The sequence below is a fragment of the Xenopus tropicalis genome, chromosome 1 (genome assembly GCF_000004195.4).
Source record: "Xenopus tropicalis strain Nigerian chromosome 1, UCB_Xtro_10.0, whole genome shotgun sequence".
Classification (NCBI taxonomy): domain Eukaryota; kingdom Metazoa; phylum Chordata; class Amphibia; order Anura; family Pipidae; genus Xenopus; species Xenopus tropicalis.
The window spans coordinates 68,302,647-68,374,735 of record NC_030677.2 but is presented as its reverse complement, the minus strand read 5'-3'; the positions used below and the strand labels follow the sequence as shown (position 1 = coordinate 68,374,735).

General features: G+C 39.2%; 2 protein-coding genes and 1 long non-coding RNA gene across 3 annotated transcripts; all 3 read right to left on the bottom strand.

Annotated features, from left to right (window-relative positions):
- Nucleotides 1–1,645: 1,645 nt before the first annotated feature.
- Nucleotides 1,646–15,601, bottom strand: LOC116410986. The gene is made up of 10 exons (XM_031902741.1): nt 15,566–15,601; nt 7,061–7,247; nt 6,454–6,565; nt 5,922–6,100; nt 5,488–5,595; nt 5,221–5,361; nt 4,908–5,125; nt 3,742–3,901; nt 2,157–2,296; nt 1,646–1,829 (listed from the first exon to the last, which is right to left on the bottom strand). The coding sequence occupies exons 2-10, from the start codon at nt 7,245–7,247 to the stop codon at nt 1,812–1,814; spliced, it is 1,263 nt and encodes a 420-aa protein (XP_031758601.1). The 5' UTR covers nt 15,566–15,601; the 3' UTR covers nt 1,646–1,811.
- A 19,785-nt stretch (nt 15,602–35,386) lies between these two features.
- On the bottom strand, nt 35,387–38,320 carry LOC116410985. The gene is made up of 2 exons (XR_004222792.1): nt 36,605–38,320; nt 35,387–35,854 (listed from the first exon to the last, which is right to left on the bottom strand). It is a non-coding gene; the product is annotated as an uncharacterized LOC116410985 (long non-coding RNA).
- A 1,077-nt stretch (nt 38,321–39,397) lies between these two features.
- On the bottom strand, nt 39,398–45,405 carry pitx2 (paired like homeodomain 2). The gene is given in 3 exon segments (NM_001017227.2): nt 39,398–40,814; nt 43,124–43,329; nt 44,706–45,405. Coding segments are annotated over 3 exon segments (999 nt in total). The 5' UTR covers nt 44,935–45,405; the 3' UTR covers nt 39,398–40,250.
- Between the last annotated feature and the right edge of the window lie 26,684 nt (nt 45,406–72,089).

Here is a 72,089-nt window from a genome sequence, read left to right as displayed (position 1 = left end):
CCATTTAAAAGCTGGAATGATGCAGAAGAGGAAGGCAAATAATTACAAAAACTATATATAAAAAGAAAATAATAGAGGCCAATTGCAAAGTTGCTAGGAATTGGACATTCTATAATATATTAGAAGTTAACATAAAGGTGAACCACCTTTATGGTTACTTTTGTGCTTGAATTGCAGAGTGTATGTCCTGTGTGTTGTGCCTGGGGCTCTGTCCTTTGCTCAAAGAGCTGTAATAGTGGCATGTATAGAAACAGATATTGCACTCTATAAGTGGCTAGTGTCACACCATATGTCACACTCTGTAGCCAAGGCCATATTTATTTATCATTAGGACAGGACTTAAGCATATAGCCTTTTCTCTGCTGTACAACAACTCCTAGCAACCCTCCTTCCCAGATAGCAAAAATCATGTGGTCCAGATCTGGCCCAGACCCATCGTAAGTTCTGGGCCAGATTCGCGCAACTGACTTGGGCCGGTGTCTTTTGGCACAACGGGCCAATACTGGCATAGATCCGATTGTACTTATCCGGACCAGCACTGAGCCGGCTCCGGGCCAGATGTGGATTCCTTTATGATGATCTGGCTCAAATGTGGACCAGATCTGGTCCAGCTCTGTTCTGGTTTTGGTCCCATACCAGCCCCAGATGTGGGCCAGAAGTGTGGAATAGATGTGGGCCAGATGTGGATTCCTTTATGATGATCTGGCTCAAATGTGGACCAGATCTGGTCCAGCTCTGTTCTGGTTTTGGTCCCATACCAGCCCCAGATGTGGGCCAGAAGTGTGGAATAGATGTGGGCCAGATGTGGATTCCTTTATGATGATCTGGCTCAAATGTGGACCAGATCTGGTCCAGCTCTGTTCTGGTTTTGGTCCCATACCAGCCCCAGATGTGGGCCAGAAGTGTGGAATAGATGTGGGCCAGATGTGGTTCACATTTGCGCCAAATCATCATAGTATCTGGCCTGGAGTTCGCTCAGCTGACTCAGATCTGGCCCAAGACTATGTTGTCTAGAATTTCAAGCATTTATTATCTAAAATATCTTTTTTGTCTTTTGCTACTTATTTTTTTATATAAACAAATACTGTATTAAAATGCCTTCTGATCATCTAATGTTAATTCTAACACAACAGCCACTACTTTACTATAAACATACATAAACAATTACACAGAGCAGATTTGACCTTACTTTCTACCTAACACAGTTTTTTACTTACTGTGCTTCCATAATATTCACCAAGCTTAAATCAGTGCTACACAATAAGAAAAACCTAATTATTACCACATAGTTGTAATGCAACACTTCCTGAAATTTAAGTCAACTGAGATCTAATTTCAATTTAAGTTGCTAGTCACAAACATTATTTACCAATATTTTCTCCATGTTTTGAGCCTTGTTATGCTTTTACTAACAAAGACGGTAGGGGAGTGACAGGATAAGGAATAACATCCAATAAAGTCAGTGGTCACAAGCAGTTCTTGGACTACTGTTTAAGTATTGTTTTTCTGTTTCTGTTTCAAAGTAAAGTAAATTGACAGTATATTTATGCTAATAAAAGAAAAACAAACACTGATCTTTACAACACTGTTGACAAAAATAGTTATTGTGCAAAGTGTAAATAAAAAACAAATAAAACAGTACAAGAACAATGCAAATAAATTTATTTATTTATTTACTATTTTTTTTAACTGTGCAACTACAGGAGTTGGTCCCCTGTGTCCAAACAATGTGGTCAGAACAAAACAGAGAATACTAATAACAGATTTATCCCAATGAACAAAAACACAATCCGATAGAGCAGTCAAACAATTTAATTCCCATGGGCCATCTGAAAAAAAACAAAAAAACCACACCAATAAGAAAGCTGTTATTTTTCCACTAAAGCAGTGTTATGAGACAGACTATGGATAAACTGCAAATTAACTTATAACTTATTTTACTGATTAAGTTATCTTACAAATTCTAGTACAAAAAATATTTTCATTTATTTATTAATTTTTTATCTATAAATCAATGGCTGTTTAATAATGTTTGAGTTTTTTTGCATTAAATAAAAGTTGAAATTTATTTTTATCATGAAGTCAACCTCTATTACTGACTTGTTATCCTAATGAAAAAATGTAACTGCCACTATGCTTCTTGGATCTGAATTTACCTCAGTTAACGCCTCTTTGACTCTTGAACGCTCTTTCCGGCCACCGCCACGGTCAGGAGCAAGATTGAACCAACGGATGGCATAAGAATCTATCTCACTGTCTGCTGCATTGGTCGAAGACTGGTTCTTTCTTACAGCCCCTGGTAAAAAGAAAAATAAGACTCTTTAACTTCACCCAGATCCAAATAACCAGGCCACGGTATTAGAAGCAGCAGTGGTCTCCTCATTTGAAGCATTGGCAAACCAAATATATAGAGGGATACCGTCCATACACCCCTTAACCCCACCCATGAAATCCCATGAATCCAGGTCTTTTCTAGAACGGTAAAAGTAATACACAAAAAAGCAAATAGCTGGTCCAAGTGGACACCACTCTGGGGCAATAACACCCTTACGCAATTCAGGACCTTCCCAGATGCTAACCTTTGGGCTGCTGCAGGGGTAAAGCACCTACATGATGTGGTGGAAGCAGGAGGTATCAAGCAATACGCTCAATTAAAGGAGGAATTTAACCTGCAGAACCACATGCTCTTCAGGTACCTCCAGCTGAAACATGCGTTCCAGATACAGTTCCCCAGGGAGCCCCCCAATATTACTGAAAGTACCCTTGAACGATACCTACACAGACCTAATCTGCTCAAACCCCTCAGCTGGTTCAATGCCATACTATTGCAGGGGAGCTTTGACTCAGTAAATCATATTAGGCTGAAATGGGCCCAGGACTTTCCCCAGCTAGATAATGATGTCTGGAAAGATATACTAGAACAAATAACTGAAAATAATACAGCAACAAGGGACCGCTACATACAGGTCAAATTCCTTAACAGAGTGTACCTAACCCCCCACAGGCTGGCACGCATATACCAGGGATACCCAGATGTGTGTAAAATGTAATGTAGATCAGGGCAATTACATCCATGTATTCTGGGAGTGTCCTAATCCAGCAGTACAGGACCACCATACTCACCTTATGGCTCACCATATGGGCTCCTTGCTGGGACTCCCGAATATCAGGACACCTGAATTTTGCCTATTGGGCCATACGGAAGGTCTTACTTTGCCCTCCGGGGACAGGATATGTCTGCAGCAACTCCTACATTATGCCAAGAAAGCTATTTTGCTGACATGAAAAAATACGGAACCGCCAACCCTGGGATTTTGGATAAAGCTGGTGGATGACACACTCCCAAGACAGAAACTTACCTACCTGGCCCGAGGATGCCCGGCCAAGTTCGACAAAATATGGAGCTGCTGGCTGACAGTACGAACGAATAGCATAACCCACTAATACCTCAACAAACCCTAGACAAGTAGCTAGGCACCGTTACAAATGAAACTTCTTCAAATGTAAACGCCCACCACTGAGTATTACCATGTATGAGTACCTTCTTTCTTTCCTATTTTCTTTCACTTCCTCCTTTACTATTCTCTTTTTGTTCCAAAATTAATAAAGAAAAACTTTCAAAAAAAAGAATCTTTAACTTCCACAGAATAATAAGCTCCATAATAATGGCATAGTAACTTTATTGTTTAGGTTTTAAAGATGTATCTAATACTCAACTTCTTGGTATTACTCAATACTTACTGATCAACAAACTTCTTGTGAGCATTTCCTTAAAGCACTTCTTCCCATTGACTCCTTTCCAATTTATTTGTTTGGCTACTGCATCTGAGTAAAGCCTTGAAAGTATGTTCCATGTCACTCTTTTGGTGTTTTGACCTCCAACAGCACCCAGAGCAGATATCTGAAAAGACAAAAATATATTATATTGTCTGCTCTAATCAAAACGAAAATTTTTATATAATGTAGAGAACAGCATATTCCAGGGGCCGTTTTACGGTGAGGACCCTCTCTGACTACAAAAGTAGAGAGAGACATTAGTAAAGTCAAGACGCTTTTATTGTCATTACAACCACATATAGCTGACGCAGTACACAGTGAAATGAAACGTTCCTAAAGGACCCTGATGCTACATACTGTAGACAACATAATTCAGGTCCAGGATCCAATTACAGAGGGAGGTGTTCAGGGCCGGCAGGCTCAATTACTCAATCTGGTGCTGTGGAATGATTGTACTGGATGCTGAACTGAAGTCTATGAACAGCATTCATGTATGTCCAGGTGTGTAAGGGCCAGATGGAAGGTTGTGGCATCATCCATGGAGCAGTTAGGATGATATTCAAACTGCAAGGGGTTCAATGAGCGTGATAGCTGTGTTTTGATTTGTTTCCTGATGAGTCTCTCAAAACACTTCTTCACAGTGGGTGTGAGAGCAAAAGGACATTAGTAATTGAAGCAGGAAACTGTAGACATCTTCAGCGCAGGGACAACGGTCATTGTCTTGAGGCATGTAGGAACAACAGCGCTGCTCAGGAAAATGTTAAAGATGCTAGCTGTTCTGCACATTCCGTGAACGCTCTGCCAGGAATGTTGTCTGGTCCAGCAGATTTCCATGGGTTAACTCTGCATAGAGTTTGCTTAATGTTTCTTAATGGACAGACTGAGCACCTGATCACTGGAGGGAGGGATGGTCTTGATCACGTTGTTCTCTACCATGAACCGAATGAGTACCAAACTTTATATTAATTGGTGCCCTGTATCTAACACTCTCACCTTAAATAATATGTAACCAAAACTAAGAATTAATATTAATATTTGAGGCCAGTATCACTACAACAGGCACAGAACCACTTGAGATAACGTAGGTACAACAACCATAAAGTAGCTTTAGATAATGGGAAAAAACATACCATGTTTTGTTTAGCTTGTGAATTTCTTGAGTCTTTAAGCCATTCCTCAAACTCCTCAACTTCAGGCACAGTGGTCAGGGGGATACTGATGTCTTTAGGCATTTCAGCCACAGGAGCCTCTGTCCCCAGTCTTGCAGCAAGATTGTTCACAGCAGCAGCAATCGCCGTTTGCTGTTCCTTCACATAATCCAATAAAGTTAGGATGTGCAGCTGAGCAGCTACAATAAAGGAAAGATTGAAAGTTTTCTTATTATATATCATTTTGAAAAACTGGATGTTTGAAATAAAAAAAAAAAAAAAAAAAAGATTTTACCAGAGCATGGAATTGGTCCAGTGCCTGTCTTCCCCAGTCTAAATGTGGGCCTAAAGAAATGCTCATCTGGCAGAGGCGTGGCAGAGATCTGGCCCATAGAGCTTGATGGTGTGTGAGAGACACGTGTTGCAACTTGAGGCCCTGAGCATGGGGAGAGTCATTATTTTTAGCTCACTGACTGTTGATCAAAGATGGCATGCAAAGAATTATTAAAAAATATACTATATATATATATATATATATATATTAATTATTATAAAAAAATACCTGAGCAAAAATCATCTTGAAAATGCATCGTATCAAAATGGCCAACAGAGGAGTGGGGCAGAGGACTGGAAGGCATGCAAGATGTACTTAAGGGGGCAGGTGGTGCTGCTGTGAAACATAGGTATGTCAATAACATATTTTTAAGTGAATAACAACAAATTATGAAAAATTTACTATTATAATAATAAATCCTTTATGTTTATAGTTTCTATTATAATTATGTGCACTTACAACGAACAATGTTCAGCCAAGATCTGTCAGATTCACTCAGCACATAAAAACATTAACTTTACAGTTACATTAACTGCATCAGATCCAGACAAGTACCTTGACTTAAGATAAAATTTGCCACGGCTTGACTGTATATACATGTTCAGTTGTAACATTAACATAACAGTATTAAAAAACTATTCAACAAAAATACAAGAATATACCAGTAAAATAAGATTCCGTCTGCCTCTGGTCTAGGAGAGGTCTAGCAGTAGTCTGGCAAGCTTCATTGTCAGGAGTAGGGGGAGGAATAGGTGGTACTGGACAAGGGAGGACATTGTGGCATCTCCTCTTTATAGCCATCTCTGGCTCACTGTCAGAGTCTGTATCGCCAAAGATTTGCCTAACAAACAAAACAAACACCAACTAATCATAATGTTTGGCAGGGTTAAAAACTTAAAGCAATTTGTTAAAGATTAAAACCTAAAAACACTCAAAATACATAAAAAGACACACAAAATATTAAATTAACCTACACTATGGAATCTATAGTATGGCTTGTATCAATTGACCCTTTATAGTACTGCAAAATATCCAAACAGTCCATTGCTTCCTTTGGCAATTATAGCAAATTACTTCAAAGCAAAAAAAGAGAAGTTTACACTACCTAGCCTTTAAGCTCTATAGTTAAATATTTCTAAACGTATTTTAAATGGTATATAGTAGTAGTGGAGTAATAGTCTCAGAATATGAAACCTTGGCTTAATTTTTCTCTTCCTAATCACTTCTTCCTCCTCATCTGTTTGTAATTCAGAGGTATTGCAGGTCAGCGAGGCCCTCAGTTTCTGTCTTGCTTTAAGGTAATCACCTGATCAGAATTCACAAAAAATAAATAAAATTAATTAAATAAATACCCTCACTTCTACAATCTCAAATTGAATCTGCAATCCGTCTGTGCCTGTCGCCCATCTGACCCGCATCCGACACATAAATATTACTCCACCTGTTATAGTACATCAAATATTAGCTGTTCATTTAAATTTTCTGTGAAAATCATCAGAACTACCATGCTCAGGGATCATCCGATCATCTCAATCGGAATGCAGTTTATGCATGGAGCGCTCTTCTAACAATCTGATCTGAATCATGTGTGTTAGTGAGGACTAGAATTGAGAACCACTGATCTAAAGTGGTTTGGCTGTTGTTCTAGACCCACTATTAAGTACTGACTGTTAAATTTGTGTAAATTAATGTGTACAATATAGAAATTTGAAACCATTAATAATTGAAATTAAAAAATTTTTAAGTTTAGTTCACAGAAATTACAAATAAATTTCATTTTATTTCTAAAGCAGATTCTTACCTGTTCTTGAAAGGACTCGAACATCATATTTTTTCCAGTCTGCTCCTGGCTCTTCACATTTTTGAACAGCTCGGTTTATGCGTTCGTCGCTTCTATAGTTTGGCCACCAAGTGACACCATCTTCAAGCCATGATTCAGATATAATGTTAACAGTGTTTGTTTCTATAAATTCCACAACCAAAAACATCTGAAAAAGAAGTTTTTGCAGAAAGTATTACATATTTTAAAAGACATACAACATTCCTTTAACATTTTCCTTCAATCCATGTACTAGCATTCTTTGATCATACTGTTATCACCAGCATAGATTGCCTTTTCCCTCAAACAATTAAAATTGACACAACATACAAGCACAGGTAACAACATATATAGTACCTCACAAAAATGAGTACACCTCTCACATTTTTGTAAATACTTTAATATACCTTTTCATGTGACAACACTTAAGAAATGCCACTCTGCTCCAATGTACAATAGTGAGTGTACAGCCTGTAAGAACAGTGCACATTTACTGTCCCCTCAAAATAACTCAACACACAGACATTAATGTCTAAACTGCTGGCAACAAAAGTGAGTACACCCCTAAGTGGAAATGTCCAAAATTGGTCCCAATTAGCCATTTCCCTCCCTAGTCCCTAAATTTGGTGTTATTGCTCTCACACTCTCTCATACTGGTCACTGGAAGTTCAACATGGCTCCTCATGGCAAAGAACTCTCTGAGGATCTGAAAAAAACAATTGTTGCTCTACATAAAGATGGAAAAGGATATAAGTGCTAGAAAATAATGGTGAATGGTGGGACCAACGTGTCAAAATATTGACACGTTGGTCCCAATTTAGACATTTCCATTTGGGGTGTTGCCAGCGGTTTAGACATTAATGGCTGTGTGTTGGGTTATTTTGAGAGGACAGCAAATGTACACTGTTATACAGGCTGTACACTCTCTACTGTACACTGGAGCAGCGGCATTTCTTCAATGTTGTCACATGAAAAGATAGAATAAAATATTTACAAAAATTTCTGGTGTACTTTTTTTATACTGTACATGAAATGAAGTGTTACTGTCAATGCTTCATAAAATGTATTATAAAGCCATCAGTCATTTACCACTTACCCCAAGTTACCTGCTCCCCCCTTTTTCTTGTTAGTTGTTTTTCTTTTTAGTTTTATTAACATGTAAATAAGATAACTGACTCAATTTTGCTGTATTACACTTAATAATATATTTTGTTATTTCTCAAAAAATAAATTGTTCAAGTTAGAAATTTACCAGAGAAGAGTAAAAGCAAAAGAAAATTTACAAAGTAAACCTCATCAGAACTACCATGCTCTGGGATCATGGTCAGGGATCATCCGATCATGCATGGAGCGCTCTTCTATCGATCTGATCTGAATCGGGTGTGTTAGTGAGGACTAGAATTGAGAACCACTGATCTAAAGTGGTTTATTTGGAATACTCACATTTTCAAAATCCAGTATCCAGAAACCTTTGTGAAGTAAAGCAGTCTTTTGTCAGTTTTTGTCAGTCTTTTTCGTCATATTGTTCCTAACCCCATCCCTAACCTGAACTAGAGCTGTGTTCTATAAGCGGGTATGCAAGAGAGGCATGACAACAAATTTATCATTGTAAGGAAGGAGTACACACTTGTGAGAGATCTGTGATGCTTTGGCTACCCTTAATGGTCCTGTTGGCTCTGACACAATAAATACTCTAAGAAAATCCGAGCTCATTGGATAGTTGAAAAAATTTGCAATTTGTGTAAAAACTCTAAACACAACGTATATTTCCTTTACAGACTGAACAATGTTAAGAATAACACAAATGTCTTTGCCTATAGCAAAAACATTATCTCCTGTTGAAGCTTTCACTGACCAGTGTTCAGTCCTCAGCTCCCTGTACTGTGCTGTTGCTTGAAGGCCATCAGGAACAGGTCCAACATAATGTTGCATTCTTAAAGCTTTACAGGGCAACTCAGAACTACTGATTTTTTCAACCTCTGATAACCTTCTTATTATCTGCGCAAGAGGAAATTCTGGCTTTCTCACAAACTTCTTCAGTGTACGGAGGTAATTTTCATATGGAAAAGCTGAGATAGTGTCTAAAGAACCATGTAGTTTGGCATCAGCTGACAGGTGGACCAAGGCATGCACATTATACACTAAGGCATCTTTTCCATAAAGCTCCCCAACATGTTTTACAAATGCTGTAAGAAGCGTGTTTGCATAATTGTTAAACAAAGAATAAAGCTGCGGGCTACAAGGATGCAAATACCTGTATAAAATAACATAAAGTTGTTATATAAATTATGATCTAAATACGGTGCCAGAGCAACAGAACCAGTATACAACAGAAACTGTCTAAGTTCAGTAGCTTTCCAACGATCTAGTTCTCTCAAAGATCTTGGTTTCCTTACAAACTCAACTGGTATGTACGCACGCATCTGAGTCAGAGTTTGAGAAATGCGATCAACACAACCGGAGGACAAGCGAAATTTCAAAGGGCCCCTCAGCCAAACATTTAACAATTTACGTGTAACACCTAAACATGCAAGGTGCATGTAATCTATAGGAAATCTAGTCACCATGCCCACATCTAGACCAAAAAATCCATGTGGTCCATCATGATGATGGTCCTCGTCAACTTTGTCTGAAAATGATGAATCAGTCCGTAACACAAAATCATTCTGGGGGTATGTCATTCTGTGGTTAACATAAACTCCTGGCTGGCAACACTTATCACATCCATGATAACCATTGTGTGCCTTTACGTTTTTTACAAAAGCTCTAGCAGGGGTATCACATACAACAGAATCCAGTTCAAAGAAAACCTTTTTTTCTTTAAAATAGACTCCTTCCTGCAGCTGTTTTAACTCGTGGGTAAAGTCTTTCAAATATTCATCAGGGGCATTTGGTTTTTTGGTACCACAGAAGAGCCCGATAACAACAGGTTCTTTCATTGGGGCATTTAACAAGAGTCCTAAAATGGGCCATAACTGTAAATTTGTGCTCTTAAACAATGGCAAGCCGTCAATGTTTACTTGCAATTTAAAAGTAAAGCCATTTGGAAACTTTTCAATTAGTTTGGTTAGGGTGTTCCAGAGAGCTGTCAGGATACCTCTATAATGATAAAACCCACCACATTTTTGTTGAATTTTATATTCAGTTTTTGTTTTAAGGATGGTTCGGGCATCCTTTGGAAGTTCTGGGTGGTACACTCTCAACAAACTAAGGAGAGCTGATAGGGCAACTAAAGAAACACCAAACTGTACAGACCAGTTGGCTAAAGTTTCAACAAAGCTGACTGGCTCATCTGCAACCTCTGGTTCGGATTCAGAGTCAGGCTCTGAAACACACTGTCTTTCAGTCAATCCTCCAAAATCATCTGTGCAAATAGAATCTAAATGCTCGTCTGTCCGAGAGAGTCTTGAGTCACTGTCATTGGTTGTGGAATATGCATCAGCTTCGTAAGCTGTTGTAAAAGTTGGTTCTGGTTGTAAGTCTGCAATGTCATGCAGGCGTTTTTCAAGTGCAATGCGAGCCCTCCGTCTGACTCCAGAACTTGTTAAAGGTGGTTCCCTCCTTTTCATAGTCTCTAAATAAATATTAAGTGTGAACAAAAAAATTCAGTGTTTCTTATTTCTTATTTTTAGCCTATTATTAACATATTTACTGGTAAATGGTTAAAATGATTGCGCCTCCGCGTAGGGACAGTAACCGGGGGACAGAGGTATTGCAAGTAGTTATAAAGGGTGAAGGAGCTGGAGTATGTAGATGGGAGCAGGGAGGAGGATATGTGGATGGAGTATGGACAGACAGCAGGGGGGTTAAAGGAAGTGACTACCTTAGGGAGCACCATGCATACAATTAGAAGAAATGAAGTGCATTTTGCCATTATCAGGTGAGGTGTAGTCTTGTAGCGTCAGAGAATGGCAGTAGAGATGGTTCCTCAGTGCATTAATGAGTTGGTCTGCATTTGAGACAGTTCTTTAATTTCAAGCAGCAGTCTGTAGTGGCTCTCCTTGTAGGTCTCCTCTGATTAACTCCTTGTTAAACTCGTTCAGATCACTTGTAAACGAATCACTTTGGAACAAATCACCCTTGCAAATGCTCAACCCCCAGCAAATGCTCTCCCCTAAGAAAGTCTTAATAGGGAGAGGCAAAGCTGGGGAATCACAACTGATTGTAATTGATCAAGCAACAGGCTAATCACCCAGCTGTGTCAGAGGGGGGGAGTATAGCAAGAGTGAAGATGAACCCTGATATAAAGTGACTTACAGAGTTTATTTACAGAGGAGTTTTATGGGGGGTCATAAAATGTACAAAACTACAGAAAGAGCTAATAGTCTATAGATTTTGGCTAGTGCCAAAAATGAAAATTACCAGTAAAAACTGTACAAATGCAGACAACAAGGCCACAGAGTAGATGGAATGGAGGGCAGATATAGCAGATTTACCAGTAAAAACTGTACAAATGCAGACAAGGCCACAGAGTAGATGGAATGGAGGGCAGGTATAGCAGATTTACCAGTAAAAACTGTACAAATGCAGACAACAAGGCCACAGAGTAGATGGAATGGAGGGCAGATATAGCAGATTTACCAGTAAAAACTGTACAAATGCAGACAACAAGGCCACAGAGTAGATGGAATGGAGGGCAGATATAGCAGATTTACCAGTAAAAACTGTACAAATGCAGACAACAAGGCCACAGAGTAGATGGAATGGAGGGCAGATATAGCAGATTTACCAGTAAAAACTGTACAAATGCAGACAAGGCCACAGAGTAGATGGAATGGAGGGCAGATATAGCAGATTTACCAGTAAAAACTGTACAAATGCAGACAAGGCCACAGAGTAGATGGAATGGAGAGCAGGTATAGCAGATTTACCAGTAAAAACTGTACAAATGCAGACAACAAGGCCACAGAGTAGATGGAATGGAGGGCAGATATAGCAGATTTACCAGTAAAAACTGTACAAATGCAGACAAGGCCACAGAGTAGATGGAATGGAGGGCAGATATAGCAGATTTACCAGTAAAAACTGTACAAATGCAGACAAGGCCACAGAGTAGATGGAATGGAGTGCAGATATAGCAGATTTACCAGTAAAAACTGTACAAATGCAGACAAGGCCACAGAGTAGATGGAATGGAGGGCAGGTATAGCAGATTTACCAGTAAAAACTGTACAAATGCAGACAAGGCCACAGAGTAGATGGAATGGAGGGCAGGTATAGCAGATTTACCAGTAAAAACTGTACAAATACAGACAACAAGGCCACAGAGTAGATGGAATGGAGGGCAGGTATAGCAGATTTACCAGTAAAAACTGTACAAATGCAGACAAGGCCACAGAGTAGATGGAATGGAGGGCAGGTATAGCAGATTTACCAGTAAAAACTGTACAAATGCAGACAACAAGGCCACAGAGTAGATGGAATGGAGGGCAGATATAGCAGATTTACCAGTAAAAACTGTACAAATGCAGACAAGGCCACAGAGTAGATGGAATGGAGGGCAGGTATAGCAGATTTACCAGTAAAAACTGTACAAATGCAGACAAGGCCACAGAGTAGATGGAATGGAGGGCAGGTATAGCAGATTTACCAGTAAAAACTGTACAAATGCAGACAACAAGGCCACAGAGTAGATGGAATGGAGGGCAGGTATAGCAGATTTACCAGTAAAAACTGTACAAATGCAGACAAGGCCACAGAGTAGATGGAATGGAGGGCAGGTATAGCAGATTTACCAGTAAAAACTGTACAAATGCAGACAAGGCCACAGAGTAGATGGAATGGAGGGCAGATATAGCAGATTTACCAGTAAAAACTGTACAAATGCAGACAACAAGGCCACAGAGTAGATGGAATGGAGGGCAGATATAGCAGATTTACCAGTAAAAACTGTACAAATGCAGACAACAAGGCCACAGAGTAGATGGAATAGAGGGCAGATATAGCAGATTTACCAGTAAAAACTGTACAAATGCAGACAAGGCCACAGAGTAGATGGAATGGAGTGCAGATATAGCAGATTTACCAGTAAAAACTGTACAAATGCAGACAAGGCCACAGAGTAGATGGAATGGAGGGCAGATATAGCAGATTTACCAGTAAAAACTGTACAAATGCAGACAAGGCCACAGAGTAGATGGAATAGAGGGCAGATATAGCAGATTTACCAGTAAAAACTGTACAAATGCAGACAAGGCCACAGAGTAGATGGAATGGAGGGCAGATATAGCAGATTTACCAGTAAAAACTGTACAAATGCAGACAAGGCCACAGAGTAGATGGAATAGAGGGCAGATATAGCAGATTTACCAGTAAAAACTGTACAAATGCAGACAAGGCCACAGAGTAGATGGAATAGAGGGCAGATATAGCAGATTTACCAGTAAAAACTGTACAAATGCAGACAAGGCCACAGAGTAGATGGAATGGAGGGCAGATATAGCAGATTTACCAGTAAAAACTGTACAAATGCAGACAACAAGGCCACAGAGTAGATGGAATGGAGGGCAGGTATAGCAGATTTACCAGTAAAAACTGTACAAATGCAGACAACAAGGCCACAGAGTAGATGGAATGGAGGGCAGATATAGCAGATTTACCAGTAAAAACTGTACAAATGCAGACAAGGCCACAGAGTAGATGGAATGGAGGGCAGATATAGCAGATTTACCAGTAAAAACTGTACAAATGCAGACAAGGCCACAGAGTAGATGGAATAGAGGGCAGATATAGCAGATTTACCAGTAAAAACTGTACAAATGCAGACAAGGCCACAGAGTAGATGGAATGGAGGGCAGGTATAGCAGATTTACCAGTAAAAACTGTACAAATGCAGACAAGGCCACAGAGTAGATGGAATGGAGGGCAGGTATAGCAGATTTACCAGTAAAAACTGTACAAATGCAGACAACAAGGCCACAGAGTAGATGGAATGGAGGGCAGGTATAGCAGATTTACCAGTAAAAACTGTACAAATGCAGACAAGGCCACAGAGTAGATGGAATGGAGGGCAGGTATAGCAGATTTACCAGTAAAAACTGTACAAATGCAGACAACAAGGCCACAGAGTAGATGGAATGGAGGGCAGATATAGCAGATTTACCAGTAAAAACTGTACAAATGCAGACAAGGCCACAGAGTAGATGGAATGGAGTGCAGATATAGCAGATTTACCAGTAAAAACTGTACAAATGCAGACAAGGCCACAGAGTAGATGGAATGGAGGGCAGGTATAGCAGATTTACCAGTAAAAACTGTACAAATGCAGACAACAAGGCCACAGAGTAGATGGAATGGAGGGCAGATATAGCAGATTTACCAGTAAAAACTGTACAAATGCAGACAAGGCCACAGAGTAGATGGAATGGAGGGCAGATATAGCAGATTTACCAGTAAAAACTGTACAAATGCAGACAACAAGGCCACAGAGTAGATGGAATGGAGGGCAGGTATAGCAGATTTACCAGTAAAAACTGTACAAATGCAGACAAGGCCACAGAGTAGATGGAATAGAGGGCAGATATAGCAGATTTACCAGTAAAAACTGTACAAATGCAGACAAGGCCACAGAGTAGATGGAATAGAGGGCAGATATAGCAGATTTACCAGTAAAAACTGTACAAATGCAGACAAGGCCACAGAGTAGATGGAATGGAGGGCAGGTATAGCAGATTTACCAGTAAAAACTGTACAAATGCAGACAACAAGGCCACAGAGTAGATGGAATGGAGGGCAGGTATAGCAGATTTACCAGTAAAAACTGTACAAATGCAGACAACAAGGCCACAGAGTAGATGGAATGGAGGGCAGATATAGCAGATTTACCAGTAAAAACTGTACAAATGCAGACAAGGCCACAGAGTAGATGGAATGGAGTGCAGATATAGCAGATTTACCAGTAAAAACTGTACAAATGCAGACAAGGCCACAGAGTAGATGGAATGGAGTGCAGATATAGCAGATTTACCAGTAAAAACTGTACAAATGCAGACAAGGCCACAGAGTAGATGGAATGGAGGGCAGGTATAGCAGATTTACCAGTAAAAACTGTACAAATGCAGACAACAAGGCCACAGAGTAGATGGAATGGAGGGCAGGTATAGCAGATTTACCAGTAAAAACTGTACAAATGCAGACAACAAGGCCACAGAGTAGATGGAATGGAGGGCAGGTATAGCAGATTTACCAGTAAAAACTGTACAAATGCAGACAACAAGGCCACAGAGTAGATGGAATGGAGGGCAGATATAGCAGATTTACCAGTAAAAACTGTACAAATGCAGACAACAAGGCCACAGAGTAGATGGAATGGAGGGCAGATATAGCAGATTTACCAGTAAAAACTGTACAAATGCAGACAACAAGGCCACAGAGTAGATGGAATGGAGGGCAGATATAGCAGATTTACCAGTAAAAACTGTACAAATGCAGACAACATTATAGTATATTATTAGTGTATGTGTGTTTTTGTGTGTATTTGGCACTTACTTGTGTAGTAGATCGTGGATCTGCAGGGAGACAGCAGCAGCAGCAGTCTGGCAGTGAGTAGGAGTGGCAGGAAGCAGGGGGCTGAGCAGAGGGGGAAGCAGAGAAAGGCAGAAGGAGATAGTTAAAGCCAGGCACGGATTGCACGGCTTTTCTTATGGGGCCCCTGGGCTATCGCACCCCAGGAGCCACTCTTTCCCCCCCTCTGACTATTGTCTGGAGGCTGGGGAACAAGCGGGGAGTGAAGAAGCGGCTTCCAAAGCCGCTCCTCCGCTCCCAAATCCGGAAGTGCAGGACGTAGAATCTACGTTCTGTGGCACTTAGGTACTTTGTTACCCAGGATGTAGATTCTACGTCCTGTGGCACTAAAACTGTTAATAGACTGTGACTTACCTTTATGAAATTTGTAGCTCTGAGGATGTAGTACTACCACTGAAGCGCACTCGTTTTCACAGATGCGGCACAGATCCGTTTAGCGAATGTTCCCGCCCACTGACACCCGGCCCTGAGCTCTGAAACGGAGGTGACTGTAACGCGGATTTGCCGGTTTGAAAACGGATCTGGCTCGGAGTCAGCTGCTGTGTGGGAAACGGAGGTGACTGTAACGCGGATTTGCCGGTTTGAAAACGGATCTGGCTTGGAGTCAGCTGCTGTGTGGAAAACGGAGGTGACTGTAACGCGGATTTGCCGGTTTGAAAACGGATCTGGCTCGGAGTCAGCTGCTGTGTGGAAAACGGAGGTGACTGTAACGCGGATTTGCCGGTTTGAAAACGGATCTGGCTCGGAGTCAGCTGCTGTGTGGAAAACGGAGGTGACTGTAACGCGGATTTGCCGGTTTGAAAACGGATCTGGCTCGGAGTCAGCTGCTGTGTGGAAAACGGAGGTGACTGTAACGCGGATTTGCCGATTTGAAAACGGATCTGGCTCGGAGTCAGTTGCTGTGTGGAAAACGGAGGTGACTGTAACGCGGATTTGCCGGTTTGAAAACGGATCTGGCTCGGAGTCAGCTGCTGTGTGGGTTATATGTATTGGTGGAGTCTGGAAGTTGTAGTCCAAAATCAACAAAATAGCCGTCATTGGGTGACAGCAATAAATTAGGCCATACTTGTATATGACCATATTTGACTGATGCATGGAGAACTGTGGTATTCTTTTTTTGGCTACTCACACTGGTATTTCCCTGATTATTTGTAATAAGGAATCTTGTAATAGTAAAATGTCAGAGTTGATTTAAGCCTTAATATTGTCAACTCTTTAAAATGAGGAAATATAAATAACCCCTATTGAGGGATTGTAGTTGAAATGACCACCAGAGACTTGTATCTTCATTTAATATGGCAAACTTAATGCTAAAGGGAATCACACGTATTGCTAAAGGGAATAACACAGTGAAAAGTGAGCATGATGAGCCCTCTGCTGGTGGAATGGATACCCTGCACTTGATTTTCCAAAAGGTTTAGAGAAAATAAGCAAAGGGCATTTATTCAGACATAAGAAATGGAAGATCCTCTATATGTCAACAAAACAAAGCCCAAATGAGTTATGGGAATGCTTGGGGCCTTGGGCTTATCAGATAGGGACTTTCTCTAATGTGGAGCACTCACATTCTAAAAACATAACACTTATAGTACTAACACAGTATCTAATTCATTCATGGCAGTTATGGGCCTACGCCCTCAACCATTTTGAATGACAACCTATTTTGATAGCAAGCTCTTGGGCATGGAGCACTTTCATAACATGTAGCACTTAATTTTGCAACTGTATTATATAAAATGTTTTATAATGTATTGTAAAATGAACAGAGCTGTGTATACTACTATAAAAAAAAGATATACTTGCATTCATACATACATACAGGGTAATGGAATGGGGGCGGGGGCAGGGGTCACAGGTTTGAGCAGCAGGATAACACAGGGATCCCAAGTTATGCCTTAGTTTGTAGTGTCTAGTAGATAATTTTTCTCTTCATTCCCCTAATCTGAAGTGCCTTATTGCATATAACACGTGGGTAAAGGATCAGGATGTCACTCTATTGCTTAATACACAAACGTTACAGTAATTCACATAATTCACTTCAGCTCCCATGTACACACGAGCCACATAATTTACTGGAATAAATGTGTTCTCTCATTTTCAAGTGTCAGTGTCAGTGGGGCTGATTAATTAATGTAAAGTATGCACGCACCAGCCCTAACACAAAGCTTAGCACAAGGGCAACTTGCCATCAGTCAGGTATTTACTGGAGCATTCCCTCTTCTCTCTTTTACTATAATGAAAGGTTTAACAACAGCCAGGGGGAATCAAGTTCTCAGTCTGCACATCCTTGATATTTAAACCAATTATATGATGGGATTTCTTTGTCACTAACTCCACAAAGGGACAGTGGTGTGGCCAAATCTTACTGGGCTTCACAGCAAAATCATTGAAAGGTAAATATCCCTTTTAGGCCCTTAGGGCACATGTATGTCTGCAAGTGCAGTGGGTAAAGTGCAATTTCATATGCAATCGCCATGTTTTTTTCCCCCAATGCAGCATTTTTCCCCAGAATTCCGTCATTACAGTTGCAAAGGGGTGATGCTTTTGATGCTTACTCAAATTGTGTCCAGTTTGCCAACATTGACTCAGCTACGTATGTGCTTTGCTGGGTTGCCTCTGAGGGGTTGGTGTGGAAACCCTGGTGGGCCCCTGTGCACCCCAGTCCGAAATGAAGTGCGGCAAGAGTGCATGGTGCTAAGGGAAACCTGGTTGGGTATACCCTATGTTGCAGAATGGGTACCATGAGGCACTGGGATGCACCTATCCATTGTTTGGTATAGTATGTTTACTGCTTATTTTTTAATTGTTTGTTTCATTTTGAGCCAATAAATGATTTGTTTATTTCACTGAAATATGTTGTTATTTGTTCATATATTGATTCAGGACCTGAATCAGTGGGATCAGTGGGATATAACTTGTAGATTCTCTTTCTTAATCTAATCTACTATTATAACCTATGTTGCATTTGGCTATATATATATATAGGGTTGTTGAAAGGTGCTGAGTTTTAATCTCCTGTTTAGTTATGTGATTGCGCCATCCAATAATGTTTTAGAACTACTCAGCAGTAAATTAAGGCAAATAATAAAACATTCACTTTTTTAAAGGTGCTGAGCTTCAGTTTGCCATCCGTTGACTTCAAAATCACATACCTGCCTTCTGACATTCAGGTGTGTTATAGGGATTAGTGTCGCCCAGAGGCAGCCTAGTCAGTGCTGCCCCCACTCACCACCCTACTTTTAGTTTTGTTTAATAGAGCATGTTGAAGGGACAGCAACGCTAGTGCAAAAAGCACAGTAGCACTCTTTGCATTTAAAAATCAGAATTTTGACTTTAAGTTACCAGGAGTGGATTTTTTCTACCCCTAGTAACTTACAGGCCGATGCAACCTTAGGCGAGTTTCTCAGCACATCTCATGGCAACAGTTCCCCTGCTGATATCCTGCCATTCCATAGAATTGGAAAATTATGCAGAAGAACAATGTTCCAAAAAAAATGCTTTGCAAGGCAAAGTGCTAGTTTAAACAATCATTATATTAGGTATATGAGGTATATGAGGTAACAACAGATTTTGCAGGAAATACACGCAACCTAAACTAGTTAGAATATAAAACGAATAGAAGGAATTTAAAGACACACACATTTTTTTATTTTAAAATGATCTTCCTTTTTCACTTTGCTTTTTACAGTTACTTTTATTATTCATACATTTTAACCTAAATCATGAATTATAATTATTATTTAATATTGCCTCTAGATGGAACTTGCAGCAAAACCCAAGGCAGAAAGTAATCTGTAATTATATCCTTGCAAAATGACACTGCTGCAAAGTTACATAGTCAATTCTGGTTAAAACCAGATTTGTGCTGAATACAATCCTCTTACCTGTCTAACTAAGGACAATATGGATAAATAAATGATTTGCAAGGCAGAGTGCTAGTTTAAAAAAATCATTCTATTATTTTAAAAGAGGTAACAACAGATTTCACAGGCAATACAAGCAAGCTAAATTAGTTAGAATATAAATATAAAACCAATAGAAGGAATATAAAGGCACACACATTTTTTTTTTATTTTATAATGATCTTTCTTTTTACACTTTTGCTATTTACAGTTACTTTTATTATTCATACATTTTAACCTAAATCATGAATTATAATTATTATTTAATATTGCCACTAGATGGAGCTTGCAGCAAAACCCAAGGCAGAAAGTAATCTGTAATTATATCCTTGCAGAATGACACTGCTGCAAAGTTACATAGTCAATTCTGGTTAAAGTTAAACCTTTCTAAATTATCCCCAGCACATATTTAAACTTACGTACATATTAATACCTATATATATGTATATATTATACATTCTGTATATATACATACATATATAAAAGTGCAGATCTTAAAATTACTTTAGCCCTGATATTGTGCTTGTCCAAGAAATCATCTAAAGGTGACACAGGCAGATTTAAGATGCCGTTTCGGGTCCTTCAGACCAATTTGGCAGCTTATTTGCCCGTGTATGGGGTCTACTGATGGGCCTCCCTGACCCATATCTAAAAATTAAGCCAGATGTCGATTGGGCAGGCTTGATTTTCTCATCACATTGGCTCCTATTCCCAACATTGTAATTCAGTTGTTTGGCCCTAGGGCCAAATGGTCAAATTAGCCTGCTATTGACCACCATATGGAGAAAAAGGTCCACTTGTTTGGTGACAAGTAAATCTTGTGGTTAATCGCCACCACAAGCCACTCTTAAAGGCATTAATGGAGTCTGCCATCACATCAGATGGAACCAAGCAAACTAAACAAGCAAGAGCATTAAGCAACAATTTTCTCTGCAGGTAGCACAGATTGGAAATTTTTACATCTAAATTATCTAATCCCAAGCAAATCCCTGGCCTGCTTATCTATATATTATAATATTACATATAATATATATTATAATCCTCCCAAATAGAAACACAACTTTCTAACAACCTTTTTTTGTACATCTTTTTTACATCTGTTGATAAGAGATATATAGAGAGATGGACGTGTGTGTGTGTGTGTGTCTGACTTACAGAGCAAACATTGTTCCTTGATTAGATGGCAAAGCCTGTCATTTTTATAGGTAGTGGGGAAGTTAATAAGGATTTTGAATTGTAGTGATTGAGCCATTGGTAGGGGTACACTGATAGTAAAAGTAACAAAAGCCTTTTTTTTCCACTGGTGTAGAAAGGCTAGGGTTCCCTAAGCATAATCAGCAGTTATTATGATCCTTATTTATACAGTGTGGTATAAATCTGTGTGAGTAACCCTGGAGATGGCCTGAGTAACACCTAACACAGTTGGATAGAATTTGACAAGCAGCAGTCACAAGGTTAATGTGAGCAACATGACCACAAAAACTGTGTAAGATAAGTGATCAGAGCTGCTCAGTTTGACAGGCCACCAAAAGCATACATTTGTTGCCTGATTTGGTCAAGCAAGTACTTCTGCCCATACATGTACCAATATAATAGTACAAACATAGTTTCATATAATTATCAGACTGTGTGCAGGCTCCAAATTATCATCCTCATAATGTTCATACCATGGAGATCGGTTGTTTAGTCAATTGGACATGGTTAGAACATTTTGATCTGATAATGATAAAATATGAGTATGTATTGTGTATCTGACAATATCTTTGTGGGGCATACAATGCATTTCCAGGACATCACTTTCATACGATTATTTACTGCCAACTAATTCATATTCAGAACATCCTCCAATTTGTTTTTTATAGGACTTTATCCTACAATTTAAACTGAATGTTAGTTTTAGATTGTTTTATTTAAATGTACGATCGATATCTGAATGTTCGTCGGAAGAAGACAAAAACCTGAACATGTATGGCCATCTTTAGTCGAGGGCCAAATCAGCCTTAACTAAAAGCTCTGCCACTGGACCCTCTCATGCAGAGTGGTTGACCTAAAACCACATCTATATCAGGAGTTCCCTGCCATGCCTTACGTTCTATTGGTTCTATTAAAATTGGTTGCTTCAAGGTACAGGTATGGGATCCCTTATCCGGAAACCTGTTATCCAGAAAGCTCCAAATTAAGGAATGCCTGTCTCCCATAGACTCCATTTTAATCAAATAATTCAGAATTTTAAAACTGATTTCCTTTTTCTCTGTAGTAATAAAACTGTACCTTGTAATTGATCCCAACTAAGATATAAATAATCCTTATTGGAGGCAAAACAATCCCATAGGGTTTAATTAATATTTTATTGATTCTTTAGTAGACTTAAGGTATGGAGATCCAAATTATGGAAAGACCCCTTATCCGGAATACCCTTGGTCCCGAGCATTCTGGATAACAGGTCCTATACCTGTATATACTGTAGATGTAACATACATAACAAGGCAGAATAAGATTGTGTTACACCAGCCTCAAGAAGAATATGTTGTCCTGATATAATAACGGGGACACATCTGGCTAAGCAATTAAGGTATATGTTGTTGGTTCCCAATCTTCTCTGAATCAGTCATTAGAGTTTACCACAGTTATGACAGGAATCTTCATTCGAGCAATTGTTGAAATAAATACTTATTGTAATGCAGCAAGTGTTTTCCATAGTTTTGTATTATGATAGGAAATTATTTATAAATCTTCAAAATAGTTTGGGCAGAGTCAGAGTAATGTTGAAGTAGCTGTTGTTGTAGGAATGGAAATTTACTTAAAGTTTGATTAGAAGCATGGTTGCACAATAGTCCTAGGTTGGATTCCAGTGGAGTCCAGATTTGATTCCAGGGAGGCACAATCTGCAAGCAATATATTGTATATTTTTCCCCTTGTCTATGTGGGTTTCCTCTAGGTACTCTAGGGTTACAATCTTTCTACAAAACTTACCATATTGTGTGTGAATGTGACAGGGACTGTAGACTGTAAGCTCCACTGGGACAGGGACTGATGTATAATTTCTGTAAAGTGCTTTATGTGTTTGTTTGTTTCTTACATGCCTTTAAAGTCTACTGCTTTTGCAGTTTTGTTTACTGTATATATGTTAATGTGCAGCTCTTATTACCCACACGATTAGGTTAATGGACAACATTCATATATGCCAATAAAAATGTCTTTATTAGGGTTAAGGGCACCGCAGGGTTCATCTACGTAGACCTGAGGCAGAAGTACAAGAGCACACCCTTATGTGTTCATGCACAGAGCGCTTGCATCCCTTAATGTTAGGTGCAGAGCCTTATCCTTGATAGTCTATCCTCATAGGTTGGGCAAATCATGTAAGGTTCAAGTTAAATTGGGAATACCATTAAAAATACCCTGAATATCAATTAAATCAAATTTATTATGCAAAAAAATGTTCCTGCTAACGTTAAGAGACAAAATTCAGATTTTGAAATTGGAATTTCCGCTCTTCTAACGCAGAGAGTGCTATGACATTCTCTGCAGAAGTAATTCTGACCCCCCTCTACCAACTCCAACTTTAAAAAAGCAAGCACATGTGGGAGGCAAGGGACAGCGGTATTGGCTATGCCACCCTGGGGGGGGGGACCCTCATCAAGTGCCCTGTTAATTATGGACTTTTTTTGAAGTTTTTATTTAGCTTTTTGTTCAGCAGCTCCCCAGTTTGGAATTTAGCCAGCTCTCTGGTTGCTAGGAACTAATTTACCTGGGTACCCAAGGCAACAAAACCAAAAACTAAAAAAAGAGCAACTGAAAAGTTGCTAAGAACAGGACAGTTTATAAAATACTAGTAGTATAGTTATTGTCAAGGTGAACTTTAAAGTGCATTTCCATATGGTATAGCATATGTAAAAAATACAATATACCTCTTCAAGAACAATAATACCAATAATTCATAGGGCTTCATTATTATGCAAATTCCAATGTAATTGCAAGAGCTGCAACTTGCACACAATTTACCAGCAGTGTTAAGGTGGGTGCAAATTGCATATTTTTCTTGCGGTTTCTTGATTGTGTTGCTGCAAATGCTGTTTTAGCATATTATTCATTGCAAGGTCTAAAGGGAGACCTGGAAGCAACAGTTCCTCAAGGCAGGTGTAAATGTTAGGGTTCTCGTGGCCCTAGTAAATACTGTAGGTAAAGTTAAACCTTATTTTAAGGTTAATTCTGCATGTAGTTACCACAGTCCTAATGGGCAGATATTAAAATAATGTTAGTTGCAGTATTTCCCTGCATGTTGGTTTGCAGTTTATTTTTCCATTCTACTGAATGCAGCAGGAATGGCCATTATAACCCCTATAGCATTGCTGCTGAATGGTACATGGTGACACAATACTTGTTGGAAAATATCATTCCGATTTTCTGGTGTATGCTTTGCGCAGGATGATTTAAATTCCATTTCTAGTTGGAAAGGGGACAGCTATGAAATACTTGGATACTACAGTGTAATTCATATAAACCTTTTAGGGCTAAGCAAAGCAGCATTGGTTGCCAAAGTGCTGCTGTCTAATTGATATATTCATTGAGAGAGTTGATTTTACAGTTGTTTAGTGCAAATGTTGAATACAGTTTGTAAAAATATGGCCATAAATATATAATCTGAAGATAAAAACTTCACCTTACCCTAAATCAGTTTAATCCTTGTCTGGTCTAACGGTTAGCTTCTCCGAAGTATTTCATTCCAAAGAGTTACGTACATTAACATTAAAATGCAAGGGGAAGTTTAGTTGAAAAGCCATATTTGTTTATGTGCCTCTTTAGAAACAGAAGGCCAAACAGGCTATGTGTAGGAAATCTCTATGGAGAATGATTTTCCATAAAACTTCAACATGACAAATTAAAGTAGTAGTTAAAGTTTCATGGTACTGCTTTGTATTTACTATAATGAAATAAATTATAGATATAAGCTTTATTTAAAAACAGGAATAAGTGGTAATTAAATGCCTCTCATCAGTAAGTGGTCACAATGGTCAACCAGACTACATGGACCTCGGGAGATTCAGGCTAGCTGGCCATATATATAAATATATTTATATATATATATATTAATCTAAGTTCCTTGCGATTTTTGGTGTGTGTTATGGTTCTATGTGTTATGCTTATTGTCAGTTTGAAGCAGGTTTGAAAATTTCATCTTCCCTTGCTATATGTCAGCTGTTGGGCCAAATGAATGGAACAATAGAAAACTGGCAATACCATGTATGGCCCCTTGTGTGGTAACCATTTGTTCGCATCGGTATAGCTACTTGGACAACTGGTCAGTGCTTAGCACAAAGGATCAGATCTCATCATAGGCGGATTTTCAATAAGGCTAGGGTAGGCTAAGCCTCCCCAAACCTGCTTGGCACATTAAAAAAAAAAAAAAACATCACTCCATTTCTGCACTGTCCTGGAAATGTTCTGTTCCTGCAAGCCCGTTCTCCTGTGCTCTGATTGGATCTTTCTTCTTGTGGATTCTCCAATCAGAGCACAGCTTTCTTGACGTACAGTAAAATTGACCAATTAAAGCACAGATGCAGACAGGGCTCAGGAGATATTACAAACTGAAGGCAGTGCAGAAATGAAGACTGACAAGAAGAATCTGCAGACTGTAAACTTTACCTGAGAACCAACTCTGAACTTTTGCTGCAGATTTCATCCCACTCCCACAGGTGCTATACACAGGTACAATACAGTTCTAAAGGCTGAATCACTAGGTGACATTAAATTGTTTTTTGCCTCACCTGACGTCTATAATAATTTATAATCTATCCCCTACCCTAACAGATTGATGGTAAATGAACTCTTTCCCCCTGAAAAAACTCATTGTGCTTTTATATATTTGTTGTTGTTTTTTGCACTTACTATTTTTTTTTAGTTACAGTGGGGCCAATGTTGTGTATCAGTGCCAGTGTTATAGTGCCAGGGCCTGAATATCTGCCATCAGTTCCCACTGCCTCTTACTGCATATAATGTGCTGGTTTTGTAAATATAGACTGCGTCTCACTGTATATAATGTGCCTGTAAACCCCGTAAACACATCTAAAGGGGTGGTTCACTTTTAAGTTAACTTTTAGTATGTTATAAAATGGCCTATTCCTAGCAACTTTGCAATTGGTCTTCCTAATTAATTTTTTTTGAATAATTTGCCTTTCTCTTCTGCCTCTTTCCAGATTTCAAATGGGGGCCATAAATTATTGCTCTGTGAGGCTACAATTTTATTATTATTATAAATTTTTATTACTTATTTTTCCATGCAGGCTCCCTTAACTATTCATATTCCCATCTCTTGTTTAAACCACTACCTGGTTGCTTGGGTAAATAAGACCCTAGCAACCAGATAGCTGATTAATTACCAAATGGAGGGCTGCTGAACAAAAAGCTAAGTAACTAAAAAACCATTAAAAATAAAAGAGGACCAATTAAAAATTGTCTCAGAATATCAGTCTACATTATATTAAAAGTGAATTTAAAGGTGAACTACCCCTTTAAGCTAACTGACTACAAACACAAATGTATGGAGAACCCCTCACAGAAGTGCACGTTTGAATACTTTTACATCCTAAGCATTTTAGGGTAAAAAAAAAAAAGCACCCCCACCTGCAATTTTGTACAGAATCCTTGGAAGTCAGTGGGAACAGCAAGAGGTAGTTGGGAGGTTATTTTTTTTTTACACCAGCAGCGAATCCACTAAGTCTCACATTAGCTTAAGGTCAGTCTATATATGGCCCATATTTAGCCTCCCCAAACAAAAAAGTCACCCTCCGCCTATGGATCTCATCAGTGTGGCCAGATTATGAAAAAAATACATTTCACAACCCTCGGTGACAAATAGAGACATGGACCCCCAGCAGAAGTAGGATAGAGGATTAAACGCCATTATTGGGCACAGAGAAGCTAGATGTTAATCTTTAGAGCACTGGCCCTTTCTTCTTCATCACAGCCCAGAACAGACATGTCAGATTAACTGGCACAAAGTTCTGAATTATGTGGCTATAATTCAAATAGGGTCACATAGCTAATGCTTGTTCTTGTTGTGAAGGGAGGAAGAAATGCAGTGGTTTATATTAAGTTTAACTTGCTACCAATCCACTTTTTGGTTTCATAAATATAAGTAAACTTGCTGGCTGAAATGATCACAGCATTTATAACATTGGGAGCAATTTGGGTGCTTTTCAGCCCATGAACTACACTACAGCATTATCCTGCTGCAAAAGTGCCTCTATTGGGGCTGTCTGTAGGGCATTTTCTGTTTAAATAAATGAGAGGCAGTTGGGGCAGTTTCAGATGCTTATCTGCCAAAACAAAAAAATATGTGCTGTGTGCTATAAGACTAATTCCCCACAAAGAGATTTGCCCATGATGGCAACTGGATAGGAGGGATAGAGGGCCTGAATAGAAATGAAAGTTACAAAAAGTAACAATAGCAATAAAACTATAGCCTCACAGCACAATAGCTTTTTGGCTGCTCAGGTCAGTGACCCCCATTTCAAAACTGCAAAGAGTTGGAAGAAGGCTGCAAATAATTCAATAAATATAACAAATACTAAAGATTAATTGAAAAGTTGCTTCGAATATGTCATTCTATAACATACTAAAAGTTAGCTAAAAGTTGAACCACCCCTTTAAGGGCAGATTTGAGGTACCAAGTCGACAGCCTCTCTGCTTGTGTTCGGGCCCTTCCTGATAGCCTCACTGGCACATATCTGGGACAAAACACCATCTTGCAAGGACCACATTGGTGCCTTGATGCGCTTTTCTCCTTAAGGGCCTTAATAGCCTATGTAATGAGCTAACTCTTTGGCCTGGTGCCAAACTATTCAGTCCGTCCAATTTTCGCATCAACATGCCAATGCGGTCTTACACAGGTAAGCGGATACATCCCAATGTTTCAGCAGAAAGCCTCAGGATTCCCCTTGAGAAAGGTTTTCTGCCGAAACGTTGGGGTAATTCTCATCTTTGGCAAGTGTATCCGCTTACTTGTGTGTCTCTTTTTGCCTGTGCACATTTTTGTGGTATGTATTACTTTACAACTTTATGTGTTATTTTCTGTAATTTTATAATTAAAATTGATTGTTGTTAAACCTTTTGCATATTATATAAAGGATAACTATTTTTTAATACTACCACTGTGCTTGTGTTTTTGTCTGCAAACCCTTATTTATTCTAATCTGGTTGTTTGCCTAGGGACAGAGTATTGGCTCAGCCCTGTTTGGCCTTGCATGTGGTTAAGTCAAGCACAGATCCAAAATCACAGTGCTGTATTCATAAAGGGAGTGGGGGGAGCAATGTAGGCATACCTCCTCTTGCCCCATTGGCATACCTCCTCTTGCCCCATAGGCATACCTCCTCTTGCCCCATAGGCATACCTCCTCATGCCCCATTGGCAGACCTCCTCATGCCCCATAGGCATACCTCCTCTTGCCCCATAGGCATACCTCCTCATGCCCCATTGGCATACCTCCTCATGCCCCATAGGCATACCTCCTCTTGCCCCATTGGCATACCTCCTCTTGCCCCATAGGCATACCTCCTCTTGCCCCATAGGCATACCTCCTCATGCCCCATTGGCATACCTCCTCTTGCCCCATAGGCATACCTCCTCTTGCCCCATAGGCATACCTCCTCATGCCCCGTGCATCTTGAATACACCTGTACCTGGGGTCATTGTATATCTTCTAACAGTTTTATTTGAAAACAAAACCATGGGTGTGAAGAATAGTAACTGGCAGGGTGAGTGGAAAACATTAGTGAATGGAAATATTCCCCTCGGTATTCATATTTCTTCAGCCTGAACATTAATTTCAATGTTAAATATTCTGCTTCTCTTCAGTCTCAGTTTCTGCAACATATTTATGTAAAGCAGTTACCATTAGAAGAATATAATAACAAAATAAAAACATTTAAAAAAAATGGCTGAGCATTAGGAATGATGAATAGAAGCAGAGAATGATGGGGTCCTCAAGGAAAAAGTTGGCAGTGATTGGCCACCTTTAGTTACCTGTGCAGCCCCCGCCTGGTTTTTAAACAAGAACAGACAAACTTTACTCCTCACACACTGCTGACTTGGCAGTTCACCAACAGGTAAAGGTCCACAAGTTGGATATCATAGGATTATGTAATTTTACCACTTCAAATGATGGCCCAAGACTTTGGGGCTCATTTATCAATGTACGAGTCTGAATACAAAAAATTCAGATTTTTTCTAAGTTTTAGAACTGTGCGTATTTTCTACAATATTTTTGTTAATTTACGCAACTTTTTTGTACTTTGCACAACAATTTGTGCAACAAAATCCTATTTGTTGCAACGGGTACATCAGTTTCGGAATTCATTCAAGCTTCAGTATTGTGACTTTCTTTTGGCCAGGTTGGAGCTGCAGAGTGCCACTGAGTCCTTTGGAAAGCTTCCCACATCATGCATTGAAGTGTCAAAGTCAGAAAGGGTTTTGCGCCGTTTCCGATCGTTGGGATACAAAAATTCAGATCAGATCGCCATTCGCAAATGATCGTTTCAAAACGAAAATTTCAGACCTTTCGGATCGTAAGTTCGAAATATTCGTATTCAAACAAAAAGAATTTTAGTGACATTTGCGGTCATCAGAAATGATCGAATTTCGTGATTCGGATTCGTACATTAGTGAATCTGCCCCTTTGTGTTTTGTTAGGCCCCCTTCTTCTCTAGCTCTGTTTAAATGTGTTCCAACATGATCTTTCAGATAATAGCATTTTCTGTCATTGACTCATTGTCACTGTCTGTTTAATTTGCATCTACCTTGTTTTTCCTGCATTATTTCTATCACCACTGGCCGTGTATGCGAAAGCAGTATATTGAACTTCCCATCCAGGGAATGTACCGGGAACAGTAATCTAACCGGCTGCTTTGCTTTCTGGAGAGCTGCCACTGCGATCTCACACGTATCTTATCTTCCTTCTGCCCCTGTAATAACATCACAATAAATCAAACATCTCCAAAAAGTCTCTCACTCTCTCTCTGGTTAATACACTGGAGAGCTTCAGTACATTTCAGCTGCCATTGCTAAATTATTCTTTTTCTACTAGCCCCTATAGTGGGACAGCACTCCCATCATTCTTTGTAAGGCAGGACTCCTTCCAACCCTTAAATTCGGGCAGGTTTAAAAATTAATCGGATCGGGGGATTTGGTCGTTTGGCCCCAGGACCAAACAACTTAATTAGCCTGATATCGCCCACCCGTAGGTGGGAATATCGGGAAAAGTTTCACACTAAGATCTTAGCGTGTATGACCTCCTTTAGGACTGGATTTAGTGTAAGATAACATGTGTTGGGGCCTCAGTGGGGTCTTGGTCAGAAAATGTTCTTGCAAAAGTACAATTGTGTTATTATTACTTGCCCTCTTTAAAGGAGAAAGAAAGGTAAAAACTAAGTAAGCTTTATCAGAAAGGTCTATGTAAATACAGCCATAAGCACTCACAGTAATGCTGCACTGAGTTCTCTGTCAAAAGATTTGTTGTGTCTGTTCTGCTCCCCCCTCCCTCAAGAATGCTAAGAACTCACTCCCCTCCCCCCTTAGGAATGTGGATCTGAGCCAATCAGCAGGAAGCTTTCTCATAGTCTTACAAACTGAGCATGTACACAGGTCTGGGCCTCGGTGCAGGAGTGAGGCATTATGGGAATTTTATTGACACAGCTCAGCATTTTTTCTTCCTGTTTGGCTTCTGATCATCTGAACAGGTGAAATATGGGGAGACTTAAGGGCACTATTGAGACAACTGAAGTATGCCTACAGCTTCAGATTAACTCTTTATTAGCTTTTCCTTCTCCTTGTATTGCTTGTTTGTTAATTTGTGTTTAATCTGTATGATAAATGTAAAATATGTTGCCACTTTATAAACTACAGCAGGTAGAATTTTGCAGACTGGACATTCTGAGGCTGGAAGGTCCAACCTTCCCTGTTCCCTTAAGGTGGCCATACACTGTAAGATCTCACCATCTACCGCTGTGCCCACCTATGGGTGGGGATCTTCTCCTAACATGCCCACCTATTGGGATATTTCAATTGAATTATAACACCGGGCATAGGTGCAGTCTGTTCGGGAACCGTATCAACTAGCTTATACGGTCCCTGTCCTGAAGGGACCAAGGGCCAATTTCAGGCCAGATGTCGGGCGGGGAGGCCCGTCGTTGGTGCCCATACATGGTTTAAAGGATTGATATTGCCAGCTGAGATCCGTCTGTGTATGGCCACTTTTAGGATGGCTGAACACAAGTTTTCCTATGGATAACTGAATGATCACTTCTTGCAGTGAGTTCTTGTCAGTCACATTCTTGCAACATGTGTAAATGAAAAACGTATCCCTGTACGTTAGCAGTAGTATAAGCTCCTCAAAAGTGTGATTGGTCAAATCCCATGTTAGGGGATCCACCCGTGACTAATTATCCCACAGAAATCCCTAAATTGTATAAAGCAATCAGGTCCTGTGTCACCAGCTTAACTCTACGTCATCTCCTTAATAATCAGACTCCGCCTGTTTAATTCTTAGTTAATGACTAGGGTCAGTAATTGGGTCTCACTCTCTAATAGTGCTGGCATGTATGCCAAGGAGCCCTAATGATTTTATCTCTCATGAGAAAAGCTGCTTTCCCTAATCAAATCCCTAATCAAATCCCTGCCAGAATGCCCAAAGTACCTCTTGCTGAAGTTGCTTTCCCCTGAAACAAGCTACTAGCCACTAGGGTTGCTACCTGGCCTGTATTTCATTGGTCCATATTCATAAGAATATCCATATGAAATGATGTATAAAATACTGTGGTAGTTACTAGTGGGTATAATATTTTTGTCAATTTTAAGGGGAACTCCAACTTTCAAACCAAAATTTGTTAAAGTGCCCTACACAATACAGAAAGCCCTAATATACCTAGCACTTGTTTCTGCATAAAGTATTAATAAATACAATTTTTATACACTGAAATTCAGCTGCAAAACAGTTCTTCTCTTTCTGCATCATTTGAAATCCTGGCTGGGGAGGAGAGACTAAAACATTGATTTTAGAAATCAACACCTTCTCCACAGCTTAAAGACAGCATGCAGGAACTAAATAACCCACACATCATGTGTGCAGGGAATTGTGGGGTTAGGAGGATGCAGGCTGAGGACAGTTAACTACTGTTACATTTTTTTGGAGTCTCAAAGTAGTCAGCCAGATCAGCAGGGCTAGGTTTAGGTAACTGCTTCAAACCATATTATTATATTAAAGATAATGAAAAGGCTGCATAGTTTTAGCTGATGTATATTGCAAAGTTGTTTGAAATTATGTTTAATTTTTAAAATGCTTAAATTATGTTTGCGTGATTTTCCCCTTTAACAAGTCACCTGAGGCAGATCTATTTGCCAGTTGCATGTGTGTTTTATTCATACTCCCAGACTGATGCATCCCAGCCATTTGTGTACAACAGCTGCACTTATGTCAATGAGACAAGATGCATCTATGCTAAATAGATGGTGTTGGGGGTTACACGGCCCCATTCTCCAACCTATGCCAATTTCAATTTAGCTACAAAGTTCTATGAACTTGCCAAAAAATCTCTACATCTAGAAGTGAGTTGTGATTTTCATGACAAAGACTAAAACAGGCACATAAAGTTAGTTTCTTGGACTGGAGCCATTATTACTTATGCCAGACAGAGCTAATTCTCAGCCTGTGCACAGAATCCAAAATGCATATGTGCGTTCTGGTGCCAAAATCCGCTCCATGTGCCAGGGCAACACAATGGCTCGGGTGCAGGTACAGGCAAAGGCTAATGCCAACGTATGGACTGATTCTCGCATTGCGTTTATCAGCAGGCCAAGAATTAGCCACATCTGGCTTTTGCCTGAAATAACATTTGCTTAAAAAAGGTTGTTCTTTAATCAAGCTACAATAGTGGTTGATTAACTGTGTGTGTCAGTTCTCAGGGGAGAACCATATTCATAACATAAGAGATGTTACCTCTTAGTAAAGGACCAAAAAAAAAAAGATAAGGAAAAGAAAATAAGGCTAGTGCTGCACTGGACTGAGTCTCAGGCTATGTTTATATGAATATATATGCAGAGTTTGGTGCAAAAATGCATTCTCATGCACCCAGGCTAATGCAGTGCCTGTGAGTGCAGACACAGGAGCAGGAAAATGCCAGTTATCATCCATGTGTGGCACTAAGGGGTGTATTTATTATAGTGTGCAAGCCAATATTGTTCTTGCAGTAAAGGTGGCCATTCAGGGGCAGATTTCAACTGCCGATTTGAATCCTTTAGACTGATTCAGCAGCTTATCTGCCTGTGTATTGGGACCCCCAAAGGCCTTACCTGATTGATACCTGGTCAAAAATCATCCGGGTGTTGATCGAGCAGGTTAGATCAGGGGCTGCACAGGCTCACTGATGCGGTCCTCGATCTGACTTTTTTTTTTTGCTCCCCCAAGGTGGGCATATCAGAGGAAAGATCTCACAGTGTATTGCCACCTCTATGTGTGCAATAATGAATTTGTGTGAAACCATAGGAGAAGGTTACACAGATGTCTAGTACCGTAAAAAAAATTGCAAGAAAGTTTCATTTGAAATGAATACTTCTGTAATAGGTGGATTGGGTAAGTTTGCCCTGCCTCCATTTATACCTGAATGGGACTACACTTCCCAGCTTTCTCAGCCAGGGTGAAGAGGCAAACATGCAGGGATTACTTGGGGTGGGGGACAGGCTGCAAATCCTTGGAATGGAAGTAAATAAGGCACGTCACTATGTACCAAAACCATTCATTTGGCTGCATTTACTGTGCGATGTAAAAACACAGGGGTTTTAAATGCTTGCTATGTTTAGATATGCAGATATGCACTAATCACCAGCCCTCCCCCATCTCTTTAATTCTCATCTCATTCAGGCTCACAAGATATTAAGGGACTTTATAGGGAGGAGGATTCAGCTAAGCTTTGGGATCTGGAAACACAAACAATGACACATACACTCCCACCCATACACACTCCCACCCACACACCACATTTCTCAAAACTAAAGGTTCTCAACCTTTTCCCCCAAGGCCTCACATGCACTGTATATCATACCGAACACCCTGGCCTCACTCACTAAAATAAAAGCATCTTGAACTATATAACAAGTACAGGTATTGGATCTATTATGCAGAATGCTTGGGACCTGGGGTTTTTCCGGATAAGGGGTCTTTCCATAATTTGGATCTCCGTAACCTAAGTGTACTAAAAAGTCATTTAAACATGAAATAAACCCAAGATGAGGTTTTGCCACCAATGGAGATTAATTACATCTTAGTTGGGATCAAAGTACAAGGTACTGTTTTATTATTACAGGGAAAACAAAATCATTTAAAAAAAATTGAATTATTTGATTAAATTGTAGTCTATGGGAGATGGCCTCCCTTTAATTCGGACCTGTCTGGATAATGGGTTTCTGGATAATGGAATCCACACCTGTATTATTACAAGTGTCTGCAAATCTTGTATTTAACTATATGCCATATGCATCCAGTGAGGAGGATGATGTTCACCACCTCCATTTGCTATGGGGCCCCATACAGTAGTACGCCACTTCCATCTGCTATGGGGCCCCATACATTCTCCAGCTGCAAACCTCTAGGCTTGTCTTGGCCCTGGGAAAGTTTCCTTTTTACCCTAAAAACCAGAGATGTACCGTTCCAACTGTCAGTTGGCAGAAGCTGCCATTTTCTGTAAATTTGGTAATTACATTGAATTCCGCCAAGCCATCTATAAAATAATAGCGCTGTCACTAGTGATAGTTTCATGTATGAAGGGGTTGGCAAGGGGTGAACCCACATGCCTCTTAGTTGTATGCTTTAACCATTTCTCTGACTGGGTCTCTGCAAAAGCGTTTTGATGCTGTATAATAGACTAGCCAGGTCGTCGTTTATTTTGAGAATCTGTATAATAACCAGAGCTGCTGTTACTGCTGATGCCTCAGTGCAGTACACAAAATCCCAGTACCAGGGCCACTGTACTGCATGGTTGTTCTGCCAATAAAATAAACCCAGTGTGTACTTATGGCCCTGTTTAAATGCATCCACAGTTATTACTGTTTGCTGCCTCTTTACAAAAGCCCAGGCTATTTTGGGTGCTGGCCTGTATAAAAGCCTGAGTTGCTCTTACTATTTTTGGTAGCCTAGTAGGGTTGGGTGGTTTGTTGTTGATGATTGTTTGTGTTATGGGGTAGTCTGGGTGCATTGGTCCTGTGCAATAGTCCAATCTGTTCTCTCATATTGGCCCTGTACAAGATCCTAGAAGATTCTGACCAATTGCAATTGTGTAGCCTTATGCAGTACCCATACAGTAACAGCCTGGGTCTATATATTGGTGTCTGTTGTCTTTTGCTTAGTATCATAAAACAGATTCAATAGGACAGCCGGTCAATACCTTTATTAAGAATATACAGTAACCCTGAATACATCAAAGCAACAAAATGGTAACAGAATAAAAGAAAACTTTTTGGGAGTCTTTCCTCTTTATGTCTAAGTACATTATTTGCACAAAATTAGAGACTTCTTGCATTCTGCCCAACCTGAATACAGAATGAGCCAATAATCGGTAGGGTGCCCGTTTTCGGATATACAATAACCTATTTGCATCTGTAAACATCAAAACTAATTAGCAATTAACGCTGCGTGTAGTTAATGGGATGCAGACAGTGAGAATAAGGACATGCCATGTGTTTTTTGGGAAGGAAGGAACCCTACCACATGGGTGCCCCCTGCAACTGCTACTGGGGGGGGGGGGGGGGTGAGAAGGGAATTCCCATTCAATGCACAGTAGTAATGAATGAGCATGATGGTTTAGATAGAAATCAGTATTAATGATAATACAATCCGGATACTGTGCAATTAATTTATTACACACAAATATTAAAATCTGGTACACAAATTCAATTTCCAATCTTTATATTCCACAATAAGCGCTTTTATTATGTAGGCATAATCACCGTGCCTTTGCGTTCGTTCTGATACTACAAATCTGTGAAAACCAGGGTCAAATCCCCATATAAATAGCGATATGTAAGGAACAGGGAGGATTCCGGAATATCATTAACAGCTCTGCTATTATACAGGGAATAATCTTCCTTCTGTGCCGTGTAACCATGCTGCTTTCTCCGTAGCGCTATGTAACCGTTGATTCTCCAGAAACCCCATGCGCCCTTTAATAAATGCGTTTTTTTTGCCAAATAGAGACAACTTTTGTCAACATTCGTTTAGGTGATCTCAGCTTATTCCACACGATGCGCCGATGTCAGGCAATTTGTCTGATCTATTGGGGATTTTTACTCTCAGTGTCTTGTTTCTGGCTGGGTCAGAAGTGTTAATAAGTCAATACTCAAGGCTCCAATAAATGTACAAGAGTCACCATGGGGCGCACAGAGGCAGTGCTTACCAGTCAAAGGGCCCCACAGGAGGGAATTCCCAGCCTGCCGAGCCCAAGCATGTTATAAAGGGCTGGACATGTGTACTCATAATTCACTTTGCACCGTCGCTCCATGTATATTTAATAAAACCTTTATTTACCCACAGTCCTCTTTAGAATTTATAATAAAGGGCATGTTAAAATATACAATCCCTTCTGTTTAAACCTGCGACATGGAATACATATTAAAAAATGTATTGTAACATGGAAATAAAAATGCATTTGAGTATGAAACATTGTTTCTCATTGTGCTCCACAAGACAACATAGTCATAGGTTAGATAAAATGGGAACATAATGACATTTAAGACGCTGTAAGTTCTTGTGCTGCACAATGTAACATAGGCGTAAGCTAGATAAGGTGCTAAAATAATTACATCTTATACGTGTTCAAATATTTGTATTCTTGTATATGTTTTATGTGTTTTTTTTAATTACTATATATACTAATCCATTCAAAATGTTGTCAAAAGCATATTAACACCGTTAGTAAAATAAAGAAAATACAGAAAGGTTTCTAAATATCTTTATATGCAAAGTGTTTTTCTTATAAAACTGTTAATATATACATATATACACACAAATTTACTATACTTGATCATAACAAGGGGTGTATAATGAAGAAATATACGTACATTTTAGGAATGAGATACAAAGGTATCCCGCCGTTCCCTCGGTGATAGCACGATGGCTGTGGCACACTTGTAACACAAAGGAATTTTTTTTGTTACTGATCCTACACCCCCAGCTCCTCAACACCCACCCCCTCAGTAATCACACACTCACTTACCTCTTAATAGATACTTGTTTGTTTAGATCTAGGAAATTAAGGGGTATGTACCAGAGACACAAATAGAAGCCCTATGCATTTAGGTGTACATTAGCTAACGAGGTGTAAACTCCAGGGACCTACTGCTGAGGGGTGAGGGTATTATACTGCCCAAAAACCATTGCTGCCTTCTCTCCCATCCACTACCTACAACTACATCTCTGACCTTTTGTAGTTTGAGCTCATTTTTGGCTCCCTATATCCGAACAAGTCTTTCAAATGGATTTGTGTCAGGTAACTAAATATAGCACTTCAATTCAATATTTTTTTAAAAGGCATTTAAAAATTCCAAAAAAAAAAAAATCAAATTCAATATAAAAATATAAAATAGGATTGCTTTAGTAGACAGCTAGGTGGGTTTTGGCGTAAAGTAGAATCAACTGGATGTGTGATTGCTTATACTTTTGTGTGTATAAATATTGGATTATAGATGACATTCCCTGAACATCTGTGTATTATATCACTAGATGGATCCCCTCTGTTGGGACAACTTTAGTTTAGCAATATATGGAAACAAAGTACAACTAATGATGTCCCTCTCCAAAGGATGTGTATTGGGCTACAGACAGGTTTGTGTATTCACACTGGGTTGGGCGGAGCGCATTGGTCCTACCATTTTATTATCTTGCTTCTTAATAGACTCGCCACAAAAGAACAAGCGTCTATAGATAATAACTTAAGGGTTTGTTAACCAGAAAAAAAATCCATGTTTGTTTTGGAACTTTTTTTCTGCCAAACTTGTCCTTTCAAACCCACAGGATAGAGCACTAAACAAAGAATATTTGTCTTAACACGTAGCAAAAATAATACGATTGGTGAGGTCTAAATGTATATTTATATTCCCCGAAGGAATGTACAGGTTAAAGGAAGATGTATAAATTAGCTCAATCGGTTGTTTAAAATGGGGACAAATAGAGATCTTGCAAAAATTTATTACACACTGGATAAGTACCTGGGATCATGGCTTATTGAGAAAGGCTCCAGAATGAAACCGAAACGTTTCTTTTTATTAAAAATACAATTACCTATAAAAAAAATATTTCGTTCAGGATGCCCTTTATCCATCTTAGAAAAATACAATGAATATATATATATATAAATTTAAATAATAATATTAAAAAGTAGATTTTATAGTTCCTGGTTGTATTAGTTTATAACTTAAAGCTATACTTCGTAACAAAAACGCATATTCCGCATAGAACCCTAACTGTGGGTGCGAAATACAAGCATTTAGCGCTTCGTATCAACATTTTCAAAATGTTTGGCCTCGGGCGATTCTGCACCAGGTAGTTACATACAGTAGAGAGAACCGTAGGCTGATTTGTAAGGAATAAAAAAAACTCACAGCACTTACCCGTAAGACCTGCTGACATGCTGGAAATAATCGATTAGGAGTGTTCAGAAAAGACCAACTTCGGCAAAAAGATCTCCCATCTATACTACTTCTTTGCGTGCCTTGATTTCCTAGTGTGTGTGTATATATATATATATATATAATATATATATGTGTGTGTGTGTGTGTGTGTGTGTGAGGCTAGATATGTATATGTGTGTGTACATATTATATATATATATTATTTATATGCACATGTAAGTGTACAGCCGAGAATATATGTGTGTGCTTGTGTACGTTCTGACTGTAAATAAGGACTTTGAGCAGATCTCTATCTACTTCTTTCCCTGCTTTGACATTTGAGCACCTTTTTTTTATTCTACCAACATTTTCCCCCCTTTTAATGTCCTGGGTGGAACTGACTGCCACCATACTCGATTGCCTGCAATACACAAATCCGTCTGCCCAGCCCAGCCACCTCTCCCTTACCCCCCAAACACAAAGAGGCAGGAGAAACACAGGAGCTGGGAAGCTTTTGGCTCGTTTGAGCACATGCCCAACTGCTCCATAGCAAAGTCTCTTCTAGTTAATGTACAAACGTTCATCATAAAATAGCAGCAGCTATCTGGGATCAGTTTTAGTGCTGTGGAACAACCGTGGCATAGTTCTGACTCACGAACAATGGCTCCCTTGCTGGATTAGGGCGTCGGCAGTCTCCCCACAGAACTCTCAGGGCGACCAGCAACCCAGACACCGAGATCTGACCACATCTACTTTCTCACCGGTACAACACCATTAATCGGATGGAAACTATTTGTTTAAAGTATAATCTTTTGTATGTGTTTGCAAACTGAAATTTGGTAGGTAAATATTCATTTTTAATTTCGTCCATTTAGTCCTAAAAACTTTAGACTATAACGTGTGTAGTCGGATTTACTAGAAAAAGCCAAGTATTGTCTGCATATATCTTTCTCTCCGTATATATATCTCTTCATAAAAATTAAAATAATTTTGTTTGAAAATGTACACTAGCATTCCTCATGTTTCTGCCCCCCAAGTGTCTGTACGGTGATCCAGCCTGTCTGCAATTCAGCGGAGGTATTCAATACCTTCTTGAAATACTTTTGATTTTTGTATAATAAAATTGCCTTGGCTCCCGGCCCAAGAGTTAAAATAACCGTATATTAAACCCGATACACAATCAAATATGAACATATGGTGTGATGACAGTATTTATGTGCATTCCCATAATCATGAGGCTGCTGATTTTTTCCCAAAGAAATACATTTATTTTTTTCCCTTATTTTTTTTGCCAAATAACCTTAAACAATACATTAGTTTTATTTTACAACCAGATAGTTAGGTTATATATGAACCAGAATGGAATTCAACAAATAAATAATGACACTTCTGAATTTAAAAAGTCCAGCGAGTTGACCTTGTTGGGAAACATTGGGGAAAAAAGAGAAATCTTGGATGGATTTCGTGTCCTGTGGATATTTGTGGGTGATTTCGTCCAATTATTTTGCTGAGCATTTCACTACTCCCTTTAGGATGGGGGGGAACATGGCTTCCAATTGTAGATGTATTTGTCCGTTATTATTTTTGAGAGCGCACTCTATAGATGTAGTGAGGCACCCCAGGACAAGGATATCTTTAAAATACAATGTTCTAATTTATTATATACATTCTTCTTGCTGGGCTTTCGTTTGCATGCTTTACTCTCAAGCCTAAGGTGTGGTATTAACACTGTAAAGATATTAACTGACAACTGTTTTTATAAAATTAATTTGACATTTCCATATATATATATACAGCCTTTCAGTCCTTTTTGACGATTGATGCTGAATTAAAATTAGAAAAAAAAAAAAATTCAAGCCAGAAATAATATTAAAATGCCACGTCCAGTCTTTGGTGCCCAAATCTTTATATCTGAGTATTACACTGTCTGTGGTAGTTTCACTGCAGGACATTCCGCTGGAATAAAAATACATTTGGCGTTTCTGCATGTTTCTCCATGTCGATTCTCTTTTGGTAGTGACCCAGATTTGTAAAGGAGAGGTTTCAGAGTACTCCCGTACAGGACACGTATATACAGGCTCACACTTATATACAAGTATCACACGGGTCTGTCCACTGCATATTGGCAGGCGCTGAGGTTGGATCCTGGGTTCTGAACGCTGGCATAGCCAAAACTAGAGTGTTGTTTGGCTTTGAGTCTCAGGCTTGCCAGGCTGGAGTTACATGTGTCTCTGTAGACATAGGGAGGTGTTGGGGGGGCATAGGGGCAGGCCGACGTTGGCACTGCAGTATTGAGAGAAGGGTTGCTCAGATTGTTCAGATTATTCAAACTATTTAGACCAGAGCCTGGCACCCCAGTAACAGCAGAGGGTACCATGCCAGAGGACATGCTCATTGAAGAAATGGAATTGGGCGAGGAGAACATACTCTGGGAGGACAGTGGGTTGACATTCATAGAGTTGAAGAAGGGGAAGCTCTTAGTAGAAAGAGATGCTGAAGTCAGGCCCTTGGCTGCCCAGTTGTTGTACGAGTAACTGGGGTACATGTCATCGTATGGCTGCATCAGTCCATTAAACTGGGGGCCAAAGCCGTTTTTGCAGAGCTCTGCCTGTTGGTTCCTCTCCCTCTTTCTCCACTTGGCCCTGCGGTTCTTAAACCAGACCTGTAGGAGGCAGAATAGAGAGCGTCTGGGTTAGTTGTGCAACTCGTACAAAGTAGCTGCAACAAAGTTCATATTTGCTCGACTCACACGTTATGATTTAGTTAAATTCCTAAGCTCCTAAAGTATCTTACATTTATACATTCATTAGCTATAGTATAAATAAAAAATATGCAGACATTAACTTTCTGTTCATATATGTTCTGCTCGTAAACCGTGCACCTTATAGTATAATAATACCAACACAAGTGTCTCCAGAGTAATTACTATTATTATTGTTATTAGAAGCAGCAGCATGATATTTGTAGCTGTAACAGTACTGCCACGACTACTGGGCATTAAAAAGAAAGTGTGTTTCAGGTTTTATACAAGTTTTGCCGCCATCATCTTAGAATTGTCTGCTGCTGTCAGCAAGGCGTTTGGCTGGATTTGTAGCAGAGACAAGGGAGCAACATGTCGTTTTTCAGGCAGAATATTAGAACAAATGTTTGTCTGGTATGAACCCTCCAGAGATCCTCCCCTGTGCTAATCTGCTGTGACTGAAAGAAACTTCTGACCCAACTTGTCCTCTCCGGCTTGTTGGCAAGACTTGTCTTTTAACTATGTGCTAAATGAGATCCCTAGATCCTCCCTCCAGACAATTGAGAATTCAGTTATCAATCTGCTCCCATCTCTCCAATCCACATCTGTGCGTCTCAGTGGCCAGTCACCCTCCTGCAGTGCGACTTTGTGTATTGAGCAGCTCCTCAATGAGCCCTGTTTGTACAAATCATGTTGGACATTGCAGATCGTTGTCAACTGTATCATTAATCCCTCACACTCAGAGGAGGAGAAGGCCATTACCCATTTTAAGGCACCTCTTACATTCCCAAAATGGCACTAATCTGACAGGCTCTGCCCTGATAAAATGCCTGCTTTCAACTGAAGTCAACTAAAATCTGTTTAACGTTAGTTCTGTAATACAGATACATGTGCATTGCACACGAATTGCATGAAATACATGTGCATTGCACACGAATTTACAAAAAAAATATATGCGCAATGTTTATAAAACATACAATATATACCTATATATACATATATGTTATTGAATTATTTTCTATGTCAACGTTTAGGCGGCTTAGACCTCTAAAACACCTATGCAAATACAATTTGTGCTTTTACAGCATGTTCCAGTATTTATATGCTTAATACACGCACATTTATGTAGCTGTAGATGTAAAATAATTAGATAAACGAAATACTATGGAAAAATCCTGGATAATAACTACAGTACTGTTTATCTAATTTAGAGAATATTACCAACTTGTGCTGTTACTAATTGTCCTTTTATATGACCCACTGCCTTACTCTGGGATTTGTCCGTCTATTCCATTTTACAACCTATTCTTATTGTGTTAATATTTGCAAAACTAAAGAATAGCACAATTTGTGTTCAAGGTTGTTTTTATACAGAGTCCATGTTTGGACACAATAAAAATCTTATCTTTCCCAAGGCAGAGATTATGTGCAAGTAAATTTGGCTGTGCGTTGTGTAGACTGAGTATATATCATTTACCGAGGCCTTTGAACGCGTGTCCTATTGCAAATATCAGTTTAAAGCAAAGGGGCAAACCGGTATCACGGTTTGTGAAACGAATCCTTGAGAATTCAGTGTGGGTACCCAGACTAGGCCGACATACCCAAGCACCACACAAATTACTCTTGTGCCACATTTCCGCCAATGTAAACTACAAAGATAACGACAATATCAGGATTAAATATAATAAATCAGGATGTAACACTAGAATTCAATCCTGGTTTATGCCCTTTGTATAACACATTTCAGACAACAAGTGATAAATACAAGGCAATAAATGTAATCTTGCCGCTGTACAGGCCAATGAAAAAGAGAGGCTCCCTTTAAAAATAAAAATTACTTGTTTTAAATTTGTAAATAAATAGGCTTGTTTTATGGCGAAATAGTGTTATTTTTTAATCGCTTACGTTTTTGACAGTATTGAATCAGTTATGTTAAATGCGTTTTGGAAAATATTAACAAGACGTTTAATGTGTTATAGTTTGAATGTTACATTTTCAATAAGAGGTATTTCCAAGGCCCACCAAATCCATGTGCTGAAGTGGCAGCCTTGGCACAGAATTAGATCATTACAAAGGAAAGAAATCATATATCCAGTGTTATATCAAGATTTCTACAAAAGGCGATAAAAGCGCAGCTGCACTGACCAAGTATCCCCAGTTCTGGAGTCTTGAAAACAATTTTTACAAAAAATTGAATACAAGTAGGAAAACTAGAAATGAAGTGTACTCACCCTGACTCTGGCCTCTGTCAGATTGGTCCAGACTGCGATCTCCTCCCTGGTGGACATATCAGGGTAGCGATTCCTCTGGAAAGTGGCTTCCAGCTCCTGCAGTTGCTGGCTAGTGAAGTGAGTCCTTTGTCGCCTCTGCCTCTTCTTCTTGGAGGGATCGTCAGTACTGCTGTCCTCGTTTTTGCTCTGGTGGCTTTTGTCTTTATCTGTCAGGCGGAAACAAACCGTGACTATTATTATTATAGTTATTATTTATTGCGCAAATTCGCAGATTTACAAAACAAAAGTAAACAGATGTCTAAACTCGGATTTCACTTTCCTACAGTGGCAAATCGATTTCACACACTTCCTATGTCTGGACTCAGTTTGAATCCCCCTTCCTCCTGTGTGACTTGCTATATTAACCCCAGGAGGAGAAACCAACACTCAGGGCCTGACTTTACCCAACTTATGTACTTGCACAGTAAGCAGCATTTATCACTGACATTACAAGCTGGTTCTTTGTTTTATTAAGAATCGGGACATAAAGAATAACAGTGCAACATTGTCTTATGTAGCAAGTAGCCTAACTGGTAAATAGTAATTTTTCTGGGTCTCTTAAGTGTAAAGCGAGCATTTTAAGTTTAAACAAATACAAAGAAAACGATTTCACTTTAAAAACTGTATGCTTCTATAAAAATATGTCAGAAATAGCCGAACATTTTCATATGCAACTGGAGACAAAATGAATACAAATCTCTCTTTCTTTTACCGTATCACACCAAGGTCCCTGTCAATATTTGACAGTTGTTTAATTTTTATTATAAATTTTGAGAACGAATTAAGAGGCCAACAAAACAACATAATTGAACTAACGCAGCCCCGTTGCCCTTTTCTAATATACATTATTTGAACTAATTCTGCGCTTGACTTTACAAACGACCATGAGGTACTTCCCCCGGGGATAATAAAGCAATTCCCAAGCCCCTCCTGTCCTTTTCATTTCTCTGCAGTCATTCTGAGAACTTTATTATGCGACCCATAGTCATTTGTTTCACCTAATTACCTGCAGAACTCGTACAGTATTCCTCCCCGTGTGAATCCCCAATGCTTTAAAATATATAAACCAAGGGAGAGAGAGAAGAAACAAAGCTGATCAGCCTGCCATTTCTAACTAGCTTTGAATCGCAATTGAGTTCTGCATTCACAAACTGTGTATGCAGAATTACAAAATAAAATGCTACCTCGCTAGATTAAAGTAATCATGCTGTTTATCACTAATTCTAATTTAATAGTGACATGAGAGCTACTGTACAAGGCGGTGGTGTATAACTAAAGTTATTGTACTAAAGAATACATTAAAAGAAAACGTGCACGGAAAATTAGGAGAAATACGGTACTTGCAGTTACAAGGGGCCAAAAAAAACAATAACAGTCTGTGACCTGAGAGACACTTGAGAAATCAGAAGCTTTCCACCAAAACAAATTTACACTGTACAGTATATAGATTATATTTAACTAATATATATCTATGTACTAATGATGAGAAAGCAAGTGACAATGGGCAATAAATGTGCCCCCTGTGTCTGGCCCAAGTTCTTACCTGCTGCTTCTGGGCTGGAGGTGTCTGAGATGGTGTGCACCTCTAGCCTTGCCTTACACTCCCCAGAGCGCTGGCCCAGAGAGGAAGCCATGGATACAAGAGTCACTGCCTGGGGCTGCTGGTGCTGTTGGTGGTGCTGGTGATGGTGCTGCTGGTGATGGGAGGAAGCTGTAGCCAATTTACTCCCAACCAAGTGATCCAAATGTAAAGGCTCTTTCATAGAGTTCATGGAGGATGGTGGGGGTATAATACAGTAGGCTCCCAAAATATCCAAGCCCAGTGAACAGATAACTGGATCAAAACGCCCACAACTCGCAATGAAATTCAATGCCACTATGTGTCCGAGTGATGGCACCAGGGTATGTAGGAGAGCAGGACAGGAGCAGCGGTCTGGCTAAGTCCCTTGCTAAGTGCAGGCTTAAGGTGCCTTACATGTAAGTCCTTTTGGGTCCACTAGAGTAATAATGAAGGCTGCTGGGCTCGCCCTCCCCTCTCCTGCCTACAAGATGATGGAAAGAAATCCTCCTAAAGAGCTTGCAGGCATTGCACGGTGGAGCAGGGGCATTAGGCTAAGCAAGGGCCACTGGGCGAATAGATGCCCCTGTATCCAGGCTCAGGACTTGCACAAGGGATGTTGCTCTCATTCACTTATAGCAGAGCTCTGCCAACAGGCAATGGAGACCCAGCGAAGGCTCAGCCGCTTCCCCGTTTGACTAACACCGTCACATCAGACATTTGTCCTACCCCGGCTGTGTGACGTCACCGGCCGCTATCACGCCCCCTCCCTAACAGGCCCGTCTGTCCCGCAGGCCGCGCATTGGCCAATCACAGGATATCGACCGGCAACGTGCACTCAGCGAGGCGTGGCGATTGTAAGAATAGTGGCCAATCAGCAGTAGGTAAGGGCGGGCTCTTAGCTTGACATCCCCAGGCAGTTGGTGCAGTACAGGCACACTGGGCACAAGTGAGCGGGGAGATCGCTGCAGCCTCACACTGGGGCTATGGGAGATTGAGTGGGGGGGGGGATAAGGAATGACAAGGGGATTCATGTTCTGCAATAGCAATATAGGGACTTATCAGAATTGTATTGCTAGAGAGGAGCTACATGAGGAAGGTGGGAAGCTATACTGTTAATGAGAAAATAGTTACTATTTAGTATCACTAATATGTTGCTAAATTCTCTATAAAGGGTCCAGATTTTTAAAATGAAAAAAGTCGGTTTCACATTCAATTCGGTTAAAAGACTTGGGCAGCCGATCGTATCCAGAAGAATTCATTAGATACGATTTGCCCAGATGTACAGCTTTGCGCACATTTAGGTAGGGAACGGAATCTGAATACTGCTGCAAATTCCCATTTCATTACCCCAAACTTGAAATAGATATAAATGTATTTTCCATTTGCAGTCAAGTATATAACGCTTTAGAGTTACACTCAGAATAATGAAGTAAAGGAATAAACTGTACCGATTTAAATGCAGAAAGAAAAACATTAAATTACGGTCTTTATTATTATCGGTCTGTAAATTTGATTCTATACATCCGATTTTATCTATCATCTATCTATCTATCATCTATCTATCATCTATCTATCTATCATCTATCTAATCTGTCTATTATCTTTCTCATATCAAGTACCCGTTCTTTTCTTCTCATCTGCCCATTGGCTTTCAAACACTAAGAAATACAATTAGGTTCAATTAATTTAGATTACTTTTATTATCTGACGCCTAAATTGCGCTTTTTATCCCTGAGATTTGGCCCCCAATCTCTCTCAGACCCCACAGCGTTTCAGCAGAGACAATGCTCTTCCATTTCTAGTGCTTTTTAATCTGATAAGACTCTCATTTGCCTAAGTCTTTTAAATAGGGGTTTAGGCTGGTCCTAGCCATTTCTCTTATTGAATTTCCTCTAATTCCCACCAGATCATAAAGTATACACGGAAAGTAAATATTTCCATTTTTTTCACTCTGCTGTTGATGACCTATAACCAAGTCAACGTGGTTCTGGATCAATCTTAAACTATTTGTTTATTAACTATATATCTTAGGTGAGTGGGGGATCAGGAGAGGGAGGTCTGGAAATGGGTGGGAAAATGTGCAGTAATGGCTAATCTTAACCATTTACATCACTAACTGGTGCCTCTTTTATCATAGATTATTGTAGGTGTGTGTGTGACAGGGGGCATCAGCCCAATCCCCAATCTTATTAGGACTCTACAGACCAGAGCTGTGGGTGCGTATGTCTTTTCTTTTCCTCTCTACCTATATATGTACCACACAAGCACACTAACACACAAACACACACAGACACAAACGGTAGCCAGTAAAGGGGAATGGGAAAAATACAAGTGAAACAAACCCACACATTTAATACCATTTTAGTTCCTTTGCCAATTATTTGCAAATAATTTTATGCCTGGACACATATATTACATTTTCTTTAAAACAAATAGATAAAGAAAGGTAGCAACACATCCGTTTTAGCAACCATCTCTCCATAATATATAACAAAAGTCTGCACAAAGTTGAAGGACAATTAAGGGCCTCTAGCTGAAGCTAAAAGCTATATATAATCACCGAGCACCCAGGCTCATGTAATAAAAAATAGCACCATTTTACAAATATATTTCCAAGCTTCTAATTAACAGCGCAACCCGATGTATATACAGTTTTTTATTTAATAACTGAGCAGCTACAACAATTGCATTATGAAGCCATCATTATAGTCCAGATATTAAAAAAAAATCTACTGACGCAGTGTATTTATTATGAATCCTAAACAGAACATGAGTGATTAATAAGAATATTTACATTAATAAACTACTAAAAATGTGTTTTTAAATTTGCTTGTACATTTCAGCAATACTGAGTTTCCCAATACAGATTAATGACTGTCAGTATGATGGGTGTAAACGTTGTATCGACTGATAGCCCTTTAGTTACATGGCATATAACAACCCAAACTGATTCATAAATAGGTAAATATTTCAAATTAATAATTTGGATAAATTATTCGATTCAGTATGTTTTTCATGTGCAAGTTTAGATTTGTAAAATAAAATGAATCGCAAGAAATATTTAACTATATCAGAGACAAATGGTGATACAGAAAAATGTTTTGGTGACTTAATTATTGTTGTGTAGGCTTAAGGCTCAGAACTTATGCTCAAATGCATATAAGTGATCTTTATAATATCATATTTATATGAACTAAACCGACCAGTTTAGGGCGAACCAAAAATGTATACTGAGGAAGTTAAGTTAGTTAAATAAACCGATGATTGATAATCGCTGCAAATAGGAGAATATATGAGTAAGAACCCTCGCTGTTTCTGTTATAAACTTCCCCATCACCTTCCCTGGCATATGCACAAAGGAAATCATCAATAAATCCACTTGGATCTTACTTATAAACATTAGGGCCCAGGCTAAGATGAAATACTGCATACTAATAATCAGTATGGTTGATGTTAAGCAAATATATTGTATTGTAAGGTTTTTAAAGGCAAAGGTAAAATATTTGGAAGTGACTTATGATAGATATTAAATGCACTGGGCTGGCCTAAAAAACTAGACTCACTATTCCAAGGGCCTGTAAGGTTATCAACCAGTTTATCATTTGTAATAATATTCGGAGATCATGCCCCTCTCTCTACACGGTTAAAAGCGAAAAACTGCAATTGCCTTTATTTAAACGATATCTCCGCCCAAAAATGTTTTTTTTTATCATAATAAAATAAAAAGTAATTATAAGGGACTTTGGCTTTAAAGTTATTTGTAATTGCTATCGAAAGTAGAGTCAGTCTAGTTGATTTGTTCTGCTGGTTCTGACTCCTGAACCAATGCAGCAGAAGTGAGATGAGAAGGACAAATTCTGATCTATTGTTTCAAACGCCAACGTGAGTATTACACTGATGTTACACTAATGAAACAACAAATACTTCTTTTAATTGTAAGTACATGAACATATAAGTGTATTTTGATTCAATGCACATTGGAACTTTTTTTTTTAAATTACTCTCACTTTTATCATGCAAAATAATTGAATGCACAATGTATATATATCCCTGATTTATAAAATCATCTAATTCCCAAAGCCTTACAACCTTACCCATTGACAGTATACCAAAAAACCTTGCTATTCACTGACCAGCGGCTGGATTGCCAGCATTTAAATCTAAGTGCAAACCCTGGGCATTCTGCCATCTCACTGATTTCTCCCATTAATAGAATATTTAGTTAGAGATCTGGGCACATTTACTAAACCACCATAGCAGTTATTTGCTAGAGGAATCGCCCAGTGCTGGGCTACACACAGATGAACAGGGACTTATTAGTATTTCCTTGCCCTATGTATATTTGCCCAAAGCCACTGCACTCTACTATTTGCCAGTTATTGCAGTTAGATGCCCCTAAGGGATAAATAGCAGCCTTCCTGCAATTCTCTATGTTTCCCGATTCTGCTATTCACATTACTGCCCAGTGCCTTATGGAGAGCCATTAATTACCCATTCAGTCAATATTAAGCAAAAGACAATTCTTTTTACACGGGATTAAGCAGACATGAGATTGTTCCATTAGTATATTCCTGCTCACGGAGAGGCTCTCCTTGCACATCTCCTGTTCCCTGGAGTCATCAAGCAATTCTTGCATATATTATTGCACAAGGGAAAAAAGAAACCAAAATGCAAGTTTTTATCCACACATTTTTTTCAAAACAAATAAGGGTGAGCCCTTAGCCAGAAATAGGACATCTACTAACACCATCCCTTATATACACTGGCACCATAACGCATAAACAGAAAGCCATAGCCATACAGACATAGGAACAGATAGATGAGACAGAAGTCACATAGTATTGACACACACATATATGGAATTATATGTGAACATATGACTATGAATAATTTATTTCCACTTAAAAATGAGAAGTTTTTATTTTAAACAAACCAATTTCCCTCAGTGGAAATACTTTATTCTAAAATCATTTATTAATGCATGGAGGTATAATCTCAATTCTTTGTATATTTCGAATTAAGATTTTAAACTGTGGTTCACAGTGTCAAGGAGAATGGGTGGATATTGTAAGCAGAAGTGAAATAAATGTGCAGCAATATAGATGATACCACCACGTATACGGCAGCGAATAATTATATTTAAAAATGGGATTAAATGAAATGGCCCTTCTTTGTTGGCAGGAATTACATAACAGGGATTATTAAAGGATTATGAAGCAAAGTCAGAAGACCATTAACATAATCTCACATAGCCAAGATAACTACTATAAGGGCTCACTAACTGCTTCCTAAAAGCAGGTACAGCTGGCACGTCATACTTTCCAGGGCTGCTTTATGGTAAAATCGGATCTTCTATGGGGGTGTTTTTATCGCGTTACTATGATATTTTTGGTGAGCAAACCTTGTGTCAGTATAGCAGAACATTAAGTCAATGATGTACCTTTAATTTACATTAGATAATCTAGTATGTATAATTAATATTACAAATGTATGAGTTAATTTTCATTAACTGCCAGTCCATGTCTCTTGGCACTTTATGTGATTCAGGATAGAATGCTCAGATATCCCTCTGCTCCACATGTTGCCACCGGCCCCTACAGGGACCCCCTTGTAATAAGCCATTAACTCATTCGTCGCCACAGACATTGTACCCGAATTTACATTTAATAATGATCTTATTGGGTAGTCTCCTGTACCTCTCTTACTGTATATTTCTCTTGATTCCCTCCACAAGTAAGGATGGTGCCAAATAGTTTTACCATATGCCCATATGCCGTTAGTTTTCCACTAGGGTTGAACTACAACTGTCAGGACCCAGCTTTCCTAATTGTAAACATGCAGTATCTTTGGTAACAGGGTAAACTGCCCACATTGCAATTGTGGAAATGCTGGTAGCCGTAGTTCAACAGCAGATAACCAGAGACAATCAAACTGGCCCCATAACAAAAACTAAGAAGGTGCTAGATTGATTTGTTCCAATCGGTTGTCTTGCTTTCATTTTCCACTGCCTTTATGCATCAACAAATTTTATGAAAACGTAATAACTTCCATATCTCAGCAAGAAACCCCCCCAAAATGCTATCACAGGTTGGACATCACCAAACGATTGTATTCATTCTTGCCCTTCATTTGCCTGCCACTAGAGGGCGCTTAAAGATCATGGCTAAAGGCTCCACACCAGGCCCTTCCACTTATCAGTTTATCACAAAATGTAGTGCTGGTCGGGTCCCCGCACAAAGCGAGCTCACAGCTGTGGATTAGTAGTCGCATGAGGGTCAGTGCTACTGAAAGCAGTCCCTTCAGCGTGACCAACTTTTTAGCTGCAAGGTTTAAAGTGACGCAAAAGCTAAATGAGAGCGACTACACGAGTCTCTATAAATTCACTCTGCATTTAGTTTACATCAATTAATAGCATTTTAACTCTCTTAATTAGCCCTGTAAATACTTTGTTACACCCTAATCCTACACCCAACAATTCAAGACAAACGGAGTCCTTACCACCGGCGCTTTGATGATTCCTGCCAAACAGTTTGCCTGTCTCCTTGCGGCTGCCTTCTGTGGCATCTGTAGCAGGAAAATCCCCTTTCTTCATATCGGACTCCTTAGAGAAGAGACACTCTACTGCCGAGGGCTGCACTCCTGCAATCACACACAGGCACAACGTTACGGCCACAGCTCTCATTAGCAAGTGCTGATCTCCACCAGCTTTCTTTCTCCATGTAAGAATGACTGTGAGATCCTAACTATGCTCATTATTAAAAATGTTATATCATCATTATATTTACTGTTATTAAAAGAAAACAAACAGACGTTTTTCTCCGTTTCTATTTTTTTATTGTGGTGGACTTAGAGAATGTGATACAAATGTGCATCTCTGCTACTTAATCGCTAACCCTCTGGAGTTTCCCTAATCCCTACACAAAGGAATGGGCAGAAGCTCACCTAGTTGGACACAGGCTGTCACCAGCTTGCGGCAGTTGCTGTCCATCCTGTTACTGCCTGTTACCTGCGAGAGAAAAGAGGTACAAATTTAGAATTCCGTTGTATTCAACCACAGTCCTACAGACACCGATAACATGTCATTTTAATTATGTAATTCATTAATTGTTTTATAAACAGTTTTTGCGGAACCTGGCACCAAGACATACACACTAACAGGCAATTGGTGAAAAATATCAGCATAAATGTACAGATTTATTATTATCAGTGAGTGGACAACATAATGTTGTTCCTAAAATTCACCCGAAGTGCCACAATTTAAAATTATTATCAACATCATATTATCATTTTACTCAGCAAGCCTGCCATTCAAATGATGTTGACAAAATCTAATCAAATAACGAGAAAAATTAAAATTAATAACGTGACGTTTATTTATAAACTAAAAATAAATTGTTTTAACCTTAGATTAAGCCATCAGTGCATATACTCTAGATCTGTAGTGTACAAAACAAAAACAATGTTAACCCTTCTTTTTAATACAGTTATATACATGTTTTACATTTCATGGGTGGGTAATATAATGCTTTGTTTGAGCCCAGTGCGTTGTAGGGAACACGACTCCAGAGGCAACAATACTAATAATCTAAATTGCTAGTTCTGGATGACAGATTGAATCCGTCTTATTATAACGGTTTCCTCGCTTCTTTCTCCAGTGAAACATGTGAATAAGTTTAACAGATCAGTGTCACTCCTTGTTTTCTCTTCCTTTCCGTTAAAGTTAATTTTATGTAAGATGGTTGTGGAAGAAATCTATGCACCTTTACTATTATTTTTTTTAAAAAAGAACCATAATAAATTACAAGGAAATAGTACTTTTTAGTGAATTAGGCCCATTGTTTATATTTGTGCTATTTACCTTTTCCAGCAGACAAAAATTGGATAATGTAATGCAGGTTCAGATTATATCTCCGCTTAATCGCCAGATATAAATCAATTTTGTTTACCTAAATAGTGCGATTTGCAACTATAAAGAAAAGATTGGAATGGCGGAACAAAGGGACTAGAGGGGTGCGCTAAGTTCCTGTGGGGCGCAGAAGGGAGTCACCTGTAAATACATTGTGATATCACACATTTATTTCTGAAAGCTGGTGTGGTAGCAACAATATAAGAACACAAATAATGTACTATGAACCATAGTATGTTGTGTATCCTTGCTCCTTTCCTCATTATTAATTAATATAATTACCTTCAAGTAAGACGTTAGCTAATTATAGAAAGCCGTGTCACAACTACAACCCAGTGGATAACTGCGAAATTAGATTTTAATTAAGGAGAATTCGCATCCACTGTAATTCGACCCATTCCAAAATGATCATTTTCAAGTATTTGCTGTAGATTCTGTTGTTTGCAACAGAATAATGGGAATTTGTTGCGCTTATTAGCGCTTATTGAGAGCCCCCAGTCAGAGGAGCATTTATGTGATGCACAAACCAAGATCAGTCGAGCCAAATAATTATATTAACATGGCTGCTTTTTCTTTCAGTGCTGGCTTGATAGTTCTGTCTTCATTGTGATTAGGCCAATAATTGAGGTGCTGCCTAAATGGAGTGTGACAGGAGCAAGTGATTGAAGCAAGTGGAAAGTATTCTATGGCACAGGGACAGTTGCATCCCAGCTCACTCCCACCTCCTGCTCTGTTTACTCTTTTCTCCCATTTGCCTGTGTGTTGGTGCTGTTTCCTTTGCCCAGATCTGTGCCAGAGAGCAGGCGTTTGGCTGCCCCAGATCCGAGTGATTCTGCAGTAAAATCGCAGGATTAGTAGCTGATTGAGACGTCTGTCCGTAAGATATTACAAAATTCATTATCACAGCTCCCTACTAACTCGATATGAAGTAACACAGATGGGATTTTATTAGCCCAGGATTGAAATGTTTACTTATGATAATTTGGGTGGAAATTTGCATGTCATCATCTCTGTAATCTTTTTCTTTCTAATGTCTGCACTGCCTCAATGATTAGCTAGCCTCTGCTTGATGGAGCCCCCTGACCCCAACCCAGGGGCCTTTCATAAATTATACCATTAGATAGAATAAGGATTTCATCAACCCAGTCTGCCAGCTCTATCTATCCATCTATCCATCTATCTATCTATCTATCTATCTATCTATCTATCTATCTATCATCTATCTATCTATCTATCTATCTATCTATCATCTATCTATCTATCTATCTATCTATCTATCTATCTATCATCTATCTATCTATCTATCTATCATCTATCTATCTATCTATCTATCTATCTATCTATCATCTATCTATCTATCTATCTATCTATCTATCTATCTATCTATCTATCATCTATCTATCTATCTATCTATCATCTATCTATCTATCTATCTATCTATCATCTATCTATCTATCTATCTATCTATCTATCTATCATCTATCTATCTATCTATCTATCTATCTATCATTTATGTATCAATATCTATCTGTCTATCTATCTATCTATCTATCTATTTATCTATCAATTGTCATGAAACCAACATTTTTCATAAAAATGAAAATACCACCAGATAAAGACTTTAAAAAATTATCATAAAAAATTATATATATAGTTAGATAGATAGATAGATAAATAAATAGATACATAGATGGATAGACACCTAAACCAAGACATGATACCAATATCTATAAAATAAAAGACAGACAGACAGACACACTCACATCCATAGAAATACAGTACACTGAGCTTGGTCTGCGGTTTCAGTTTAATGCATGTGTATAGATGCTAAATAAATGCATAAAATGAGAAATAGATACATTTTAGATAATGTATACATCTACCTAGATAGATGATAGATAGATAGATAGATAGATAGATAGATAGATAGATGATAGATAGATGACAGTCAGACAGACAGACAGATTGATAGTTAACAGACAGTCAGATTGTTTGCCCCAGACTTATGTTTGTTGCACTGATTAATCCATTTCATATCACACACATTCCATAGATAAATACAGATAGAGATAGATAGATACATATATAACACATTGATCATATCTATCTATCTATCTATCTATCTATCATCTATCTATCTATCTATCTATCTATCTATCTATCTATCTATCTATCATCTATCTCATCTATTATTTTCACAGATACAAACGTTGCAGGGCGAAACCAGAGACAGGCAGTGCAATAATCAAGGCCATTGGTAGAATTTTCTTTGGTAGATACTAGTTCCTGGCAGAACATAGAGCCAGTAGGCCTAAACTTAGTAAACTTACTACTATATACGCACAGAGTGAGTTTATCCGTCTGATTTGGGATTTTTGAGCTGTATTCTGGAAATACGTGTAGCGACATATCAGGGCCCGAGCAGATAGAGTAGAAATGCTTAAAGGCCCGCAAGCCTGATAGAGAATTCCTAAATGCAAAGACTATCTTTGAATAAATGCCAGTGTGTTCCAAGAAAGCAGATACACAAACTCACTCCCCCAGTAATTGTAGCTGTCATGCTGAATTACAGTGCAAGTCTGTTTCGAAAAAGAACATGGTCGAATCAAAAACTTTAGCTCAGATCGCCGTTTAACGAAAGGGAAGCACAATACTGCTGCATTTATATCCCTGCTACAGCCAGTAATTCTTCCCTGCATATCAGTAAGAGGGTTACACTGATATCCTCTTGTCTGGGCCCATCTGGATTCGCTTTCTTTTACAATGATACCAAAAGTGGCTAATATGTAATACAGACTATTCTCTGCGCTTAGCACACATTTAAGTTCAAGTTTTCTTACATTCGCTAATACACAAGCACTGCATTGGCTAACAGCAGATAGCAGAAAAAGTTACCATATGAAATAAATGCGAATTCCACACTTTATTAGGGGAAATATTCAATTGCCAGCAGCCTTTCCATTCAGAACACAGCCCATTCCCTGACTGGACACATCATTCTATGCTACAGCACAGAGATATCTGGAAATACAGGTGGAAAGGTGGCAATAGCCCGCAGGTATGAAAAATCCTTTTATAATGGGTCTGAGTAGGAGGAAGATCCCTGGCTCTACACTTACCGGTTCACTTAGTAGGAGATTCCCTCTGCGTCTTTCCCCTCTGTTTTGCTTGCTGCAGACAAGAAATCCTGGGGGCACTTTTGGTTGTGGGACCAGAGAAGCGCATAGGAAAAGGACAATCCAAGGCAAGGGGCAACAACCCAAGGCAATATCCCAAGTTCCTGTGGGGTGGGAGCTCCAGCTGGGAGATGTGAGGTGCCTGCTTCCCAGATCTCTCTCCCTCTTTCTCTCTCTCTCCCCCTGTCTCTTTCTCTCTCTCTCTCTCTCCTGCTGCAGAGGGAAGGGCGTGACGTCAGGAGAGATTCCACCAAACTCGGGCAGGGGGGGGAGAGGGGTCAGGGATAGACACCAGGAGGCAGGGGTAGGGGGGCAGGTTAGGGAGCACACACTGATCAGGGGGTCACTAACAAAGGCTGACAGGGACAACATTAGTGAAACCAGGCAAACACTATGAAAAAAAGAGGGAGAAATAATACTAATAAAAAAGAGCATGAAAAGTTAATAAGACAATCAGTGCTCGGGGATTAGCCGAGTAATGAAAGTGAATGAAGGAAATGAGACAGTAGCTGCAGAATCTCATAAAATGGGCGGGTGAGAGGTTACATCAGACAAGGGAATTCATTAGCCTTCTAGGTGGCACTTCCCAGGAAAATTAAAGCCACGGCTTTTTTATTGGATATTTTCTGATACACAACAGCCCCTACAATCACGCACAATCACTCACACACGATCCGACATTTTTTTTTTTTTATTAACGGACAAATAAATCAGCTACCATTACTCTCTTCATTTTTTATAAACGTAATCCCTAAAAAATGAGGGAAGAAAATGTACGGGATAGAGGGTGAGAGTGAGGGAGAAGCATGGATCGGTGGGTACATTGGGCCCTGCAAATGGAGGGACCCCTCTGCTCCAAACGGCAATGATAAAGGTTTTGCCACGAACAAGACTTAAAAAAAAAAGCAAACATAAGGCTTGAATTTCATTTGCTGTAAATACAACGAGCAAGTTCACCCGGGGTCACTGATAAGTCATTTTTTTTAAAGTCAAGACTGAAACCAGTATTAAACAACAGGCAAGAGTATAGGGTGGGAAAATCTCCTCCAGAGCGATCAGCAGTGGGAAATATGGCAGCTGCCTCACATGTACTAACTGCTGGGGTATCACGCAAACTTAGTGTCCTGTGTAATGCAGGGAAACTAGTAACGATCAAAAGGTATAATAATAATAATAATAATGATAATAAGAATAATAATAAGAATAATAACCTGGTTGTTTTTCTATTTTGGATGTTATATAATTAGTAGAATTTATACTGACATAAAATTACAATACCCAGTGATTTTAAATATAGAAATGTACTGTCATTCTTGATCGGCTTTATTTTTTATTGTTGAAAGGTGGGGGAAAAACAACAATACAATCAAAAAAGCCACGGTCGAATTTTGATTTATTTAGTATAAAAAAGTCTTTTTTTGTAAGGTTTCCCAGTACTTTTGAGCCAATAAACCGCACATTTCGTTTGAAAAATGCCTTCAGCCTATATCTATTTATCATAGCAATAGTTAAGATAAGTTTAACAGCACAATTGCGTTTTCTATATGTCTATATCTGCCACTCATTTTACGTTTAATGCAGAATGAGCAACCAGTTTACCCCCCCCCCACACACACATGCATTTTACCCAATTTCCATCGATATAAATGAACGCTCTTGTATCCATATAACGATCAACTTGCGAAATCCTTTCCTCTTACAGGCAGATTATCATTGTATATAATATAGGCTTCTGGTTTGAATACTGCAAGTTGACAGTGGCTGTTCTGATGGATCTGGTGTTAAAAATATCTAAAGAATGTACCAGGGGGTTTAGAGATTTACAGTACTCAGGCACCTATCAAAAACAAGACACTAGTAACTACTACTTGCGGCAGCGATAGTGTTAATTCCGAGCTAATTCTCAGTTTGCCAAAAGCTCAGTGGACATTTCATTGCACTCAATGTGTTTACTGGTATCTACTCATTGTAGCCTTTATGACCTGCTGACGTAGGAAGCCAAGAAAATGAACACAGTTTTCGGACTTTTGGGGCACAAACCCCCCTTGGGGTGGAACATTTGTTTAGTAACTTCCTTAGCTTGTAGTGAGGCCGGGAACCTCCAGCTACTGCTCTAAGCATCTCTGGGTTTGGGTACCACTGTCACATGAACTGTCTGTTCCCATTGAATCCAGGCTATATCATTTGGATTAGGATTTTCCCTTGGGCAATTTGTTTCTGTTTGACTACTTCTATTGTAACTGTTTATACTGCCCAAGTTGGCGCTGAGTCTGGCCATTTTGGCCCTGCATGTATCTTGGGCAGTGAAAGTCTTTTATCCCTGTAGGTACAATCAGAAGTAAAGGTTTTGTGTTAATGCTGTTCCTGGTGGTAGTTTGGGTAGGGCAAGTTGTGTCTGTTTGCATTAGATTTAGTGGCATACTAAGCAGCACAATGAGTCTGTACTTAGTGGCCCTGATAGCATGATGGATAGGGAAACTGTGTCTTTACCTAATAAAGCTGGTTTGATCATGGGAACGCCAATTACACCTATACCTACTGTCCCTGGTGATATTCTAGGCTGAGCAAATTTTTATTAATTGGGTGCATTCTGTGTAGGATATACTAACCCTCCCTGGGTGCATTCTGTGTAGGACATACTAACCCTGGGTGCATTCTGTGTAGGACATACTAACCCTGGGTACATTCTGTGTAGGACATACTAACCCTGGGTACATTGTGTAGGATATACTAACCCTGGCTGCATTCTGTGTAGGACATACTAACCCTGGGTACATTCTGTGTAGGACATACTAACCCTGGGTACATTGTGTAGGATATACTAACCCTGGGTGCATTCTGTGTAGGATATACTAACCCTGGCTGCATTCTGTGTAGGACATACTAACCCTGGGTACATTGTGTAGAACATACTAACCCTGGGTACATTCTGTGTAGGACATACTAACCCTGGGTACATTGTGTAGAACATACTAACCCTGGGTACATTCTGTGTAGGACATACTAACCCTGGGTACATTGTGTAGAACATACTAACCCTGGGTGCATTCTATGTAGGACATACTAACCCTGGGTGCATTATGTGTAGGACATACTAACCCTGGGTGCATTCTGTGTAGGACATACTAACCCTGGGTACATTCTGTGTAGGACATACTAACCCTGGGTGCATTCTGTGTAGGACATACTAACCCTGGGTACATTCTGTGTAGGACATACTAACCCTGGGTGCATTCTGTGTAGGACATACTAACCCTGGGTACATTCTGTGTAGGACATACTAACCCTGGGTACATTCTGTGTAGGACATACTAACCGTGGGTGCATTCTATGTAGGACATACTAATTCTGGGTGCTTTCTGTGTAGGACATACTAACCCTGGGTGCATTATGTGTAGGACATACTAACCCTGGGTGCATTCTGTGTAGGACATACTAACCCTGGGTACATTGTGTAGAACATACTAACCCTGGGTACATTCTGTGTAGGACATACTAACCCTGGGTACATTGTGTAGAACATACTAACCCTGGGTGCATTCTGTGTAGGACATACTAACCCTGGGTACATTCTGTGTAGGACATACTAACCCTGGGTGCATTCTGTGTAGGACATACTAACCCTGGGTGCATTCTGTGTAGGATATACTAACCCTGGGTGCATTCTGTGTAGGACATACTAACCCTGGGTGCATTCTGTGCAGGACATACTAACCCTGGGTACATTCTGTGTAGGACATACTAACCCTGGGTGCATTCTGTGTAGGACATACTAACCCTGGGTACATTCTGTGTAGGACATACTAACCCTGGGTGCATTCTGTGTAGGACATACTAACCCTGGGTACATTCTGTGTAGGACATACTAACCCTGGGTACATTCTGTGTAGGACATACTAACGCTGGGTGCATTCTGTGTAGGACATACTAACCCTGGGTACATTCTGTGTAAGATATACTAACCCTGGGTGCTTTCTGTGTAGGACATACTAACCCTGGGTGCATTCTATGTAGGACATACTAACCCTGGGTGCATTCTATGTAGGACATACTAACCCTGGGTACATTCTGTGTAGGACATACTAACCCTGGGTGCATTCTATGTAGGACATACTAACCCTGGGTACATTCTGTGTAAGATATACTAACCCTGGGTGCTTTCTGTGTAGGACATACTAACCCTGGGTGCATTCTATGTAGGACATACTAATTCTGGGTGCTTTCTGTGTAGGACATACTAACCCTGGGTACATTCTATGTAGGACATACTAACCCTGGGTACATTCTGTGTAGGACATACTAACCCTGGGTGCATTCTATGTAGGACATACTAACCCTGGGTACATTCTGTGTAGGACATACTAACCCTGGGTGCATTCTATGTAGGGCATACTAATTCTGGGTGCTTTCTGTGTAGGACATACTAACCCTGGGTGCATTCTATGTAGGACATACTAAGCCTGGGTGCATTATGTTTAGGACATACTAACCCTGGGTACATTCTGTGTAGGACATACTAACCCTGGGTGCATTCTATGTAGGACATACTAATTCTGGGTGCTTTCTGTGTAGGACATACTAACCCTGGGTGCATTATGTGTAGGACATACTAATTCTGGGTGCTTTCTGTGTAGGACATACTAACCCTGGGTGCATTATGTGTAGGACATACTAATTCTGGGTGCTTTCTGTGTAGGATATACTAACCCTGGGTACATTCTGTGTAAGATATACTAACCCTGGGTGCATTATGTGTAGGACATACTAACCCTGGGTGCATTCTGTGTAGGACATACTAACCCTGGGTGCATTCTATGTAGGACATACTAATTCTGGGTGCTTTCTGTGTAGGACATACTAACCCTGGGTGCATTATGTGTAGGACATACTAACCCTGGGTGCATTCTGTGTAGGACAGGCTGTTCATCTTGGCACTATCGAGGAGTTGGGTATTTCATACCAACCCTGGGTGCATTGTGGGTAGAACAGGCTGTTCATCTTGGCACTAATGGGATGCTGGGAAGGACTGGCTGTGTCTGCCCTGAGTGCTGGGTGCAGCTGAAGTGAGCAGCTGTTGATAAATGGAAATAGCCCGTAAAGAAACAACAGATCCAGAATGATTTTCATCCCCTTCTCGAGTGTGAGGAACGAGCTGGACATACGTTTCACGCTCCTAATCCTTCTTTTACATTTTTAGTCATACTCCCATTAAACAACTAATTAATGTCCCCGAACCACCAAGGAATTCTACATTAGACATGCTGCTTGCAAAGAAGGGCCCGAGAGGTCTGTGCAACCGTGGAGGAGACTCCAGCCCTAGATTCCTGTTGTTTGTGCCAATAATATACAAAGCAGTAACCCTATTATACTGATCCAGACAGGCCGGGCATTCTCATATTACTGCAGCACGGAGATACGGGCTGAATCCTGAGCGGTGAGGGTTGGGGGATAGGAGCCCAGTTGGGGTGTTCGTTGGTCACACTATAACCATTGTCAATTCAAGGTCATTAACACGGGAAGGGACTTGTCTGGGGCACGTCTAGTCTGAACTAGATAATATGTTTGTGGTATGTTTAGCGTATTTATATATGTATTTATCAGTATAATATAATATGGATCTGATAATATATATGTGTGTACTTATATATACACGCATATGTAAACAAGCTTTTGTTTACTTATATATATGCAGTAATCCTAGTAATCTATCATCATCTATTTATCATCGCTGTCTGTCCATTATTTATCATGTATATCTCTCTTTACATAACCTATGTAGAAAAAGAAGGAGGGCGCACGTTTTTTATTTATTTATTTTATTAATTTTAAACTTTAACTTTGCCGATAAATACATTGTTACCACAATTAAGTCGGTCACTTCTCTTTATCTATGAACTGGTGTGGGATGCCACTGATAGAGACATGTGATTTTCAGAATGGTGTTTATCAATATTATTAAATTCATAAAATACGGTTATGGGATTAGTTAGCTGGTACATATAATTGCCCAGAGCAGTAGTGGCTTATAAAAGACTGCTTGACTGGATGCTGGTGTAGGAGTCAGTATTATGTTATGGGCAGTGATTTCCCATTCACCCAGAGCTTTGGGAAGAGTACATGCACTTTGCTTTCATCAGTGATGGATTATGATCTGTGCCCAGGCATTTTCCTAACTAGATTCTTGACAACAAGTAGGTATATGTAAATAACAAATCGCTATCTGTTTAACAACCCCAAACAGTATCGATTTGATGGCTGTTCGAAATTGTCATCCCTGTAGTAATAATGTACTCATTCATGGTTACCCATCCATGCCTTTCCCATAATACAATCACAGCTAGAAAAACAGAAAACATTTTAAAAGCTTAATGGATCTGCATATAAATTAAAATTATCTGCCCTGCCGGCTCATTTCTTCTAAATACAACCGATTCTGCAGGCGTAAAAGAGATATTTTACTGTCCATTTCATCAAATATTCCATCATCACTTGCTGTCAAAGAACATGTGTAAGAAGGCAGTTATATTTATGCTGATGCTATAATAAAAATAGAGTATTAGAATAGAGCTGGGAAGTGGGTAAGAGCCTTCGCTTTTGCAGAGAATCACTGAGCACAGTGACATATCAGGCGGTGACCCTATTACTGGGAGGGAGGCCTGAGCCCATCTGGTTAGACTCTGGAAGTGAAGGGGCTACAGCACCAAGTATGCAACTAGTCATCACATATATATATATATATATATATATATATTATATAAAAAATAAAATAAAAAAAAATATATATATATATGTGTGTATGTGTGTATATATATTTGAGTGTATGTGTACCAAGAGTCTGATCACTGTAATCCCCCAGCAATATCTCTGTGCTGCCCTAAGACCCCACTACTAAATTAATATGTGTTGTATTGTTAAGGATGAGGTTTGATCTCATTTTAACCAATGCGTTTTGGTGACCTAAAGCCCCAGCGCAGCTGTTTGGTGAAATAAAAGCCGGACCCAGCACTGTTTATGTGCTTAATGTTACTTTCTTTATAGCAGATTTCCCCCCCCCCCCCAAACCCAAACAGTTGCATTGCCCTAGCTAAGAGAAAGTCGCGGCAGAAAAGACAGACTTTAATCGCAGAAGCATAACCTACCTGCGCCTGGAGACCGCAACAAACCCAAAGCAGCTGCCTCTTCACAGACAAGATCTGTGGCGGAATCTAAAAGTTCAGACAGAAAATAAAGTGAAAGAAAAAGTCTGTGGATGGGAAATGTATAGCCTGGGGGGATAGCTCGCTGCCCTTTTTTTTTTATTTCAAACACTTATTGATCTGCACTTGTCATCTCCATCTATGGCTGCGCGCAAGGACGCATGAAAGTATTTGCAATCTGAGAAGTGACCTGCCGACATCTACCCCAATATCTTAATTAGCCTTCGCCTGCCTCCCTTACTAAGCTCACTCTGCCTCCTTCTCCGGCTTCTGGCTACTAACCCACCTTGCTTGGCCACCAGCCTGTCAATCGATTGGCTTCATCTCCACTACATTATATCAGAAAGAGCTTTAACCTTCAACTCCTGACTTGTGTCTTTACTCAGAGAGATAAATCAGCGCAAGATGAGCAGAATAGGTTTCGATCAGATATCATAACCAGAGTAATATTGGCACCGTTATGTGCTCAGGCTCTGTCCTCCCCTGAGCATTGCTGCCTAATAAGGGCAGACCTCAATTTGCCAGTATATACAAGGCTCCAGCTTGTGAATGGTGCAATATTCTCTGTAATCGGCTCAATGAGTTGGAGAGTGGCATCAACTTTAACCCCCCTAATGCTAAATATAATCTTAACCATTCAAATATTTGTATTTCCTAATCAAACTGAACATATAGAACATTTTAGCTATTGTTTAGTGTTAGAATAGTTTTAGGAGGACACAAAATGGATATATAAAAGTGGGGAGGCAAAAGTGGGACTCTGCTGTTCTGCTCATGTTACATGAAAAAGAATGAAACATTTGCAAACATGGACATGAGCTATAAGAGGTCACTTGTTTCCTCAAAAGAAGTAAACCAAATTTTATTTCAGAAACAAATGGCAAGTTCTTTTTATACCCACAATGCTGTGTTTTGCACCTAATGCAAAAGTGACCCATGGGTCTAATAATGATGCATTGCACTTGTGCCAGAAGAATCAGGTGCAGACATCTATTGGCACAGGCCATTGTGGGAACCCTGGAGATGCCAACACCTTTGGAGGATCCAGGCCAAAAGCAGCAGCAAGAAAAGCTATATTAAAGTGGAAGGTGCAGCTTTGGTTGCAAGAAACTTTAATGATGTCAAAAGTTTGCTCAAGGGCTGCACCAAAGGATGTAGGACTATACATTTGTCACCCTAAATGACTCCCACAAAGTTTCTTTGTGCCATGTATAAATAACTCATACATAAATGACTAGTTCAAAATGTTAATTGGTTATAGTGATTATAAAATTGCATTGCTCAAAAATAGTGTCTACATTTTCTTAGGAATGAAAAAATGCTCCATCAAAATTATAGCTTTAATAAAAAACGTCTGCAAGAAGAGTCTGTGCCACTAGATCTGTAACAGCCTTTTGCACAGGGATCTAATTAAGCATTTGTTTTGGCTACTGAACCTAAGTGGGTAACATATGCTTATATGGAGTATAACAAGTACAATTTAAAGGTGAGGCCTTTTTGACTAATTGGATGCTCATTGCAACCTCCAGGACATTCATTCAGCAGATTACAAATACACCTAAAGGGCATTATTTGCATACAAAGTACTTAACGCTGATCTAGCTGAAAGGGCTGAATCCAGGAGGAGATGGGCATATTGAAACAAAATGGATGAAGTACATAAGGCATGTGAACAAGACAGCTACATGACAAGAGCTGAATTAGGAAGAATGGGTTTGACTATATGCTGGCAGGAGCACTGTACAATCTCTTGCACATATATTTCGTTTTCTAAACACCATAGGTATAGTGAGTACAAATTTCACAACTAAATCCCTGATAAGAGATATCATGGTACAGGTGTGGGATCAATACCAGTTATCCAGAAACTCTGAAATACAATATGGCATTTCCCACAGAGTTCTTTTTAAGCAAGCAAATCTTCATTTATTATAGATTTGTTTATTTAATAAATAGAATAATGAGATAGTACCTACTACCTACTGTACCTAGTACCTATGCTAGTATAAATTCATGTTGGTGAGCATCCAATCTTGATTGAGAGAATCTGGTTGAAATATTTTTTTTTAATATTATATGTAGTTAGTGTTTTTAGCAACCCCCCATTAGTTAATGAGCCGTGGATTGTTCCTAGCAAAAATTGCAGAGAATTTCTAAAAGGAACCCCAATAAGCTTCTTTTTAGTGAATGACTCTCTTCTTTTTAGTGAATGACTCTCTTCTTTTTAGTGAATGACTCTCTTCTTTTTAGTGAATGACTCTCTTCTTTTTAGTGAATGACTCTCTTCTTTTTAGTGAATGACTCTCTTCTTTTTAGTGAATGACTCTAGCATTTTGTTGGCTGGATATTTTTCTTATCAAGGGGATAGGTGACAATATGTCCAAATATGACCTATTGTGCCATTGCCCTTAAAGTCACTAAGGTTAATAGATCCAGCTACAGTAGCCAAATTATTCGGACACTAGCCCTAAAATCCAAAGCCCTGGCATTTCTAGCACAAACAGCCCCCCACCATCTAACTAAATAGTGACTGCCTATGCTAAAAGCATTGATATCAGTAACCTCAGATTTTCTTGATTGCTAAAATAGACATCCAATCATTTCTTTATGGTGAAGACACATGGAGCTACTAGCAGCAGCTACTTGCCATGGCTACTAAAATAGACAATGCTGATTATTTACTGATAATTGTTTTACAAGTGTTTTAGCAGAGGTAATTCTCAGTATTGTCCATGGCAGGGTATTTTCTGGCATTTAGTAGCCGTGTCTTCACACACAGAGCTACTAGTAGCAGCTACTTGACATGGCTACTAAAATGCTGATCATTTACTGATAATTGTCTCTACATGTGTTTTAGCAGAGGCAATTCTCAGTACTGTCTATGACAAGGTATTTTTTGGAGTTTAGTAGCCATGAAAAAGTAGCTGCTACTAGTAGCGCAGCGTATCTTCACCTTAAAGCTGTCTACTGTATCTGCCAGAAAAAGGGTTTCAGGGAGAGAATTTTTCATCTAAAATTCATGGAAATCCTGAATGTAAATATCAAGATACATGACGCATTCCCTCCAGTGTAGGACTGGCCCACCAGGATACCAGGAAAACTCCCGGTGGGCCCAGGTGTCAGTGGGCCCCCCTGCTGACCATTTGGCCTGTTTCAGTGTCATTTATTATTTTTGAATGGGAACAAAGAGGGGAAATAAATGGAAGAATAGATGCTAGCATCTAAATAAAAGAGACTAGGAGAATAAAGAGGTTGGGTGAGGAAAGGAGGAAAAATAGTTTGGAAAGTGGGCCTATTGTCTAAGGTTTTCAACATTCACATACTATTGCTTTGGATAACTTCTGAACACAAGTACAAAGTTCCTTTAAGGGCTCTGGCACACGGGGGAGATTAGTCGCCCGCGATTAACTCCCTGTTCGCGGGCGACTAATCTCCCCGAGTTGCCTACCCCTGCCATCCCACCGGCGAACATGTAAGTCGCCGGCGGGATGGCAGACGTGGCGGCGCGATTTCGCGGGCGACTAATCTCCCCCGTGTGCCAGAGCCCTAAGCATTTTGAGCCAGATGGGCTTCACTGGGTGCAAGCACTATATGTATTATGCTTATCAATGTGTATAACACTTGTGCCCAGTAATTAAGTCTTATATGCTATAGTATCAAAACTCTCTTTGATGGTAAATCCACGTTCACTCTAAATATCACATGAAGTGAATGGAGCACATTATGGGTTTGAAGAGGGTGGAGTCGAGGTATGTCAGTCTCAGTTTTATTTACTTCCTCAAAAGTATTGAGGAATTTTCAATTGTATTAATGTGCTAAAGCTAAACACTGATTTCTCAAACAAAAAGTCTTAGTAATCATACTCATAGTATTACAATAAAAGCTGTTAATTTTGTACCAAATCCTAAAACTTGCTGGCATGTCGTGGGACATTAGATTTGCAGTGCTCACCAATGTCTTGAAATGTTTGGAAATCTATCACAAACATTAAATGTATTTAATGTTTGTTAAATGGTCACTCATTCCATTTTTGGGAATCCCTACTTCAAGTTTTTATCTAAAAATGCTTTCCATTATACCACTAGATATTCCTGTCATCTTTTATATATACATTAGTGCAATAATTTATATTTATTTTGCTAAGAAGTGTTTTTAAAGCGAACATATAAAATCAGATTAGAATTGCGGGTTCCATTTTTGATGGTATGAAAGCATTTTTGGATAAAGAAGAGCTTATATAATGTCAACACACAACTCCAAATTTATCAGATAGGTGTTATGTTTAATAGCATTGAATTCCAGTATATACATATATTAAGCAGTGACATCATCAGCTATATAAACAAGAGAGCAATGAGAATGTGTTTGCTTAGCTGGTTTCTGGTGTGCAAGGCAACAATATCCATAGAGGTATGGGGATCCTCCAGTCAGATCCAGGTTGTGTAAGCTCCTTGTGGTAGGAAATACACTGCGTTTGTGGTTTGTGGGTGTACTATTTCATAATGTGAAATAAGAAATGCTATACATCATTTTATACATGCTCTATATAAATGATTTGTACTTGCTCTCCAAAATTAATCCCTTTAATTTATTGCCTTTCATTTTTGTGCCAGTATATGAATAAAGTAGAAGAATTTGTGGAGAAAAAATGGCACTCTGACGAATAGTAATAATGTCCCACCGTAGCTTCTGCTAAAAGCAATCTTTTGTTATTTTGTTGTGATTGAAGAGGTGTAGATGGATGAAAAGTATATTATTACCTGACATTAAGAGTTGACCAATAAAAAGATCCTCTTAAGTTAAGTGCCTGATTGGGAAATGGGATACAAGTAGTCATTCAAGCCAGTGCTGTAGTTCAATAATATAGTATATAGGGCATTTTGTATTTTTTTATTATCCTTAACCATGGCTGCAGTTAAACAAGGGATGAGATGTATTAAAGAGGAGTTGTAGTTAATATTGTTATCATACTCATGAGTCACATAGCCTGTAAATTATATCCTAATAAACATTTCTTAGTGATTTTATTAGTTATAATTGGTGTTCAATTGTGTAACTGCTGTCACATGACTTACTGTGGCTTGTTTATTATAATAAATAATGTACCCCTGTTGTAAAATATGAGGCTATTAAAAGTTGGTGTTCCATGACCTGTATAGGTCGAGGAACTCCTTGGAGACTTATAGTATCCTTATATTTTATATATATTGATATCCTTATAAACGGCAGGTTCCTACATCAGAATGTGCTGTTTATAGCTTCAAGAGACACACAAACTATTATGTGTATATCTCTGACCATCCACTTATGCTACCCAGTTGCACTACCCAGTTCCACATGTGCTGCACGATTGCCTGTCTCCATATGCCTGCCTCCACAAGTAATAACATAAAGAGTTCTGTCCCTCACTCAGTAACAGTTCCATCCTCAGTGCATACTGCCGACTAAAAACTTACACCCCCATCCCCTTGCAGAGGGGACAAAATAAAGCCAGAGAAATAACTATTCTTGTCATGCCACCCAAACCCACAGAGAGGGCAATAGCAGGTATAAACTATGTCCCCCATGCCACCCACAGAGCCCCTCATACCACTTTCACCTTCAGGGCCCACTACTGCAACTGACATGCCCAATGTAAAGTGAGTGGCTGAAATAGGTGATCACAGGTCATGCACTAACTAAGATTTAAGGTTGCAGGTTCCCACCAGACCCATCACATTTGTAGAAAATGTATAAAGATATTGGAAGTCACCTATATATATGGTTGATACTTATGTAACCAACCCATAAGCTGACGGGTTTGGTAGTATTACATATATTATGAGTGCCCTTAGAAGTCCATTTGTTAGGGATGAAATAGACTCACTCTGAAAGACCTTGTGCGGCAATTTCCTAGTAAACAAAATCAGTTTAAAAACATTTTACACTCAGTTTACACTTTTAAAATGAAGTGTTTGTGGATCTCAAGGAAACACTATATTTTTTGTTAATAACAGTCATTTTATGATCTCAAAACTGCTACTGAAATCTGTTGCGCTTCACAGGGCAATAAATTACTGTTCCTAAAGTGATTTCCAGGCCTTTTCTTCTACCATACTGAGTTGCTAAGATATTCCACGGAGAGCTAATTGTCAATAACAAAAAAAGGAAAAATTCTGAGTCACGGAAATGGTAAATGCAAACTGACAGAACATTAAGGATGAGTGTAGTTGATGGACTTTGTAACAACAGATTTCCCCTACAGAATTTTATGTGCAATCTGATATTGTGTGAAGTGCTTAGTTTACGGGGTTGGTTTCACAAACACGTGTTTGCCAGATAGTTAAGCTGTGAAATGGACTAAACATTTCATTTCTCATTCATGAGGGAATACTGGGTACCATGAAATACTCTTTGCCTGTGTAGATATGAAAATGTTTATGCCTCGGAATCAATAAGTTAGTGGTACCATTGCATAGTAAAATATGTTTATATACGATCTGGTATTAGTACTGGATTTACAGAACTAGTAAACTAGTATTTTAAAAAACATGGGAGAAGTCTTAGGACTCTAATTAAATTAAATATTTTTGTGCTCGGCACTCACATTTGCTTCCAACCCCCTATATATTTTCCACTGGCGCTTGTGTTGCCCAATGTAATATAAGACTTGTGTTTGTTCCTGTTTAAAATAAAAATAAGGATTAATATAAAAATACTAGGGATGCACCAAACCCACTATTTGGGATTTTGCTGAACCCCCAATCCTTTGTGAAAGATTCGGTCGAATACTAAACCGAATCCAATCCTAAATTGCATATGCAAATTGGGATAATCAAGTGTTAAAGAGAACCGCGTGTGCAACACACGACAAAAAATATTCAACTTCTCTCTTTATATGACATCCCATATCAGTCCCATGATTTTAAGGATTTTGATTCGGTTCATGGATTTAGCCGACTCCGAATCATGCTGAAAAAGGCAGAATCTTGGTTGAATCCTAAACCGAATTCTGGATTTGGTGCATCCCTAAAAAATACTTTAGAAACAAAGAAGGAATATAAATAAATAGTCTCACATCTCAAAGCAAAGTAGACAAATACAAGTTGTAACATCAGAACAAGAGGGCAATTAGCAAGGAGATCCCAGAGGGCAATAGGAAACAGGTATAATAAATAAGATTTCTTTAGTTGTTTCAGAATATCTAAGGCAAAGTGGCACATCTACTAATTAGAGCTGCACTATCAGTACCAATTTTTTTTTAGTATGCGTGTCTGACCCCCCCCAGGGGGTTTTCAGGGAAGCACAATAGTCTCTAATTTAGTGAAAGACATTCCTATTGTCGGACCATTATATTATATAGTATAATATTGGTATTGGTGGTATAATATTGGCATTGGTAGCAAGAAAAGTTTCAAATTATATAACAAAAGGTATTACAGTTGCAGCCTGAAAAAACTCAGCAACATTGTTGCAGCAGCAACGATGCTTGAATGCTTGAAACTGTAAGTGCATGTATCTCTTGGAAGTAGGGATGCACCGAATCCACATTTTGGGATTTGGCTGAACCCTGAATCCTTCGCGAAAGATTTGCTTGAATTCTGAAACCAATCAAAATCCTTATTTGCATAAGCAAATTTGGATAATAAAGGCTGTCGCATCAACTTCATGTCTATGTGTTAGAAAGTCACATGATTTTAAGGGTTTGGATTTGGTTTATTCAGAGGCATGGATTTGGCCGAATCTTGGCCTAATCCCGAACCAAATCCTGGATTCGATGCATCCCTACAGAATTTTTAATTTCAAAATAAAAAAAAGGCCAACTCCTGTGGGGATTCTAGGAAAAGCCATCTTTGTTCATAGCTCTTCCAGTAGTGAAGTACATGTATAAAATAAATATGTGCAGGACCAGTAAAGTACTAGTGACTCAAAAAATGTATATTTTTGTACTGGTAAAAATGGTGTTTGCACTTCAGAATTATTGATGGGCAAAATGTTTCGCCAGGCATGGATTCGCGGCGAATTTCCACATTTCGCCATTGGCGGAAAAAAATTAGCTGTGGAAAAATTTGCCGCACGTCCAATAATTGTCGCCGGCGTCAACAAAAATATAGTCACGGGCGTCAAAAGAATAGCCGCGCGATGAAATAATAGCCGCGCGACAAAATAATAGCCGCGCAACAAATTAATAGCCGCGGGCGGCAATTTTTTTTGCTGCATGACATTTTCGCCGGTTAGCGGATCTTTTGAAAGATTTGTGAATTTTTCGGCAAAGCGAAACGGAACAGATTCGCTCATCACTATTCAGAATCTCTAATACAGTTTATATACTGTAAATAAGCTACTATGTAGACATGGGGCAGCAATTCCTGTTTTTATAGGACTTTTACATAGTAGATAACAGATATGCTGTTTAGTGGAAGCAATATTAAAATTAAAGGCACCTATTCACGGGTTACATAGTTACATAGTTACATAGGGTTGAAAAAAGACCAGAGTCCATCAAGTTCAACCCATCCAAGTGACAAACTGGCTGCAATGGCAATCTTCCATAAGTGCCAGTGTGAGCCCTGGGCTCTCCACGTTTTTATTTGCAAATTGCCTGATACTGGCTTACACAAGCTCATGGGAAGCAATCATTCTTGGATGATAATTAGACCAAAGGTGGCCTAACTGAATAACTGAATATATAAAGTCCTATTACAAAACAGTTATGTGTTTAAAAAAGTTCCAAATACATGGCATTTCTCAAAAAAATGCTTGCTTGGGAAAAGGAATTATTGAAATGCTTAAGGATGGTTTCTTTTCAAAGCAGGAAGCAAATATTTTTTTACTGAAGGATGTCCAGGGCTTATATACTAACTACAGCGTATATGTTGAAACATATCACGGCTCAGTGTATGTAAACTAAGCTGTGAATGGTTCATTTTTCTTGAACATCTGTCATCAGATGTCAGCATTGTCTCAACATTTGTGAACTTATCTCGGAATGGATGAGAAGTTCTTTTAATTTGACCTCTGTGTGTCCTAGAAATTAATTTTTATTGTTTACAGTAGATAAGTCATTCTCATTCTCAATGAAAGGGAAACCAGGCCACAAAGTCATGTC

Excerpts from the sequence above, each read along its gene's own strand:
- LOC116410986 (XM_031902741.1), bottom strand. The coding sequence starts at position 7,247 with ATGTTTTTGGTTGTGGAATTTATAGAAACAAACACTGTTAACATTATA. Across the intron at positions 5,596-5,921 it reads GACGGAATCTTATTTTACTG|CAGCACCACCTGCCCCCTTA; the intron begins GTATATTCTTGT and ends TATGTTTCACAG. Across the intron at positions 5,362-5,487 it reads TCAAGATGATTTTTGCTCAG|GGCCTCAAGTTGCAACACGT; the intron begins GTATTTTTTTAT and ends CCCCATGCTCAG.